Source organism: Pan troglodytes, chromosome 17 (genome assembly GCF_028858775.2).
Source record: "Pan troglodytes isolate AG18354 chromosome 17, NHGRI_mPanTro3-v2.0_pri, whole genome shotgun sequence".
Lineage (NCBI taxonomy): Eukaryota > Metazoa > Chordata > Mammalia > Primates > Hominidae > Pan > Pan troglodytes.
Window position 1 is genome coordinate 84,470,565 of NC_072415.2, and position 71,722 is coordinate 84,542,286.

General features: G+C 46.8%; 1 protein-coding gene and 1 long non-coding RNA gene across 2 annotated transcripts; one reads left to right on the forward strand and one right to left on the reverse strand.

Moving 5' to 3' along the window:
* Window positions 1-17,284: 17,284 nt before the first annotated feature.
* Window positions 17,285-38,904, reverse strand: DIPK1C (divergent protein kinase domain 1C). Its single transcript, XM_523971.9, has 4 exons — window positions 38,658-38,904; window positions 28,158-28,835; window positions 23,499-23,663; window positions 17,285-18,272 (listed from the first exon to the last, which is right to left on the reverse strand). The coding sequence occupies exons 1-4, from the start codon at window positions 38,853-38,855 to the stop codon at window positions 18,054-18,056; spliced, it is 1,260 nt and encodes a 419-aa protein (XP_523971.3). The 5' UTR covers window positions 38,856-38,904; the 3' UTR covers window positions 17,285-18,053.
* On the forward strand, window positions 24,727-42,362 carry LOC107969527 (uncharacterized). Its single transcript, XR_001711425.4, has 3 exons — window positions 24,727-24,940; window positions 31,445-31,659; window positions 42,126-42,362. It is a non-coding gene; the product is annotated as an uncharacterized LOC107969527 (long non-coding RNA).
* The last annotated feature ends 29,360 nt before the right edge of the window (window positions 42,363-71,722 follow it).

A 71,722-nucleotide genomic window follows, 5' to 3' on the forward strand; every position in this document is an offset into this window, starting at 1 on the left:
GCAGGGTAAGTTGGACACATCCATGCAAAACATTCATTGGGTATCTGTAACGTGCCAGGCACTGGGCGTATACAAGTGAACTAAACAGGTAAAAATACTTGCCCTTCCAATCTAGACTTGATCATCCCCTTCTGTCACCCATGCTTTTCTTCCTGGGTCATCCTCCAGTCCATCCCTGATGCAATCCACTTACTAGCCTCATGGCTCTTCTTTACATTCGCCTCCAAGTTCTCTTTATTCCTAGATGGTCAGGGATCTGTGAGAATCCCATGCTGATCACAGGTCACTCACTGACATCACTGGGCACTAAGCTGAGTGGTGGGGACATGGAGGTCCCCTCATGGTCTCAAGGAAGGACATGCGCTGATTGTGTCCACAATGACGGAGCTATGTGCCAAGGCTAAGGGGATTGCAGAGAAGGGGACCAGGGGTCTTCTCAAAAGAGAAGGGGAAAAGGAGAAATGGGAAGCACCCTGAAGGATGGGTGGGCACCTGCCTGGTGGAGGAGGTGGGGAGAATATTTCAGCATGTGAAGAGGCAAGGAGGCAAAAGAGGAGCGTGGATGTCCTTGGGATCTCAGTCCGCATTATTCAAACAGCCACAGTAATGACCTAAGCGCCTGTAAAATCCTCACTCAAAGATCCCCTGGTTTCAGGAAGCCTATTCTTGCCTCTGACAGTCGCCTCCTGCCTCACTGCTCCCAAATCATTTCTGGACCAGCAGAATTCCCTCCCAGACCTCAGGAAAATGCCAGTCTACCAAAATGCCAGTCTACTTTCCCAGATCAGTAAACTTTGCCATGAGACTCTAGGTATCCCCCTTTTGTGAGCAGAGGAAGCAGCCCACCTGTACTGTGTGATTGATGTGGACAAGTCCCACCCGTGAGCTGGTGAAACTCCATCAAGAAGACCTCAGGTTAGAGCTGATGTCCATGACAACAACACCCATTTGTGGCTGTGAAATACTTTGCTGTCCCCTTGTGAATGAGTGGTAAACTCCAATCCTGTTGCATCAGGCATTCACAAAGGATCTGTGGCTGCTCCTCATCCTCCTCCATGGCATACTCTTGCCCACGGAAACATCTGTCTCCACCACTTTTCATTTACGGTTTTAGTTTTTCTCTCCCAACCCATTTCTTTGTTTAGTCCCCAATAAACCTTTTATAGATTTCTATTTGTTTCTTCCAAGGAATTAGAAGGCTTAATGTCAATTTCAATCTCCAAAGCTGGTAGCAATTGAGAAAGTTCTTTCTTCAGATCAATACTTCCTCCTGACTTGACATTGAGCTATTAATAATTACTTGATATATGCTGTCACCAGGAAAAACATAAGAGCCAATAGAACCACAATACGTGGATATAAAATGAGCTGGTTTTCCCTGAGAGAGATCTTTATGGAGAGGCTTAAGTGCTTAAAAGAGACAGAAAGGTACCCTAGTTCACTTCACTCCTGTTATCCACTAAGCTCATTATCACATCGCCAGAAGTGAGGTCCATTTGTTAAGATGCACTTCAGTGACTTTTCTGCCAACCATGTATCAGCACGTCTCCCCCTCCAAGATTTCAAATTGATGACTCTTCTGCCCATTTCAGCAGCTTGCTCAGCATTGTAAATTATTTACAGCTGCTAATTGACTTGTTGGGATCCCTTATGAGTCGACTGAAGACATCTTAAGTGGGTTCCACTCCAAACGTGAAATCCAGTCACCCTCCAGGGGCTGCCCCCACACCCCTGTGGCTACCTCTTCCTCCTCTGCCTCTCCAGAATCCATGTCCTCACTTGGGTACCCCAGCAGAGCAGAGGATGACAGTGGCCTGAGCGCCCTGCCTTCTCAGCCCCAGCCCTTCATTCTCTATGCCACGTGAAGTTGAATAAGATTTTCTTGAAGAGTTTAGAACAACCAAAGGGAAACAAGTGGTTGAATAGGAAGATTTTCAACTGTGTAGTGTAGGATGGCCTCCATAGTCCAAGGGGAATGTGATGGTTAATATTAAATGTCAACTTAATTGGTTTGAAGGATGCAAAGTATTGTTCCTGGGTGTGTCTGTGAGGGTGTTGCCAAAGGAGATTAACATTTGAGTCAGTGGATTGGGAGAGGCAGACTCATCCTCAATCTGGGTGGGCACCATCTAATCAGCTGCCAGCATGGCTAAAATAAAGCAGGCAGGAGAAGACGGAAAGAGCAGATTTTCTGAGTCTTCCCATCTTCATTTTTCTCCCCTGCTGAATGCTTCCTGCCCTCAAACATCAGACTCCAAGTTCTTCAGCTTTTGGACTCTCAGACTTACATCGGTGGTTTGCCAGGGGCTCTTGGGCCTTTGGCCACAGACTGAAGGCTGCACTGTCTGCTTCCCTACTTTTGAGGTTTTAGGACTTGGACTGGCTTCCCTGCTACTCAGCTTGCAGATGGCCTATTGTGGAATTTCACCTTGTAATCATGCGAGTCAATTCTCTTTAATAAATTCCCTTTTATATATACATCTATCCTATTAGTTCTGTCCCTCTAGAAAACCCTGAGTAATACAGAGAACAACACAAAACAGGCCAAGACCTGAGCAGGCTTAACCCCTTCCCTTACCCAGAAAGTTGCCCCAGAGACAACACGGTTCCCACCAGCAGTACCTTCCCCTGCTGGGATTTCCCGTTTAGGATGTGCCTCTTGGTGCTAGAAGAACAGTCTGGGTTGGTGTGGGCTCTTGCCAGCAGCCACCCACATCTCCTCACCCATGTGTCTCTTTCTCCCAAACCTCACTCTGGTGCCAACTGGTGAAACACACACATTCCCAAATTCAACGTCATGAGAAGCAACAGGAAGAATACAAACATCCTCCTAAGAACCCAATTTGCAAGATCTTGAATGCTGACATAGGAGCTGGTACATTACTCATCTTGGGCAGACTTTATTTTTGTCACCACAACTTTCCCTGCTATGATTTGAATGGGTCCCCCAAAGTTCATGTGTTGGAAACTTAAACCCAACGCAACAGTGTGAAGAAGCAGGGCATTTTAGCAGTGCTTACGTCATGAAGGCAAAGCCCATTACTGCTGTTATCATGGTAGTGGGTTCTTGGTAAAGGGATATGTTCAGCCCCCTTCCCTTCTCTCTCAAACACACTCTTTGCATTTCTGTCATGGAATGTCTCAGCAAGAAGGCCCTCGCCAGATGCCAGCATCTAGATAGTGGACTTCCCAGCCTCTAGAACTATGAGAAATAAATTTCTTTTCAGTATAAATGACCCAGCCAGTGGTATTCTGTTATAGCAGCATGAAAGGGACTAAGATAGTCCCCAAACCCTTTCAGATTATGTTTCCTTGGGCCTGTTAGAGGTAAAAAATGGGATTGTTTCGGAGATACCTGCCTGCTTTTCTAGCTTCACAAAGACCCAGGTACAACTTTAAAAAGAACTGCTTACAAAAGCCTGGAAAACACAGGCCATCCTCTTCACCTGGGAGAAAAGGGAAAGGAGGGGAGAAATTGAGGGTGAAATGTGATTTTCCTATCACTTATATATGGTGGGGAGGGGGTGCATTTTAAAAGGAAACTTTCATGAAGGGGAGAGGGGTCAGGGTGGCTTTCCCCAGCCCCTCATTCTGTCACCCGCCAGGAACACTGAGTGTTCTGTAAGCTTTGCAGCAGGTTGGCTCCACCAGTGCACTTACGAAGACTTGGCACCCAAACTATGAAAGGTTTCCAATTTTTTTACTAATTTATGTCATTTATACTTTCAGCATCATTGTAGATATTACTTCTCAAAAATGGTACCATCTCACTCAATATTTTCTTTTCAAAATAAGAGAGCTTCTGTGGAATCTCTTTTTAGGTATATACTACCATAAGATGGCTAGACAATAGATAGATAGATATGGATGGATGATGGATGGATGGATGGATGGATGGATGGATGGATGGATAGGTGGATAGCTAAGATAATAGCTTCTCTCTCTAAAGCTAACACATTCCAGCTATTTCCTTAGAGCAAGTACCTAAACCTTCTGACTACTCATTAGTTGAAAATGGGCCCCCTGTTTTAATCTTCAGACTCAGCTGTTCAATCAAGCTGTGGAGGAGATGACTGTATTGACAACTTCATCAGGAATCTCAGGCATATATGTTCCAAGGAAAATTCACATTAGAATTTATTATGAGCCCATATGGACCCCTGGAAGCAGCAGCAGGAACAGCTGTCTTCTGAGGTCCTTGCCAATGGGCCCGAAAATCAGTTGCACCATTGACCTCAAGTAGAAATTTCCTCAGCCACCCTGCCGTGAACTTTCCAAGTTGCCATATAGTGCTTCCTGCTCTCCCATGAGCCCCTCCCATATGGTCCCCCTGTGGGGAGGTTACAGTCCCAGGAAGATTTGGAGAACAGAGTCCAAGGATGGATCCAAGAACAAAAGGTATGGCCAAGCTGCAGATGTGTGTACGTACATTTCCAACAGGTTCCTCCACACGGCTCATGCTGGACCTAAAAGGATGTGTTTAGTCATCCCTCTCCTCCGTCCAGAAAGGATTTAAGATAGATGGCTATGTTACAGCTGTTGTTCGTGATTTAGGGGTAAATATATTTTCTCAATTATCCTCAAGAAGAAAAATAAAAAATCAAACCAAAGCAAAATAAAGTATCAAAGACTCGAAAGAAATTTTAGCAAATTACTGTCACAAATTTTACAAACCTACTTTCTTTGCCTGACACATCTCAGTTTTTTTCCTATCCGTATCTGTAGAGTCTCAGAAAAAGGCTGCAGGGATCCAACATCCTTCATCAATTACGCTGCAACATATGCTGCAACAGCAACCACAGACTTACCCCATTTTTGTAGAGAGAGAAAGAGATTTTGAAGGCATATCATTTGTCTCTACTTATGTTTAGGTACACAGCCTACTTATCCTTGTTACCTGCTTTTCTTCCGCTCAAAAAAATGAAATAAAATAGGAATTAATTACATCCAAAAAGGTGCAAAACAAAGAAAAAGCAATATCAGAAGTCAAGTCAAATTCTATCCAGACATCATGTGAGTAAATAGTGCCTTGAATTTTAAAACATTTTGAGAACGAGCAGTAGATTCAAATAATGGAATTTTCTTTTCAACTATGAGCATAGCATATCGTAGAAACTAGGTTTATTCAGGGTTATAGTCACAAATACAAGTTCTATGTTCCTGACAACATGAAATCAAGCCTCTTACATGCACACAAATGTGAACGTGCCTCTGATGTTACTCCAAGATAGGTAGTGCATATTTTGGATGTAAGAGCAGAGTTGCTTCACTTCCCAACTCACGGAACAGTTCTGTACTAAGGATATGAGCAAAAAATAAACTTGATTTTTATAGACTTGTGTTTTTTTCCAAGGCCTTGGCCCATAATCTTATTAAATTTAACAGTTCAAAATAAGTTTCCCCGGGAAACTTCAAAAACTGACTCATATCTTTGAAAACACTGACTTTTAAAATGTTTATTATCAAAAAAGTCAGAAATTTCCAATACGGAAGATTACGACTTAAGAAGTAAACATTCACCCTTTATTCCCTCTCAGAAACAATTGAATTGTAGTTTTGTGTATGTACCCTTTCAGGGTTTAAAATTTATAGAGATAGATATTTGTATAGCTACACACGCACCGACAGATGTACTGTTTTTTCTTTAACGAAAATGGAACTGGAATTTACCAACTGTTCTGCAGCTTGCTTTTTCCATGGAATGATCTATCCCGGACGTCTTTCAATTCCTATGTCCCCTTTCTCTTGGGAGGTCCCACTTTCCCACCCCTGGTGTGGCTGGGACAATGGCCCCTTGCTTACCCACCCCCTGTTGAGGGACAGTTAACAAGGGGTGGGTAGGCTGCTGATTGCTGTCGATTTTTAGTAATTGTGAGATCCAGCATTGAGTCTGCTGTGCGTGCGGCTTTCCTGACTTGGGCAAGTGTGTCTCTGGAATGGTGCTGAGTCTCTCAGTAAGGGACAGGATGAGCGTGGCACGACCCTGCGGACAAGGAGAGCCTTGCTGGCCTCAGGAGGTGGCTTCCAGCCTCAGATTCACAGTCACTGGGAGCGGGCCTCGAAGCTCCAGAAAAATGTTTCCAACTTTTTATTTTAAAACAGACAGATCGCTTTTCAAATAAAAGCTGACTTGGGCCACCTGTATCTAAGAACATTAGGAAAAATGTTCTGGCTGAAATAGGATGATGGGGCTCAGGGACAGGCCTTAGTTTCCCCTTTTCTCCCCATGCCTGCTCAAACTCCTTGCGCTCCAAGAAGCAAAGTTTAAAGCATCAGAGTGAGAACCGGCAGGAGACAACGACCTGTGAGACCGGGGGTAGAGCAAGGACCCTGTAAACAGGGCAGGGCAAACCGCAAATCACATCCTCCTGAGCCCTGCGGGCACACGGGGAGCCCCTTCTACAGGACAAACTTGGGCTTCAAATGGGAAAGAAGTCTGCAGAGCACAGACAGTACGGGGTGCAAGCAGCAGCGTGCGGAGGAGCAGTGTGAAAACTGTGCAGCCATCCTGAAATTATGAAAATTGTCACGATACCCCTCATATTGTGTCCCTCTGCCCCGTTCCACCGTGTGCAGGCCTAGAAATCACCCGTGGGCAAGTCAGTTTCCCGTCAGGAAGTCAGTTTCCCGTCAGGAAGTCAGTCAGTTTCCCATCAGGAAGTCAGTTTCCCGTCAGGAAGTCCGTTTCCCATCAGGAAGTCAGTTTCCCGTCAGGGAGGGAACATTTTGATGACTGTTTTGAGCCTAGCAAGTCACCTTCCTGAGTTTCACAGATCTCAGGAGGAGACATTTGCAGCATGTTCCTCATCTCAGTCAATAGCCACTGTGTTTATTGCACAGCTCCTCCAGGCCAGGCCTTGTGCCTGGTGGGAGAATATAAAAAGAAGCAAACAGACGTGGCTCCAGCCCTGGCGTGGCTTCTTACATAAGTGGTGACCGACTGTGCGGTGCTATGGAGGCAGCGTCAGGAGCTGAGGCCACCCTGGAGAGAGGGGCTAAGCCTGCAGCATGGGATAAATTCCCTGGGGAAGAGCCCAGGGAGGGGATGAAGAAGGTGGGTGGGGTGCAGGGTAGAAAGTGTAACATGGAGAGGGCTTGTCTCGGTCCAGTCCTGGGGCAATGGGAAAGTCACTGCTGAGGACTCACACTGTCCTCCGCTGACCACTTTTGATGTCTCTAGCCCTCCTCCCCGGGAATACCCCTCGGTTTACTCAATATCTCTGCTTCAGTGGTGGACAGACACCCACACTTGCCTTGCTGAAAACTCAGCGGGCTCCTGGTCTCCCCAGCGACACCAAGTCTCAATGAAGAACAACTGCATCTTCTCGCTCCAGTGGCCACAAAACATGGGGTGCTGCCGGGGTCCTTTCTCGGCCCACACCTGGTCTGTCGGCAGATTCCATGCAGAGGCCACCACTCCCCGACGGGGCCTCGCTGGGCCCAGCCACGCCCTGAGCTCCCGCCAAAGCCTTCACCCTGGTCTTCCTGTTTTGCCTCCCCCAGGCCTGTTCTCAACACAGTCTCCAAACCCCCTCTCCACTTCCCACCCTCAGAATCAGAGCCCAGCCTGTGGTATGATCTCCCCTGACCTCTTCATCAACCTCTGCTCATCTCTGGCCTCCAGAGAGCTCCTCTGCCACACCGCTTCCACCTCCACGGTCCAGCCTCACAGCCTTTGCCAGGCTCTGCCCCTACCCAGACGCTCTCCTCCCCGGACAATATCCCTACGTGGCCACCCGGCTCTGTTTCCACTCAGAGTGCTCACCATGTTTTAGCTTAAGGTAAACATAACTTGCTGTTTGCTGTATTTGTTATTTGTTATTTATTATCTGCCTTCAGCACACCCATCCCCATGCATCGGAATATCAGCTCTTCAAGGACATGGATTTCTGGCCTGTTTTGTTCACTGATCTGTCCCCAGGGTGCCGGGCACATTGTAGGTGTTCAATAAAAATGTGTGGAAGGAATGAATCAGGTCTGAAGGAGGGAAGGCTGTGAACAGAGCCTTGGACTTCTCCACCTAAGAGCGGGTTTGTAGTGGCTGCTGACGAGGCTGCCACATTGATCCAGGTACCAGAGGAGAGTGGGGCTGGGCCAGGGCAGGTGGAGGTGAATGGATGGAGTGAACTGGAAAGCACTGATGGGCTTGTGGGGGAACTGGGGATGGGGGAAGAGATGGTGTTGATGGACCCCCATTTCAGGATGGGGCACAGGGGTCTGAAAGCCCTGAGGAGCCCCTGGTCTGGGGAGCTGACACATTCCATTTTGGAGAACTGAGTTTGTGAAGCCTGTTAAGAACCAAACAAGAAGGAAGATTGATTCTTATGGAACTGGGGGTGTGGATTGGGAAATAAAATTGTATTTGGCTTCACCTTGAACATGGAATAGGACTGCAGGGGCAGTGATGGGGAGAGAGCCCGGGGGTCTGTAGGTACCACTCGGATGGGCAGTGTCCACGCACCATCAGCTTGGCGAGTGCTCACAGACAAAGGGAAACAGATGACAACAATGTGTCATGAACTATACAATGATCTCAGATGCTAATGTTATTAGTTTCCCACCCAAATTCTGTAAAGGGCTGATTATTCTGGAACGCGTGACTGCGCTGTTGCTTTGGTGCTAGGTAAAACTCATAGTTTCCTATTTTTGGTCACTCTCCACCAGTAGCAATTTTGAAAAGTAGGTTTCCTTTGTTTTCCCACAGACAGAAAACCTTCAGTGACTTGGGCAGAGTGTCGCTTAAGTGAAATGGGTGCCAGTCCTGTTAGGAAGGGTAAACAGGTCTGTATCGTTCATGATGTGGGAAAGAGAGAGGCAGAATGAGGCGGCGGCCATTGATTCATGGAATCCCTGACGGTGCTAGAGCCATAGAGGCAAGTGGCAGTTCTGAATTAGATTCCTGGTGTGTGTGTGCACGTGTGAGCATGCACATGGGAGCGAGGATGCGTGCATGAGTGTGATGGTGTGTGTGCACGTGTGAGCACGCACGTGGGAGTGAGGATGCGTGCATGAGTGTGATGGTGTGTATGCACGTGTGAGCGCACACGTGGGAGTGAGGATGCGTGCATGAGTGTGGTGGTGTGTGTGCATGTGTGAGCGCACATGTGGGAGTGAGGGCGTGCATGAGTGTGATGGTGTGTGTGCACGTGTGAGCATGCACATGGGAGTGAGGATGCGTGCATGAGTGTGATGGTGTGTGTGCATGTGTTAGCATGCGCGTGGGAGCGAGGATGTGTGCATGATTATGATGGTGTCTGTGCGTGTGTGAGCATGCGTGTGAGAAGGAGGGTGCGTGCATGAGTGTGATGGTGTGTGTGCATGTGTGGGCTTGCACGTGTGTGTGTGCATGTGTGCATGTACAAATGTGCACGTGAGTGTGTGTGTGTGTTGGGATTGGGGGTGGCTTCTTAACCAGAAGCAGTCAAACACAGGCCGCGGGTTTTCTGCTGGTGTCAGCAGAGAGGAAAATGACGCCCCGCAGGCTGGAGTGAGCACTTGGGGCTCTAAACCCAGCAGGAGCAAAGAGTGGGGAACCAGAGGCAGTTGCTACAGAAGCTGGCAGGCTGTTGCACCTTAACAGAGATGCTCTTGGAAAAAATGATGCTCCGGTCCAGCCCAGGCCTTGTGGTCCCACCACTGATCATGAACAAGAACAAAGACCTCCTTGGTCAGAGTCTGGGAGAGTCGGCCTGCACTTGGTGCCCACGGACCCAACCAAGCCAGTGTGCACACTCTTTCCCTTAGCAAACTGGATTATAAATACCCCTCGGTGATCCAGATTACAGCACTTCTGAAGTTATGCTATTAAAGAAGCATTTAAGAATTTGGATACTTTCCTTCCAAGACACTGCATAAATTACATTATTATGAAAAGCAGAACATCAGGATTTTTTTTCCAGGCTATAAATTGTTCTTAGTAGAGATGTTGCTTTTCTTCTCTGGGATTTCTGAGCCTCCACAGTGAATTAAAGTTCATAGCTCTTACAACTCAGGTAAACTATTTTAAGTTTTCATAAATAGGTTTGCCTGTTTGCCCTTTTCACACTAGCTATGTTAGCTAAAGCCTCTTGTTCTAAATGTTTGTGACGTTGCTGGCTAATGAGTTCAAGGGCATTGATTTTTCTTTCAAAGACAGCATCTTCCCTAATTATACTTCCCTGGCATGCAGCATGGCTCCCACCTGCCTCAGACCCTCCACACAGAACCTGGGAGCTGTGACCCTCTCAAATCAGGGGCAGAGTCTCTATCAGGTAACCCAAGGCCCCTCCCACAACTGTACCCTGGTCCATCTCATGTATTAAGGCCTCAGCCTGCAGTCCTCCCTCCCTGAGCCTATCTGGGAACATCTTTCTAAACTCGCTTGGAGTGATGAAGCTTTGTTATCGCAGTGGGACAAACCGACCTCCTGCCCATCTCCTGTGGAGAAGGATGAGCGGCCAAGGTGGCCAAACAAGGAGGTGAGGGAGAGAGAAATGAACTTAGAGACTGCAGGCTGGCAGGGCCCCTTCTGCAGGGAAACCCTCCATCCTGCTGCCCAGCTTGCCCAGGGACAACTGGCTCTTGCCCACAGGGCAAATGACGTCTACAACAACCAAGCTGCTGCCTCCTCCACTTCAGAGGAACTGCAGGCTTTGCCCATCTGCTAACCTCAGCTGCTCGAGGTCAAGCAGGAGCCAGGAGCTCTTGCATTGACTCAGTTCTCAGCTGCACAGCCAGAAGGTTCTCTGCAGTCCACAGCTCCACAGCAGAGTCCACCATTCTCAGGCAGGGAAGCTCGGTAAGTTCTTAGACAGGTGATACGCATCAGAATCACGTGTGGAATGTGATAGAAAGACATGTACCAGGCTCCCCACCCCTGAGGCTCTCTTTCCTGAGACAGGAGGTGGGGCCCAAACTCTGCTGGCTGAGGAGGCTCCTGTGTCAGCTGGAGCCCGTGTTTGGATTCCCCTGTGTGATGTGGCTTCCAGAGGGCTGGGGTTGGGGCTGTCGCTGCAGCATTAGATCACTGAACAGAGTCTGTTCCAAGAAAGGAGTTCAAGGGTGCTGTGAGAAGGGGTTAGGAAGAGAAGCGGGAGAGACTACTTCCTACATCAAAGCCAACCTTGTGGTTTAAAATAGTCAGTACTCACCAGTTACTGACCTCTCTTGATATGTCCACTGTCCCATTAAACCCTCACAACAGCCCTGTGAGATAAGGCAATTACAATTATTAATGTGCTTGCAGATGGGGAAACTAAGGCACTGGGAGGTTAAGTAACTTGCCCAGTATCAATAAACTGATAGACGACGCTGCTGAGAAAAGAATTTCAGATTTTCATCTCAGAGTTCATGTTTCAGCCACCAGATGTAGGAAATACAATGGATGCCAGTGACTTTAATTTTTTGATTTTTTTGAGACAGAGCCTCACTGTGTCACCCAGGCTGGAGTGCAGTCGCATGATCTCAGCTCACTGCAACCTCCACCTCCCAGGTTCAAGTGATTCTTGTGCCTCAGCCTCCCGAGTAGCTGGGATTACAGGCGTGTCCCACCACACCCAGTTAATTTTTGTATCTTTGGTTGAGATGGGGGTTTGCCATGTTGGCCAGGCTGGTCTCGAACTCCCGACCTCAGTTGATCCGCCTGCCTCCACCTCCCAAAGTGCTGGGATTACAGGCGTGAGCCACCATGCCCAGCCTGCCAGTGACTTTAGAGGAGGAAAAGGTAAAGTCTGAGCCCAGAGTAACCCAAGGAAGAGGCAGGAGAAGCAGAGAAGGGTGGGTGAGCTTCTGGAGCACAAAGACTTCCAAAGAGGGGAAGAAAGTGCTCTGCTTGTGAGCTCCTGGCCTCCTGGCCACGTATGGCAGGTGCACTTGACAGTGATAACTTAAGCACACCCTCAGAATGGCCATGTATGCATGATTCCTTGGCTCCGTTCAGAGCCAAGGAATCTGGGAGTGGCCATCCTGGAGATTCATTCCTTATCTCTGAGGAACATCTGAGCCCCCAGCCCACACCACAGAATGCGAGCAGTACCAAGGATAGAGGCCCTTTGTTTTGGGTTAAATGAAGGTTGCCGGGTGGAGGTTGTTCGTGGGAGAGCGCTCAGTGAAGGTGCTGTATAAACTGCACGCCTTTTGCAAGCGACTGCAGTTCTCCTGTCCAGCCCAGCACTGCTGGATCATTCTGTATAAAAGTTCCCCTCAATGAACTCTACGTCTTGCGTGCTGGCTCTGGGTCTTTTCTCCAGCCTCCCAAACCTGCTGATACATGAGTTAAGAAGAAATTACTCAGGCAGATAGTGAGGGCAGGGAGTCCTCGGTAAGGCCTTTCTTTTTAATGACAAAGCAGCCCCAAATCATTTTCTAACAACGAGCAGCCTGTAAAGTCGAGCTGCAAACAGAGACAAGCAAGCTGGGACTCTGTATGAGTGAATGCCGATGGGAGCAAGGGACTAGATATCTCCAGGGTAGCAACTCCATCTTCCCTTCTCTGCCAGCACGTGTACAGTAAAGAGCAGAAAAGATGGCCCCGACCCACTGGAAAGTCTATTTGCATAATAAGATTAGGGTGGGGTGACCAGCCTTCCCCACGCACTATGTAAATGTCGTACCTGATCCAACCAATCTGTGAGGCCTCTGTAAATCAGACACCGCCTTCTTAAGCCAGACTATAAAATCCAGCACATTGGCCACCAGCTGGTCCTTTCCACTTGGAGACCCCTTTCTCTGCGGAGAGAGCTGTTTCTCTTTCTCTTCTGCCTATCAAACCTCTGCTCCTAAACTCCTCGTGTGTGTCCGTGTTCTAAATTTTCCTAGCGCACAACAAGGAACCCCAGGAATATAGATCTCAGACAATGTAGCTGCTTCACTGCCATCCCTACTGCAGTTAATATGGGCCCAGCACCACAGGCCACGTCAGCTGCTCAGACAAGACACTCAAAGCGGAGCCCAGCAAATGCCTTTCTCTGCTCTTCAAAGTGTCCTGTAGGATTTCTTGAAAGGCTGAGCCTCAGCAATGTGCAAGAGTGAACTACGCCCCACTGGAAAAATACAAGGAGCAGAAGGAAGGCCAACCTTGGGAATCAAAAGCCCTCAGGGCAGGTTTCAGGATCCAAGAGTGGGGACAAATCGTTCCTGGGTATTCTCACTTCACAGAGCAAAAGCGGCTAGTCCAGCAGAGGGCATGGCCCAGGAGCAGACAGGTCCCTTGGATGCATTTTAGAAAACAAGCATCAAAGCCCTTCGACTTGGGGGTGAAAAACAGGCAGGCAGCCTTTTACCCTAAAGTGTACTCAACAGTGAAAAAAAAATATGTTTCTTAGCAAAGGGTAGGCAGCTTGAGTCATCTGTTTCCTCACTGACAGTGGCAGTCAATAATTACACAGGCCATGCATTGGAAGAAAATATCTGCAGCATATATACTGGATTAATCATTTTTTAAAAAGACGGCCTAGTGAAAAATGAGCAAAGTATGTGCACACTTCACCAAAAAAGTACGCATGTAGCTAATACAAGAGCACAGCCTCACCAGTGAGTGGAAATGTGAATTGATAAGATCTGTGTCTCCCCCTTCTATTAAATAGGCAGAAACAGAATCAACCAATAATATCCAGTTTTTGTAAGGATATGAGAAAAGCATGTGGGCAGGGGGGTAAATTGGTGTAGTCTTCCTCAAGAAAAATTTGTCAACACCTATCAAAGTGTGCTGAGGCCCGGCAACAGAAGCTAGCTGAGGATGTCAATGTCGCTGATAGCAGCGTCCAGCTGGATGCACTCTCTGGTCGCCTTTCATGCGGGGGTCCCCAACACCCGGCCATGGACCGGTACTGGTCTCTGCCCTGTCAGGATCTGGGTTGCACAACAGGAGGTGAGCAGTGGATGAGCGAGTGAAGCTTCATCTGTATTTACCGCCCCTCCCCATGGCTCACATCACCACCTGAGCTCTGCCTCCTGTCAGAACAGCAGCAGCATTGGATTCTCACAGGACTGTGAACCCTATTGTGAACGGAACATGTGAGGGATCTAGGTTACATGCTCCTTATGAGAATCTAATGCCTGATGATCTGTCACTGTCTCCCATCACCCCCAGATGAGACCATCTAGTTGCAGGAACACAAGCTCAGGGTTCCCACTGATTCTACATGATGGTGAGTTGTGTAATTATTTCATTACATATTACAATGTAATAATAATATAAATAAAGTGCACAATAATCATCCCGAATCCACCCCCGCTACTCCATCTGTGGAAAAATTGTCTTCCATGAAACCAGTCTCTGATGCCAAAAGGGTTGGGACGGCTGCTTTAAGTCAATAAGGAAAACCCGGACGAACCGTGTAGCCAAGACCAGCATCCACAGAGAGTGGCTCCAGGTGCAATGTCGGGCAAAGCTACAACCCACTGGGTCTTCTTGAGAGAGTGCAGGTGTAGTGGGATTCAGAAGCTGGTCCCCTACCTGGAGTCCTTCTCATTGGCATTTGTCCACTGCTACCGAGGAACACTCCTGTGCTTGTTTCTGCAGCAGACACTGTGCCAGGGGCTTGGTGCTCATCATCTCCTTAAATCCTCACAATAGGCTGTGATCGAGGTGATTATCCCCATTTCAGAGGATAAGGAACGGACTCTGAGAGGTAAGTTTTTAAATGAAAATCAATAATCAGCTCCATCAGCTTCAGCTGTAACACAGATAGCTTTTTTTTTTTAAGGTACAGAAGTAAAAGCGTGGTTTTAAGGAGGAGCAGCCCATGAATGTGAGCCGGGTGGGAGCATTTCTTTTTTCTGACTGAACCAATAGATGTTAGAGCCAGAGTGGCATTTGTTTGCCAACCACAGGGGCTAGCGTGGTGAATGCGAGAGTATCTTTATGCGGTCATTGGTTTTAGAAATCTCCAACCCAACTCCTCCACTTACTGCTGTTCAAAGAATAGCTTCCAAATCAAGATTTAAAAAGAGTTATTCTTCCAGTAATTTAAGGTAATGTCCTGGATGTTCATCTTAGGTATTCTGGAAGGGCTGAGCAGGCTGGGCCTTAGTATGGGGCAGGATGCATGGGAGGCTAAGCCTGGTGGACTTCTAGGAGGCAGCATGTCTCTGAACTGTTAGCTTTAATTTGTCTCATGTGAGATGAGAATTGAGAGGAGGGTTTAGCAATATTGGCAGTGTTTGTAAACGTTTGTGATGTTATGTGACATTGCCAGTTGACATTGGCCAACTGACTCATTGACCAGTTCAGGTATCCACGAACTTGTCTCCTGAGCCACCTACGATTTCTATACAACCCACATGTATTAAGGTTTGTCAGCTGTAAGCCAATGGAGTATACAATTATGGAATTCTTTCTCTTCATCAAATGAAGTTTTAACTACAATTTGTCAAGGTAAACTGTGGCAATGGAATCCTGATGAAGGACTGGACATGAATAAAGCACCATTTGCTTTAATTTGGATAAAACTTAAAGAGGAATAGCCTGAGCGTGATGAGTTTACTTTATAATCTTTTTCAGATCCCATCAACATGTCTCTGAGAGTGTTCTGTCTACTATGTGTTATTACAACAAAACATAAAAATCATTTAGGGAGACATTTTCCTCTACGAGTGCGGTTGTTGCTCAATTAGATCAGCCAGAAAAAAACCGATTTGTCATATTCAAAATACTAAATATTGATATACACGGTGTTAATTTATTATGTTATATAAAAGCATTGATTTGCAAGGCTTCAAAATTAAAAACAAAACTGAGCTTCACCACAATTTGAGAGCCACTGCTCTAATGGGAATTCCCAGGCAGGGATGGAAAAGGGCGTGTGTGTGTGTGTGTGTGTGTGTGTGTGTGTGTGTGTAACTGTGTAGCCAAACATAAAGGGAAGAGATAAAACAGCTCCCTTTCAGCAATAAAACCACAATTGTGTTGGATAATTATATATTGCATAGTCTCCATCGTAAACAAAAACATTTGTTTCCATTTTGGTTGAAATGAAAACTAACTATTTCTCTTTTCCAGGCTGGCTTTGCTGCCTGGTCAGTGAGCTCAGGCCACTAATGAATGGCTGGCATCCCAGCGTCTACCCACAAAGACCCACTCTGACCTCCCAGAGCAAAACCCCACTGTTTAAAGGGCACAGAGGGCAAAGCCCTGGTGGCTTCCCTCCTTCCCTCCCTCCATCTCACACCCGTCTTCCTGTAAACCTTTTTGCTTGTAGAGAACCTGCCTAGAAGGTGAGCATGGCCCAAAGTATGCCCCGACCACCACAGAAAGGCATTGCACCCAGCGCAGCTCTGGGGAAAATCGGAGCCTCCACCCAATAGCCCAAAGCCCGCCCTTTCCTTTGGAATCCACTAGTCGTAGGCCTGGCCGTTGAACTTTGGTTTTAATTTGCTTGTGCCACAGGGTGACTGACATGGGTTTTTTTCTTCTTGCTAGAATACAATTGCAAAGCGAGTCTTCATGTCCATGATGAGGAGGCCCTCTATGGAACTCCGTGTCATTTGGAAGATCCCCAGTGGTGATGGGTAAGAATAGCAGCTGGCAGTGGGCCTTCCAACAGGTCTTTGGGGAAGGCAGAATTTAGAGCTGGGGGCCTCTGATCATCCTAGTCCCTCACACACCATTTCTCAGCATGCCCTGAAGGGCAGAGTCAGTAAATGTGACCCCAAAGTCTGGAAGAAGGCACTCCCGTTTCTCTGGTTTAGAAAGGGGCTGCAGGCCAAGATAAGAGACCATTTGGAATGTGTCAATTTGTGACTTTCACAACGTCTGATTAATTTGTCTTCTTTAATGTGTAAACTGCCAACATGACTTCCTGATTCTCTCATCTTTCTCGATTTCCCTTTTCATGGGATTTCTGAAAAGGGGTGACCCCTTGGTTTGTTGAGCACTCGTGGGTCACAGTTATGGGTAGAAACCAGGTCCCTTTAAGTGAAAGCTCACTGGCTTCACCTGGCCTGTCCCCCTGCCTATATTTTGCTGGAAAAGCCTCCTTGGGATCACCACTGATGAGCGTATCATGCCACCATATGATTTGATGCCTATCACTTGGTCTTCAGTCCATCAAAAGAAAGGTGCTGGTCTCTGGTCCTGCCTGGAGTCAATGCTGACCTCAGCATTTGCTCTACTTTAAATTTTCTCTGAAGGTGAAGACAATGCTGCATCAAGCCAACCTACAAGTCCCTGCCCAGGGGAAGGTGTATTGCAATACGAGGCGCCCTAAAACCCATCCATAACCTTGGTGGATTCCACAAAATGAAAAATACTATAAGCTGCCGTTACACACGCTCTCCAATGCAAATTCCCTTCCCTAAAGGTGCAGCTTATTTTCTTTTTATTGTATTTAATTCCGAAAGAATGGTCACACTTCTTTGCTAGGTAGGCAAGCTGTTCCGGAGGACACACTAGAGAAAGCACCACTCCCCACCCTAACCCACATCCCCAACACACTCACCTGCCCACACTCACACAATCACATACACATGCCCACACTTATATACACATGCTGACACCCGTGCACTCATGTGCACACACTCATTCACACTCATACACATTCACACTCAGGCATACTCATACTCCTCATGAGCACACCACACTCACCTGTGCACACTCACCTGTGCACACTCACACACATGCAGACACTCATAGGCACACTCACACATGCTCACATGCTCATTTGCACCCAGACACAGGCATACACATCATTTGTATGCACACACGCACACTTTTTAACGTGGTAACGATTTACAGGAAAGAACAGCTGGAACTCGTGCTGGGATAACCAGGTACAAGTGCTCTCTGCAGAGAATAAGTGCACACAGGTTTGTGACTTCTGACCGAGAGCCCTCCTGAAGGGAGGTCTGTACCTCCTCCCTCATCTCATTTTACACAAGGCGACAGGTCAGAGGCCAGGGTGGGACGAGAGCGAGGGAGCACTGTCTCTGGCAGCAGCACTTGCCACTCCACACTGTGGAGACCAGAACGGCACCCCAGAGAGCACGGGGGAAATGGCTCATCTTTAAAACAATGGCAGAAGAAATCCAGCCAAGGTCACTTTTCCTGTGTGAGCATGTTTAAGGCCAGAGAGTGGCTACTTCTCTGCCTCCTGCAGCTCCCTCAGTGTGGCTTGGAGGAGTCGGCGAAGCTTCCAGAACACGCTGGAGGCTGCTCTCCGGGTGTTCCCACTGGGGACCCCAGGGTCTGCACATTCCTGCACCGCCTCCTGTAACTGCAGCTGAAGCTGGAAAGAGACCGCAGAGCTCTTGAGAGGCGTGGAAAACCAATGGCGAAATATTTTGTCACAGATGACCTGAGGGAAAGAAGGGTGGACAGTTAATTTAGGGCAGCAAATCCTCCTAAAAGCTTCCCAAGCCCAGGATTGGTTCTAAAACAGATCTCAGCTTCTCTCCCACCCCCACCCCCGTCCTTCAGGGGGCGCACTCCAGAGACCACCCGATTTGGAAACATGCCTTCACTTCCGCCCCTCAAACCCTTCAGCACCATGAACAAAAGACGCCTCCGAGAGGAGAAGCCGACGTCTGTGTGAGGCAGAAACTTCCCTTTCCAGCCCCCTATCAGATGGACCAAGTTCTGGGTGACACTGTGAAAGGACTGGACACATTTCTAGGGAGGAAGGGAAGCAGAAGTCACAGACAGTCACTGCTGCAGAAGGAGTTGGTCCTTTGCAGGCCTGAGGGAGGCCGGCTTTGCTGTTACCACCTGGAGATGAGGTTTCTTATCCACAAGCCGGTCCTAGTGACCACAATGACCATCTGACCGGGCTGTCCAGAGGGCCAAATGGTGCGTGAGGGAGAAGTGTGTGAACTTGTGTGGCTGCCTGTATAGCACTTTAAGGCTCATGAAACAAAGGCATATTTGACAGAAAAGACTGCAGGCATAAGGCTCTTTGAAGGCTCTGTGAAATGTGTTATTCTAGGAGCAGAGGTAAAAATTAGACACTCTCTTTAATTCTAATCAGGTATGAAATTCAGTGATGCTGAGGATCACTAGAAATTTTTCCCTGTAAACATGTTGTTTGTTTTATAGCTCCTACAGCTTCCCCCACGCTGGGAGAAATGACCTGCGAGCTGCGTGATGCATCATGCTTTATTTCTCTACATCACACTTTATATCAGACTCAATTAACAAATGCCTCCCTTGTAAAGAGCTACTGCTTCATAGAGGGCAAAAACCTTCAACTTCCATTTCACAGTCCCTGCAAAAGCAAGGATTCTTTTCAAAACCTAATTATGGTTTTTTTAAAATAGAGAATACATTTTCATGTGCAAAATTTAAGATGTTCTTAAGGCTAGACCGTGATCTCAGGCTCCAGCTCGCCCCGATGCTCAGCTCCCGCTCTGAGAATGAGACATTCTTTGACATACACATTTCCTTTTCCTTTCATTTTACACATAGGTAATATATTGTACACACTGTTCTCAAACTTCCACCCCCATTTATATGAGGGAGATCCCTCCAAATTGATTTCTTTTTCTTTTTGAGACAAGGTCTCACTCTGTGACCCAGGCTGGAGTGCAGTGGTGCCATCTTGGCTCACTGCAACTTCGACTTCCTTGGTTCAAGCGATCCTCCTGCCTCAGCCTCCTGAGTAGCTGGGACTACAAGGGCATAGCACCATGCCTGGCTAGTTTTTGTATTTTTTGTAGAGACAGGGTTTTGCCATGTTGCCAACACTGTTCTTGAACTCCAGGGCTCAAGCAATTCACCTGCCTTGGCCTCCCAAAGTGCTGGGACTACAGGCATGAGCCACCACACCCAGCCATCCCTCCAAATCAGTTCTTATGAGGATATCCCATGTGATTTAATGGCTACTTCTAAAATGTGTGCGTGTGTCGTAAGTTATTTAACCAGTTCCCTATTGATGGACTTGAGGTTGCATAATAACTTTTGCATTATGAATAATACTGCAATAAATGTCTTGCAGATATATGCTATTGCATTTTGTGCATGGGACTACATTTCTAGAAATAGGATTTCTGGGTCAAAGGGCACGTGCATTTTTTGTTTTGATAGATGTGTTAAATTGACTCCATAAAATTTCTACTCATTTACACCCCCCGCAATGTTTCCAGGACTGCTCGTCCTCCCTTAGCCTCTCCAACGCAAACGCCACAGATTCATTTTGCCAACAGGTGGGTGAAAATGGTTTAATTTGCATCTTTCTTAGTTTGAGAGTTATTTGTGCTTCCTTTTCAATGAATGGTCAAGTTTATATTTTTGGCCTTTGTTGTGTTCATTTGTAGATACTCTTTATATCTTAAGGATATTGCCCTTGCTTTAGGCTGGTTCCCCAGGAAGTAGACTCCAAGACGGAGGTTTGCATGCAGGGATTCTTTGAGGCCTGTCCTTGAGAACCACACTTCATGGAACTGAGGAAGAAGTAAATGTGTGGGGCTGGGGGGTCTCTATGGAGTTGTCCCTTAGTGAGACATAGGGCGCTTGGTGTCGGGCCCACCCTCTTTAACCAATCACTAGATGCTGCCCCCAGAAAGTGGGTCTCCCCTTGGCGAAGCCAGTCCTGGGGGGAATGAGCCCCAGCAGCAGGGAATAAGGCCCCTTCCACCCTCTACATTCCTGGTCTATAAGAAGAACTACAAATGTTTTGCAAATTTTCTCATTTAACTTTTAAATTTGCTCTCTTTTTTTTGTAGTTTTATTTATGCCAACATGGGTTTTTGTTTTTTGTTTTTTTTTCTGAAAGATAATTAAATTTGTCAACTGTTTCTCTTCGGCTTTGTTTCATACTTACAAAGGCCTTCTCTACACTAGAATAATATTTGAAACTCTCCCAGCTTTCTCTGGTACCTTAAAGATTTCATCTTTTTATGTGTAAGTATCTGAGCCATCTGGAATCTAGTCTGAGGTTAGGAGGAGGGAGCTACCATGGTGTTTGTCATGCCTGGCCAGCCAGTTTACCAGCACTGTTCACTATGCGACCCAGCTCTCCCTGCCTTGGTCTACAAGGCCCCCTTTGTCAGGGCTAAAGACCCGTATTTCATTAGTCTATCTCTGAGACAGTTTTTATTCCATTTCATTGATTTGTAAATTTATATAGAGCAAGAATTTTGGGGGTAATTTGGGTTCAAAATGCAGAAAATTAAGGCTGGGTGTGGTAGCTCAAGCCTGTAATCCCAGAATTTTGGGAGGCCAAGATGGGAGGATCACCTGAGACCAGAAGTTTGAGACCAGCCTGGGCAACATAGTGAGACCATGTCTCTGCAAAAAATAAATTAAAAAATTAGCTACGTGTGGTGGCACACACCTGTAGTCCCATTTATTTGGGAGGCTGAGGTGAGAGGACCACTTGAGCCCAGGAGTTCGAGGCTGTAGTGAGCTATGATTGTGCCACTGCACTTTGGCCTGGGTGATGAAGCGAACCCTGTATCTAAAATAAAATAAAACAGAAATAAAAAGTAAAAAAGTAAGAAAATATAAAATAGATAAAGAAAATTGTAATCCTACCTTCCAGAAATACTTGCTTTTGACATTTTGGTATATAAGGGATCGTATACTTTTTTTTTTTTTTTTTGAGACGGAGTCTCGCTCTGTCGCCCAGGCTGGAGCGCAGTGATGCAATCTGGGCTCACTGCAAGCTCCGCCTCCTGGGTTCACGCCATTCTCCTGCCTCAGCCTCCCGAGTAGCTGGGACTGCAGGCGCCCGCCACCTCGCCCGGCTAATTTTTTGTATATTTAACAGAGACGGGGTTTCACCATGTTAGCCAGGATGGTCTCGATCTCCTGACCTTGTGATCCACCCACCTCGGCCTCCCAAAGTGCTAGGATTATGGGATCGTATTGTAAATATTAATTTGTAACCTGCATTTTTTTCACCTAATAATGCTTCATATTTTCTCATATCCTTAAAGAAAATGTAATTTCATTTCTAGGACTTTATTCAAAGTCAATAACCAGATATGTGCACAAATAAAATTGCTCAGCTAAAGAGCATGGCTATGTCTAACAGCCACATCCCCTCAAGAGAGAAGTAATTCATTACAATCACGTTAACAATATAGACACTTTTCTATTTCCCTGAAGCCTTAACTGTTAATTAATAGCATTTAAAGAACTATTCCCAATTGGTAAGTGAAATTTACTATCATTGGATTTTAATCTGAATGTCTTTGAATGGTAAGATAAAATACTTTTCCAAGTTGTTTGGCCGTTTGGATTTCATCGTTTGTGTATTCGGTGTCTGTTCTCCTGCCAATTTTCTGTGTGTTCCTCTTGCCCCTTAATGAATCGGTAAGAGCCCTTTCTACAGAAAGGGTATCAACTCAGCCTCTCGTTACATTGCAAAGAGCAGGCGTTTGTGTTCCCATTTTGAGGGTTGGGATCGCAAGGCGGTGGATGCTCAGGTGAAAGTTATCTTCTTCCCACAGCTCAAGAAGAATGATTTCATGACGAACCCCATCAAGGGTGAGTCCACATTAAAGAGGCTGGGATGGAGACGCCTCTGAAAGCCACTACATTCCTAGGCTTCCTGAAAGGGGAACTACTCAGTGATTCTTTGGCCCAGAAGGTCTGTGTAGACCCTGGGGTGGCAGAGTCGGGGTGTTTGTTTGGCCTGGCTGGGACCACTAGGTTAACAGTGGACCTGTCCCAGCCTTCCCAAATCATCCCCCGTCACAGCCGATGCAGCACCACGCTGGGCTCCCCTCTCCTGCTCCCACCTCACCTGCGTTTAGGTCTGCAGTGGGCTCACATTGGCCTTTCAGGTTTAAGGAATGAGGAGGACAAGCTACAGTGGAGGGCCCACTAGGGGAGCGGGTCGGACAGTGCAGGTCCAGAGCCTCTGTAAGCCATCGCATGCAACCAGGCCGTGGGGAAGGTCTGCCCAGACACTGTGGGGCCTCCTCCGGGTATGATCAGCACCTGTGGGCCCAGATGCATCCTCCCTCACCTGAGAGCCTCAAGTGAGGGCAGAAGGAGACAGCTTCTGCCAAGAAAAGAGAGATGATCCAACCCCAGATGGGGGACCTGAGACCTGCCAGCTCTGAATGCCTGAACCCTGTATGTATTCCACTTGTAGCTGATCTCCTGGACTTGGCTCCTTTCTTCCTGTCTAAACCACCTCCTGGTCCTGACCTCTGGCCTGTCTGGATGGTGGTTTCTGTCTAACCTCTAGTTAGGCCAGTGTCTCAGGACTGCTTTGCACCCTTCTCAGTATTATCTTTGATGGATTAGTCTCAGGATTCTCATAGTGTATGTGCCCATGTTTATGAGAGGTTGTAGATACGTGGAGTGGAGCCTGGGCAAGAGGAAGCCCAGCAGCCAGCTCTGCAGGGAACTCCCTCATCAGATGCCCCTGGTCGCCTGACCAACAACCCTGGGGACAGGCAACCAAGAGCACGATTGTCCCATCCCCACCGTCCTGCCTTTATTGACCACATCGATCCGGATGGATGGCCTGAAAAGGTCGACCTTGAGCTCCACTGAGGGTATCTGAAGAGCTAGCGGGCAGAAACAGCCAAACAGCACCCTCTCCTCCCCCAGCCCTGGCGGACTCTCATACCTGCAGGTTGTTGTTTACGCGCTGCGCTCCACACTTGTTGACTCGTAAATCACACCTTGAAAAACAGTCAAAGAAATTGCAGTCTTCATCTCCTGTGCAGTTTTGCTCAAGGATTTCCCTCATTTTAGGTTCAAAAAAGGCCATGTCCACATCAATAGCCACCACCTGTAATCAAAACAGCACGGGGCTATCAAAGGGCTACTGGTGGGCTCCGCAGAGAGGAAGCCTGTTCACAACTTCTGTTCACCTCGTGCGGGTGCCACTGTCCAGGTCACAGGTGATCCCAGAAGTCCCATGAGCCAAGAGGAAAGCCCCAGCCATGCCCTGGGGAGTGGATTCATCCCCTAAAGTGTCTGCACGCATTTTCTTTTTCTTTTTCTTTTTCTTTTTTTTTTTAATTGAGACGGAGTCTCACTCTGTCACCCAGGCTGGAGTGCAGTGGCACGATCTGGGCTCACTGCAAGCTCCGCCTTCCGGGTTCACGCCATTCTCCTTCCTCAGCCTCCCCGACTGACTGACTACAGGCGCCCACCACCACGCCCGGCTAATTTTTTTGTATTTTTAGTAGAGACGGGGTTTCACCGTGTTAGCCAGGATGGTCTCGATCTTCTGACCTCGTGATCTGCCCGCCTCAGCCTCCCAAAGTGCTGGGATTACAGGCATGAGCCACCGTGCCCGGCCACATTTTCTTTTACACAGGCAACTGTCATAGCTACAGCGGAAGGCTTTAACTGCAAAAAGGACCTCTGCAGCCATGGGTGAAAGCCCAGGATTTGGAACTATCACCACAAGTATTGCTTTTCATCTTTAGACACTTTCTCAGCTTTGCAAGTAGGATCTCTGAGAGGCGTTATACATGAATTTCCCCTCTACTGCCTTATCACTTGGGTCTGTGACCTTCAAGAGTTAGGACTGTAAAAGCTGTAAGATACAGAGAATCTATTCCCGTGAATACAAGCTATCCAGGGAAGCCACATTCGAGTGGCTGGTCTCCGGGTGTGATGGAGAAACTGAGGCGGGCAGTGCCTACGTTCTCTTCATGACACGTCTGTTACCTGAGTCAGCTGGTTTTGGAATGACTAGTCAGACGACAAAGTGGGGGAAATATCAAAGTTCTCGAATTAGGACTGATACGCAGAGGCCCTGAACAGGAGCAACGCCTGAGTTCCACTGTCATTGTGAGAACCTGATGACCCCTGGAACTTCAGATTTATCTCCCTGGCATCCAACCAAACAGACTTCAAAACCAGAGAGAGAATAACTTCTAAATTATGCAGCTCTTCCTCCGCCATCTGGATGCAACAACAAAAACAGATGAGCTCAAACCTGAGAAAACCTGGAATCTGCCCAAATCAAGCCATTTATAGCTTCGAGGTATTAAACAGCCACTAGGAAAGTTGATGAATTTGATGGAGTCAGTGGCATTTCACAAGCCTTCACAGGTCAGCATCGAGATATCAGCCTTTCTGTCTCCCCCTGGGAGTTTCAAAAAGGGTTGCATTTGTTGTTCATTCCCTCTTCAATTCTACGCAGTCTGGGAGGCACCTTTTGGTTTTGGTTTTAGTTTTTCATTCAGGATTGATGCTAGAAGGCAATGAAGTTTCTTAGGGATTATTTAGTAAAACAGAGTAGGGGGAATTATTTATTTCAAAATATGTGGAGAATAATGAAGATAAACAATATAGACCTTTTCTCTATGTAAGGGGTTTTGCCTAATTACTAATTCAGGTGCTGTAAACAACTTCTCATTTTAATCTTTCCTATCCCATTATTTAGCCACAACAAATAGCCGATTTCATTATTTACTCTGGTTAATAAGTGAATAAGGACTATGCTAATGAATCTCCCATCTTTATAATTCATTACTGGGGCTACACGACTCTTCTATTCTTTCTATGGTTTCTGCCGATCTCCCCAGCCTCCCCTGGGCCCCTACTCAGAATTTTAGCTTCTTGCAACTTCTCCTTCCCATTTCTGATAGTTTCCTTCTCATCTCCCAGGGAGAGCCAGGTTTATTTTTTAATTTTTAGTGTATGGAGTCTAGAATGGATCACAGCTGTTATAAACATAACCCTATGCACCTAAAATAAGAACAGTATTAAAAAAAAAAACCAGAAAAACCTACATCATGTTTCTTAATATCAGGAGAATCATAAAGTCCTTCCTGCATAAAATTACCTAACTTGCCTCATCTTCTTCAAACTTCCTCCTGGCATCAGAGTAGGAAGATGAATGAGAATTATTTCATTCTTCACCAAAAACTGTGGCCCTGGAGTAGGAAGCCATACCCTCTGTTGGAAAAGAGCACTGGCTGGCAATAGTTTCAGATCATGAAGGTTCCTAGTTATTCATTTACAGCCACTGGACACTTTCTCAAGATCTGCAAGTGGGCACCTGCCCTGCAGATGAGAGAATGACTGTGAATGACCAATTCTTACACCTCTGCTGGGAGGCGCCCCTTCCTTCTGCCAGGGCAGCCCAGCAACCTGGGCTCAAAGGCAGGACCCACCCGCCGGGACTCTGAGATCACTAGCTCTCAAACTTGAGCACGTATGAGAATCAACTAGAAGCCTTGTTTTGAAGACAGGGATTGCTGGCTCCCACCCCATCGTTTCAGATTCAATAGGTCTGGCGTGGCATCTGAGAGTTTGCATTTCTAAATGAGCTCTCTGGTGAAGCAGATACTGTTGGTTTTCACTTAAAAGTTGTACAGTCTTGGGTAAAATAACTCCTTGAACCTCAGGGTCTGCAAGAAGGGTCGAGAACCGGACTGGTGAAGGGGACTCCTCCTGCCCTCCCCTCCCTATTCTTGTCCAGGCCAAGGCTGCAGTGGAGGTAAGAGCCCTGAGCGGTGCAGCACCAGCCGACAAAACACAGTCTGGGGCTAGGTTGAGGATGCATAGTCATGATTTCATTGAACAAATATTTTCTGCTGATGGTGTGCAAGATACTGGAGGCACAACTTAGGGGGCTCCCACAAACCAGTAACTGGATAATCAGCAAGTATGTAGGTAAAAGCATCTGATGTCGCCCACTCGGCATCACAGACCCCATCAGCCCCAGCTCCTTCGAGAAGCAGATATCCTTGAAATTCCCTCAACAATTACAGCACCTGCTGGGTCCCACTCATTGATGCCCACTGATACCTGCTGGAGGAAGAAGGGAGTGACTGAGTGGCGAGAACTGGCCCGCAGCTGCCCAGAGCTGGGGGTGGGGGTTGTACGTGGACACTCCCTGACTTCCTCCCCAAGGCCTCAGTGTGGCTGTGGGTCGTTTCCCCCCAACACACATATCAGGACAGTGTCTGGGAGATGCACATGGCACTCAGGGAATTGCAGACGCGGGTGAGTTCCCCCAGAGCTGCCAGCCCAGCACACAGACCTCCTGGAACCTCCCAGAACCTCCTAGTTATTTCCTTGCCACACTTTGAGGCACCTGTAGGTTGTCAGCCCCTCCAGGGCAGCAGGGGGCAAGGCATTAGGACAAAGCACTGAGGGTAAGATGTATGATGCCCTTCACAGGCATGAGGGCATGCTTAGAGAAGGGATTTACACCGGCAGCAAATTTAGTTTTCCAGCTGCTTTCAGAAGACCATGCCATTCCTATGCCACCTGCCTTGGAGGCCATGACTGGCAGTCACAGTGCCTGCTTTTTGTCCCTTTATGTTGCAACCATGCTGAAGAGCACGACCCCACCATGAGCCAGGCTCCACAGTGACCAGCATGTCCAGGTGACGAGCTAAGCTGGTCTGGCCGTTGAGCTGCCGGCACTGGCCGCCTAAGAATGAACTCGTTACAGCAGGTGGGGGAGCAGAGCACTCCGCCCTCCCCAAACCCATCCCGCACCCATGACATCCCTGCCAGTCTTATTACTACTTCCTGTTGGATGGTCCCAGCGCCTGGCACAGCGTGAGGGCACCGGGATGATCGCAGCAGCATGAATCTGACCCATCAGTGTTCGCCTAGCTGGGTGAAGGGAGAGGGGTTTGTGTTACACGGAGACACTGAGGCTCCTGCTGCTGTTCTTGCACACCTCCCTGTTCTCACGCAGCTGCCTGGCCCCACGTGCCCCGTGGTGCGGTGACAGATATTTCTACCTGGCAGGGCTTTCCCTTGTGGAAGGCACTAAAACCCCATTTGTTCCTCTAGAAGTCTTACATACGGAATGGAAACTGACTGGAACCTCTCCAGACAAAAAGCACTGGGAAAAGTTACACGTTGTCACAGAGCAAGGGCAGCTTGAGAGCAGCGTCTCCACACTGGAGGCCATCGTCCCTCATCGTCCTCTGCATCTCCTTGCCTCCTGCGGACTGTTTTCCGCACAAGTTAAACAGGCCCGCAGGAGAGGTTGCTGTTACGTGAGCTCGAAGCAGCCACAGAGCTCAGGTGAAGGAACCAGAGCAGCCCTCTGGGAGGACGAAGCTGGCCCGGCCTCTGCCCCCCACCGTGGGCTCCGTTCCTTCAGATTCTCACTGGAGATGCATCTGTTCCTTACTAACCCCCGGAAGGAAGTGTTCTGGTAGGTGGAGTTCTCCAAGGCTGCAGAAGCGACAGTAGTTTCCTAACTCAGGCCAGGAGCTCAGAAACCTTCTCATTTCCTTCCCTCCAGACCCGAGAGCTCCGTTCTCTGCACATAAACACACCAACCTGCGCCACTTACTGTGAAGTCGCTCCGGATGGCAAAGTTTTCCGGCTTGATGTCGCAGAGGTGGAGGCGGTGGGAAAAGTCACTGTCAAAATGGTTCACCATGTCCAAGAAGCTGAGTGCGATGTCACTGATGGCCTTGGCCTGGCCACCCCCAGGGGCACCTGGGGCCCGGTCCAGGGGGAAGAGTGCCCTGTGGTGGGGGCTGCCCGCGGCCAGGAACTCCACCGCGTAGAAGTGGCCGCAGGAACCCAGCACGGGCAGCACGTGTGGGCTCAGGTCCTGCAGCAGGCTGAAGTAGATGTACTCCTCCTGCTGCAGCAGGGCCCACAGGCTGGCCAGCTGTCCCCGCCAGCGTGGGCCCCGCCTGCCCGGCCACCACGGCCCCAGGCTGCTGTTGGACAACTCCAGGCCCAGAGCGCTCTTGACCTCCCCAGCCACCATCAGGAGGAGTTCGGCCTCGGGCATGTCCTGGCCACCCTCCCCTGCCTCCTCTTCCAACAGGCTGAGGGGCGGGAAGCTGGAGAAGGCCTCCTCCTTGGACTTGAGGACCACGGGCCGGCCGCGCCAGTCGGCCTGCAGCACCTTCTTGCCCCTGTCGTAGTGCAGGCAGCGTTGGAACAGCAGCTTTCCCGCCACACACAGGTCCTCGCAGAGGGCCCCCGCCAGCGCGCCGCCCCGGTAGTCCTGGCACTGGAAGGAAGGGAACAGTCGGTCACCATGGGGAGGGCCTGGTGCCGTCCGTCTCTCGGCTGGGGTTAGGGAAAGGGACAGCCTGGCCTCTGCCCTCAGGACCCTGATAATCCAGCTGTGCAGAGAAACCTCAGCCCTGTGGATCGCAGAGGCCACTCAGCCAGTGAGTAATTCAGAGGAAGGTTAAAGGAGCCGCTCACAGTCATTACACGACTCAGTCAGGCCTAGGACGGGTCTACAGAATCAGGACACCTGCGGCCGGGAAGCACGACTTCCCATCGTTCAGCTGGGTGACTCCGGGAAAGCCAGAGGCCAGGAAACCAACAGGTGAAGGGGCTGGACCAGGCCAGTAGCTCTCGACTCTGCCTACACTTCAGGGTCACTGGGAGAGCTTCTAAGTCCCACATCTGAGCAGCTAGGTCAGGTCTCAGCGGAGGGGACCCCAGGAGCCCTATCTGCCCCCAGGCTTGACCGCAGTAATGACCCTTCCTGCAAGTACATTCCTTGAGCTTACTGTTTTCCACACGAAATGGAGTGCCCTATAAAGCTTGCAGGCTGCAGGTTTGCAGATGTTTACAGGAGAAGCCTCTAGAGGACACAGGGCTCATGGCTGGTGACCTGGAGAAGAGGAGGGACCGAGGAGGACCCATGCAGGATACAAGAGTAGGGAGTGTTTGCATCTGAGCGGCGGTGAGCAAGGCTGTCCAGGAGCCCCCGGATGGGGTGTTCCTCCTAAACCTCAGGAGGTCTTAAGATGGAGCCACTAGGGGACCTGGCGGCCTTCCCCACCACACCACAAATTCCCTGAGAAGCCCATCCAGCCCGATAATCCTGCCAGAGGCAGGGAAGGAAGAAGTGCAGAATGGAAGGAAGGAGAAGACTGTCATCCTCTTCTCTTTTGTTTTTCAGAAAATCTAAACCATGGGACCACTTTGATTAGGGGTTGAGTGTATTTCCTAATCCTGCCCACTTCCCCGACAAATGAATCTTCCTCCATGTCAGCAAATAAAGGCCGCTCTTCCTTCCAGGAACTTCTATAGCACATGAAACAACAGAGTCACCCTCGTTCCTCTAAGGGCATGAGAAATACCAAATCCCAAAGCTGTTGTTCTCACCCCATTTCATTTGTGAGAAAGGACCTTGAAGGCTCAACAGTAGCAAAGGGCAGCTTGGTGCTGGGACAAAGGATGGGGCCAAGGGCCACTGAGCTTGGATTCCACGGTCTAACCACGCTGCCACATCCTTACCTGCTCTGGGCCTCACACTCCTTCCTTGCGTCACACCCCCTGCCTCCCTGCATGATGATTGTACTGGCCAAGAGGGAAGTGTGTGTGCACACCACAGCGTATGCACGAGCACCAGGCATCAGGAGAGGCCTGGGAACAGCCTTGGGTTCATAATCAGATACTGCCCAGCCTCGCAGGTGGCTAGGTAGATCAGCTTTACCCATTCCAAGCAGATTACAAGTAGCTCCTTGAGGTCAAAAGCTGGACCTCCAGTGTCTAGATGTATAAATAATTCCAAAATCAGGCTGAGCATGGTGGCTCACCCCTGTAACCCCAGCACTTTGGGAGGCCGAGGCGGGCAGATCACTTGAGGCCAGGAGTTCAAGACCAGCCTGGCCAACATGGCTAAACCTGGTCTCTACTAAAAATACAAAAATTAGCCGGGCATGGTGGTGCACGCCTGTAGTCCCAGCTACTAGGGAGGCTGAGGCAGGAGAATCACTTGAAACCGGGAGGCACAGGTTGGAGTGAGCTGAAATTGTGCCACTGCACTCCAGCCTGGGCAACAGAGCAAGAATCTGTCTCAAAAAAAAAAATCCAAAATCAAAAAGCCTCTGAAAACTACGAGTTTTTCATGACTCATTTGACCTTATGTGGTGTCAAAACCCAGCTGAAAAGACACGAGCCTATTTGTATCTATATCTGTTTGACTTGGTGTGAATTCGTATACATTTTGCTGTAGAATTATTAACTTGATTACTGGCACTGCCCCATATGCAAAATATAAGGTACTATATGATCTTTCTAACATTCAACAAGATTTGAATTTTGAGACACACCTGGCCCCAAAACAGTAGATAAGAGAGGGACTGGGGGCCTTTATAAACACTGTGGGCTAATCGTTCAAAGCGCTTACTGAAAAGAAGCACTCCCAGTGCTTAAAAGAGGTATCTAGATATTTTTCAGAACTATTTCAGGTAGTACAACAGCCTGAAAGGCCGATGCCAAGCTGTCTGACTGCCCCCCTGGCTTCCTGCTGCGGGGGGGCTCCTGCCAGCCGCTGCATTTTAGATCTCTGTATAATGCATTGGGCGGGGATGAGGGGGGTCTTGCTTGGCTAACACAATGATGCAAGCAAGACAGGCCTGTAGATAGAAACTCAGGAACCTGGCCCTGGAGCTAGTGACACCACCCTATTTGCCTGGGGCTGACTTTATGTCTTTGGAAACCCACACCCGTAAGGAAGTTGTATGAACACACACTCACCAGCTGCTTTAAACACATTTGGAGTTGTGCACCTCCTGTGTTCATCTTGGAATTGAACTCAACAGAATCTTGGTTAAATGTCATTCTTTGGCTTTAACCCGGGTCACTCTTTCCCAGGCACGGGGTCATGAAAGGTGCATGGGAGGATCCGGACCCTTTGCGCCCAGCATGCTTTGCTTGCCATCACCTCCACATCGCCCTTCGGAGGAAAGCGGCAGCTGGTCAGGCTCCTCCGAGACCTTTCAGGAGAGCCCTGAGAGGTGAGGTGAGGACAAATGATAAGGAACTGAGGCCACCGTGAGCAAGAAGATATAGATGGCAGGAACAGTAAGGTCTGTTCATTTTACTTATTGGGATTTGTCCCCTACTTGATCTGGTATTTACATAGTTTCACGTCTCTATAAATCTGATAAGAAAGTGCAAAAAAAAATTGTTTCCTGATCTCCTTTTAAATTAAAAAAAAAGCTTCTGTAAGCATGATACCCAAAATAGTTGGATTCACTCCCATAAAATTTTATAGTGTTATCACATATCTAATTTAATGAAAAGTACCTTTGCATAAAGTAGAGAACCATTGAAAAAGAAAGGAAAGCACACAATAGGACTCCAGTGCAGCCAAAGGTGTGAGCCTAAGCTGGGAGCTTCAGAGTCCCGCAGTGCTGAGGAGGGGAGGGCGGGGAGATGTGGTCCTGGTTGCAACTGAGAGAGGAGGCTCAGGAGAAAAATGTCAGAGACACTGGGCCCGGTTTTCCATTAGGCTGTGAAAAGCAGAGTGAGGAGGGTGCTACTGTGACTGCCAGGGCCCTCACCCCTCTCATCTGAACTGTGGCCACCATAGCCACTAGCCATGAGAGACACCTGCCGGCCAAGGAGCCACCTCCTCTCTGCCTCACTGGGATTGGGACTGGGCCACTCCCAAATCAACAGCTCCAGCTTTCCCAGCTGTGCATGAGCCTGGATGGGCCACCATCTGGCCACAGCTGCCAGGTTCCGGAGTTCACGGAGCAGAGGGGACAGCCTTTGAAATTCCTAAATGACATTAGAGTGACAGGGCAGGGCCACAGTGAGGCTAAGCTTGGCACAGATTGGGTCTGCCTCTGGGCTCTGCCCCTGGCTTGCTGTGTGGCTTGTTTCCGAGTCTGGAAAATGAGGACAATGGTACTGTGTAATGGAGTCAAACAAGGTCACAGGGAGACAGTCCCAACACAGTGCCCGGCCTAAGGTGGCTCGCTCAAAGCTAGCTCCCTCTCCAGCCCTGGTTAGGAAAGGGTGGGGGGCCAGGGCATCTTCTTCCTGGGGGAGATGCCTCTGAGCTCAATTTTGAAAGGGAATTAGAAATCTGCCTTAGCAGACAAGGGAGAGGGCAGCTGAGTCACGGAGAAGAACTTGTGCAAAGGCCCCGAGTTTCAAAGTAGCCCTGTGTGTTCAGAGAACCAGAAACGGCCCCTGGGAGGAGAGGACACAGTTGAAGCAAGCACCCACTGACAGGCTGGGCTGCGCTATTCGAAATGCCGTTTCAGGTGTCTCCATTGTACTTACACGCTTCCTACCCGGCCTGGCCAAATCAACCTTTGCCCGGAAGCCAGCCCCACCCCTAAGTGGAATTCTTGTCTTCCTCCCCTACCCCAGCACTCATTAAATCATGGCCATGTGAGTGCATCACTGGGTCAGGTCCCCACAGCACCGTGTTTAACACGAACTGTGCCTCATCGATGAAATACAAATCTATACGAGATTTGCCCCTGTGAATTTGGAGGGCAATTCCAAACAGGAGTTGTGAGACATTTAGAACAATGGTATAACTTTGAATTTGGCATCCAGCCCATGGATTTTGGAAGGAAACATTCATTTTGGCTGTTTTTCTGAAGATCAGCACATTGACTTGTAAACCTGCCTCCCTGACGCCTGCTTCTTGCGGCGACACTGGGTGTCAGAAAGGGCAGAAAGTGCAGCAGGTGACAAAAGCCCTGACCAGACCTGCCAGCTTCCACAGGTAAGGTCTTGGGTTTGTAACCTAACTTTTCAGTATCCCAGTCACCGCGCTTGTCCTAAGAGAGCATTTACATTACAGCAAAGCATGCCCGAAAACGCACACAGCTCTTCCTCAACTTAAAATGGGTGATACCCCAACAACCCCAGAGTAAGTTGAAAATGCGTTTCATACACCTAACCCACTGAGCATCATTGCTTAGCCCAGCCTACCTTAAACATGCTCAGAACACTTACATCAGCCTATGGCAGGGCAAAATCATCTCATACAAACCTATGTAAAATAAAGTGTTGACTATCTCACGTAATTTATTGAAAACTGCCTTGAAAGTGAAAAGCAGAACAGTTGCATGGATCCTCAAAGTGGAGTTTCTACTGAATGCATCTCACTTTCACCCTGTCATAAAGTTGAAAAATAGTAAGTGAAATCATCATAAGTCAGGGACCGTCTGTATACAAGTGTGGTTATGGCACAGATGTTCCTTGATGTCCTTTACAATGAAGTATTTTTGGCGTTTCAGTTCCTACTCTTCTTACGTAGAACGCAAAATTCGTCTCCCATGGCTTACCAGTGTTAACGTAAGTCTGCAGCATTGTTCTGCATGTCTGTGCCTGCTAAGCACAGAAAAAGATTTCATCCAGCCTTTTAAAAAAAACAGTCAACTTAATGTACAAATTGCAAGTTTGAATTTAAAATTTTCATTGGGCCAGGCACAGTGGATCATGCCCATAATCCAAGCAGTTTGGGAGGCTGAGGCAGGAGGATCACTTGAGCCCAGGAATTCAAGACCAGCCTGGGTGGGCAATATGGCAAGACCCCTGTCTCTACAAAAATTAAAAAAAAAAAAATTAGCTGGGCCACACTTACAGTCCCAGCTACTTGGGAGACTGAGACAGGAGGATTGCTTAAGGCTGGGAGGTAGAGGCTGCAGTGAGCCACCCTGTCTCAAGAAAACAAACAAAAACCCCAAAAACTTTCATCATGTTAAAGATAATAGTAGAATTATTTTATTAGCAGCATGTCCTGTTGAAATAGCTGTTTTTTTTTTAACTCAATAGAAGTTGTTTATGCAGGTCCATTTTAAAAATCAGTCTTTCTCAGACTCCTTCTGTGCATAGGAGGAGTCCCTAAGGCCAGCTTAAAGACAGGTACATTTTTGTACCCAAATGTGTGCGCATATAAAATCCACAGGTATTGGAGTTGAAAATAAACTGAAAAAAACAAGTTAAAGTCTCATTGCAGCTAACTCTGGTGTGCTTTTAAAATTAATTACATTTGCAGTGGATTTGTGCTTCTCATGGATGTGAAAATATCCACACTGATGCACATTCCCATCAGATCAACCCCAGCTTTGGTAAGAAGCACTCTTTGCAGTCGTTGCTTAGTATCTAATTTATCTCATGGTTCTCAGGCAAAAACAAAACCTGTCCACTCTAGTCTAGAGAAACTGTTGATAAGGTCCCAGAGGTCATGTCTGAGGGCCGGGTTTTCTTTTGTGTGTTTGTTTTTAAGGAGCATTAAGCTCCTAGGCAGTTAGCAACATTCAGACTTCACAGTGGTATTCCTTCCCGAAGCAGCTATGCTGTGCTTTGCAGAATCTCAGCTCAGTTAGCTCGTCCACTGTGTAACCGCTCCCTACTTTAGGAATGTGGCCGAGCATTCAGGCAGAGCCATTCGCTGCTGAGAAATCTCTCTGGATATGAGCCCTGGATGCTGTAGTCCCGTTGGGACCTTGACAGTTTCTATCACAGCAGCAAAGAAAGATAAGCCTGCCCTATTAAAACCGAATCTCTAATGTAGACAACTACATGAAATTCCATCAAGACCTAACTAGCCAAAAGGCAGTTAAGCCTTCAGGACAACAGAGTCTGTGGGAATATCTTTGACATGCTTTGAAAATGATTTGCTATGGAAGGGTTAAGTATGCAAGTTGTTATGTAGGGTTTCCATTATTAGAGAAGCCACTTACTGTCACGTCATTGCTACCATCAGACTACACAGAGTCATGTCCTGGCTCCTCACCATATTAACCGTGTGAAGCAGGGCAAGTCACTTCACCTCCCTGGGGCTCAGTTTTGCCATCTGTAAAATGGGGATACTAAAAGCAAATACTTCATAGAGGTTGTTGAGGGAATTCAGTGAAATAAGCCCCACGAAACAATTCGCACAGTGCCTTCCCAAAGGAAGAGTCAACAGGCAGCAGCCCACATCTTCAGCCTCTGTGTGAAGAGCTCAGCCTGCAGAATGAATGAGAAGCCAGGTGTATCAATGATCCAGCACCAAGCTAGCTCCCCAGCTGGCTGGGCCTGCTGACACAGCCCACTAGAAAAGCGGGCCTCCAGAGATCTGAGTGCACCTATTTCTCGATTACAGTGTGTTGTTCCTCTTAAAGCCGCCATTAAGAGAAGCCCTAGAGTCTGACCAGGAAAATCCAAGCTGGAAGACCAGGGGCTCAATTCCTTTGGAACAATTCAGGTTGGCTCTTCTAGAAACTTGTCAGTGGGATGTGGTTGACTAGAGGGGAACCTCCCTGGGGAGGTGGAGTGTGGGCTTGGGGAGAACATGGAGACCTCTGACCCCCATCCCCTGACTCGTCCCTAAGCTTTTTCTTCTGATTCCTTTATCCTACAGGTGGATTCACCCCTGGCAGGCCAGCAATGCCCCCCGCCAGGCGAGAGCCTGGGAACACTGGCAGCCGCCGCTACCGGGGGTGGGGAATCCACCACAACTCCCTGGGCGCTGCCAGAAAGTCTCCCTTCAGCTCAGCTGGCAAAGTGGTTTCTTCTGTGCTCTGGTATTCAGAGTGAAAGCTAATGAGAGTCTGGAGGCCCATCAGGAAAATAACAACCAGTTTTATTATTACGGATAAAAGCCAGGCAGAATGAATCGGAAAGTGCCAGGGGAGCGGAGACAGAGGCTCAATTCAGTTCAAGTCCTCAGAAGCCACAATGCCAACCTCTACTTGGCAACTCAGCCCAGCAGAGTTGGGATTGTGAAGATTGGGGTCGTATTTAAACCCTGTCCTAACTGAGAGTGTCCTGGGTAAAATTTGAGCCAGGGCACTGTGTGGGTCTCACATCAACATATCCAGGATGAAAACGGTAGAAAAGGAAGTGGCAGGAAGACAGGGGGAGAAAGAGTTCTGAGAATGTGTAAAGAGTAAGGAACTCAAACAGGGCCTGTGGCAAAGTCTGCTCCCCCACAAACCAGTTCGTGGAGACAGCGTCACATCAACACCTAGGGAGATGGATGTGGCCTCCGACATCGTTCTTTTGGCAATAGGAAAGATTGCCAAACCTTCAATCTTCAGGGGCAGAACCAACCTCTCCAGCTTTATGTCTGACTAGAAATGATTCCATATGGCTGCCATTGAAGATATATTGGTAAAGCTTCCATATGGCTGCCATTGAAGATATATTGGTAAAGCCTCTAAACAGAATTGGTTTTAATTTATGACCTGGAATGCTGGGAAAGTCATGATTAGCAATTTCTTAAATTATACTAGACGATTTAATTTCCATTATTAAGCCTTTCCTCACTTAACCAAAGATAAATGAAAAATGGCATTCGTTTTCTATCTTAATCTAAAGGATTACTACATTAAATTTGTAAATAGGTATTCCCCTCTAGTTAAACCATCAATGTTTGTTTACTATAATTAGTCTATCAGCACTCCCTTCACAAGAAAAGAAAACCAGGGGGGAAAATTTATAAATGAAAAGGACTTTTATGGGTTACTAAGAAAAATCAAAGAGCTCTTGCAACTTAAAACTTCATAAAACTGGCCCGGTGTGGTGGTTCACGCCTATAATCCTAGCACTTTGGAAGGCCGAAGTGGGCGGATCGCCTGAGGTTGGGAGTTCGAGACGAGCCTGACCAACATGGACAAACCACCATCTCTACTAAAAATACAAAATTAGCCGGGCATGGTGGTGGAGGTTGCGGTGAGCCTAGATCACGCCATTGCACTTTAGCCTGGGCGACAAGAGCAAAACTCCATAAAAAAGAAAAAAGAAAAAAGAAAAAAAAAAACCAAACCAACAACAACAAAACTTGCTAAAACTTCAATGTAACACTAGAAGGGGTCAATAGAATCTATGAGTGACTCACCTACATATGTTCAATTCACGATGACACGATGACACGCGTCAGAATCAATTAGGAGCATAACTTGTCTTAGCTAGTACACCTGGCTCATTTTTTTAAAAAACAATTTCAATCTCACTTAAAAAATCATTTACTTTAAAAACCTTTGTGGTCCCACATTTTGAAAATCTACAATCTCAAAAGGCCCACCCATATGTAAGCAACTGGACTGAAAACTTCCCATGTGTTTCTTGAAGATTTTTTAGAAAATAGATCTCTTTTCAAACCAAATGCTTAGATGGTCACTATTTTAGGAAATGAATAATCGCTTAAGAAGTCATGTAAGAGTAGTTGCTACTATCTTCCCCTTTCTGGGATTTAGGGGACTCCCACCTTTACTGAAGTCTCCTTTGCGCCTGAAAGAACGGCTAGCCAAGTTTCCAATCAACTAAAGGTGGGCGTTTCATTCATATGATGTGAGCCCAGCGTACGCAGCAGTCTGCAAAATGCGAAATGTTTCTTTCTCTCCCTAATTCTCTGGCTCAGCTGAGGAGCTGCTGGGTGCGAGCTTTCGGGCCCTCCCAGGTTAGGAGGCGCCTGTCGAGGACCGGGACCCGGGATCCTCCCGGTCCCAGCCGCCTCCGCAGCGCTCTCTGCTCGCCCGAGCGCACACTGCATCGGTTCCCACAGACCGCGACCGCGGAGAGCCTGGGCTCTGGAGCGCAGGGAGGCCGGGGTCAGATCAGCCCTCCGCATGGGCTCGGTGAGATAGGGGGTGACCTGGCAGCTCAGGGTGGAATCACAGAACGCGGGCTGGGCTGGAGCGCTGCGGACCCGAGAGACAGAGGCGTGGCACGCCGGATCCCGAACCCCGCACTGGCTTGCACCCCGAGCCCGGCGGCCTGACACCGGACGCGGCACCTCCCTGGACAGTCGGATCAGACCCGCAAACTTTCTTCCGGAGCTCGGGCTCAGGGGTGGCGAGGGTAGGACGGAGAGGCTGTCTGGGGACAAAGGGCGAATTCTGGCGAAAAGGGGAGAGACACCCCCAGCGCGCCCACAGAGCACTGCCGGCTGCGTCCCCATTCGGGGGACCGGGGCGTGCGCCTCTGGCATTCCACGCAGGTGTCGGGAACCCATGTCCCCGGCGGGTACCACCGCCACCCAAGTCCCCGGGAAGGCTGGGGACCGGGAACGGGTGTGATCCCCCCTCCCCGGACGCGTGGCGCGGGGCAGAGCGGCGGCGAGACCTACCAGCGCGGCCAGGATGCGCCGGCTCTTCTCGTCGGTGCAGCGCTCGGAGAGGACACCCGGGTGCGCGCGGAGCAGCAGCGCGGCCGCCAGCACCCAGCCCGCGGTCCACGCGGCGAAGGCGAGGAGCGTGCCCCGCCCGCAGCGCCCGCGCCTCCTGCACCACCCGGCACGGCCCCGCGCGCCCGCCGCCCGCGCCATGGCCAGCCCGGCCCGCGCCCGGGCCCCACCGCCGCCCGCGCCCCGAGTTCCGCACTCGCGTAGCTGCTCCGCGGCTCAGGCCCGCTCGGCGGGGAGGGGGAACGGGGGAGGGGCCGCGCGAGGGTTGGGGCAGGCCCCGCGCCTGGGGCGGAGGTGCGGGGAGGGCGTCCAGCAGCAGCAACACCCCGCGCTCCCCGAGCACCCACTGGGGGTCCACTCGCCGCCTCCCCTGCTCCACCCTCTCCACTTTTCTTTTTGCACTTTTTTCCCCCAAGACCAGCTCCCCACTTAAACGAAATCCGGGTAGATTCAATCGCCTCTCTCTTTGGGGACTGATTCCTCAGACAACATATCTTTAATTGTCACATTGCCCTCCCCCACCAACTTCTTCTCTGAGAGACTGCCAGGCGCCCATGCCCCCAGCGCTCTTTACAGCACACACTCGCCCCAGGGGGCTGCAGCGTAGTCCCCACCCGTTTACCTCTCCACTAGAACCGCCCTCCTCTGAGTCTCACCCCAACTTGGGTTGTCTCCGGGCCCTCCCGGGAGTGAGATCCGGAGCATGCAGAGAGTCGGGGGTCGAGGACAGTCAGTAGGTTCTGGGACGACCCAGCTCTCCCCTTCCCACGGGCACCCCTGAATCAAACCCCCCGCCGTCTCCCAGGCTGCACAAACTCGCGGGCGTCCTTCTCAGGGCTACAAAGATCTGCTCTCTGGAAACATCTCCGTTACCCCGGGGAGGAGAACACGTTCACCACGTGTGTCTAAATCTATATTTATAGATTCGCAGTATCATCTGGGAGAGCGGGCATCCGTGTTCCCATCCCAATTGTTCTGTAAAGCAGGCTGGCCCTGGGCCCACAGGGCGTCCCTGGTTCTCACCAGCATCCCCCACCCCACCCAGGGATGCTTCTCACTCCCTGAACGCCTTTCCCCAGGACAGGGGGAGGCGGCGCCACCCCAGGGGAACTGTCACAGCTGAGGGGCTGTGAAAGCCGCCACGCCCGGGGCTCCTGCATTCACTGAACAAAAGCTTATTCAGTGCCCAGTACGTGCCAGCCCATCCCGGATCGCTCTCCCGCCTGCCCTGCGCCTGAATTTCACATGACCCATTCCCGAGTTTAGAGATAATAGAAACATGCCCTGATCACTGCGTGCTGTGATTGTCCCACAGGAGCTGGCTTCTTGGCTTGTCTCTTCTGCAACTCGCTGCTTTAACTTTGTTTTATGGCTGGCTCGGTGGTAGGAGTCCCCAGGAATGACCAAACATCAGATGAACAAACCCTGAGCCCCAAGAAGCACTTTGGGCACATCACAAATATGCCCCGAATGCAACAGACCCTTGGGGTTTGGGTGTCACTCAATCAACAGCAGGGTTTGGGTGTCACTCAATCAACAGCGGTAAGGCCAGGTGAAGCTCTCTCTGTGTGAAGCTTCCCCCACCTCCATCCATCCCAGCACACGCCCAACCAGAAGTACCATATTTTCATAGGCTGGCTGTATGGAAACTGTGTTGTTTCATTTCAAAATAGGTGTGGAGCATAGAAAGCATCCTAGAATGCTGCATTAAACTCTCAATTCAAGGCCAAGCCTGCTGGCTCATGCCTGCAATCCCAGTGTTTTGGGAGGCCAAGGCAGAAGGATTGCTTGAGGCCAACAGTTCGAAACCAGCCTGGGCAAAAAAAAAAAAAAAAGTTAGCAGGCATGGTGGTGTGGGCTTGTAGTCCTAGCTGCTCTGGGGGTAGAGGCAGGAGACCTGCTTGAGCCCAGGAATTTGAAGCTGCAATGACTGTTATCACACCACTGCACTCCAGCCCGGACAACAGAAAGAGACCCTGTACCTAAAAGGAGAAAAAGAAATCTCAACCTGATGTGAAGTTGTTTTCCTTTCCCAAGAATTGTATTTGGTGTGGGGAGGGGAATGCAGGAATGGGAAGAATGAGATGAAGCAGTGTGACTACTTATCCTTTAAAACATAGGAACAGAAATTACAGGGGGGAAAGCAGAACTTGAAATCAAAATTAACCATATTCAGATCTATGTGGTGTTTTACTTTTGTGGGTTTTAAAAATCCGTTATTAAGCCCACTTCTTTTGGCATTTTATAAAGTATTCAGAAGAAAATAAACTTATAATCCCACAGTAAAGAAATCCTTTTCATATTCAGCACTGTTTTAACACAGAACTGATGGTGCTCTCTAGCACAAGGTGGAGAATGCAGCTTAGGTTGATACCAAAGGAAGTTTTGTTTATTTTGCGGTTTTGCCTAGGGCCCTGAAGCTGCCTAGTTTGTAAAGCTTATGAACTGTTTTGCACTGATTTAAGGTAATTAGGAATTTTTGTAGGATATAGGCAGATATTTAGCATCAAGATGTTCTTTAGAACACAGTTTGTAATAGCAACATTGGAAGTAACCTACTGTGTGCCATGAGGACTGGTGAAATAAGCCTTAGTCCTCTGCTGGTGGGAAAATGATGCTGGCATAAAAACTGTGATGTGAGGTGTATGTGGGCAGGAAAGATATTACAGGAGAAATTTGTCATTTCTCCTTGTCCTGCGCCTCTTCCCCTCCTCCTTGCACAGAGCTTCCTTGGGAAATCACACCCTCTCAAGCTCTGACCCCATCTGCAGTGCCAGCCCAGGGTAGGCTCCCGATCCCTGGGCTGAGATCAGCTACTCATTCCCCAGTCACAGGGGCCAGTCAGGCAGCCCAGGCCCCAACACGCCAATCCCAGCCAAGCACGCAGGCTTCTCAGGCTTTTTCTGAACAGTTGGGAAAGAGAAGCTTTATTTGGGCTGAGATGGCCAGGCTCTGAGGATGTGGTGGCCAAGAGTCACCACAAGGGGAGAATCTGCTGAAGGGGAGGCCAGCCCAGAGGAAGGGGGAGGAATGGAGAGGGGACTTCTGAGGATGTCCTCCGAGTTCCCGACTTTCCAATTACCCAAATGATACATTCTCTTCATGGCTTAAGCAAGTTCGGGTTGGGTTTCTGTCATTTACAATGGAAAGAGCCTTGACCAGTACAGATGTTCATGATATCATTGAGGGAAAAAGCAAGTTCCAAAACATTATGTTCCGTGTGATTCCATCGTACTTGTTTTTGTTTTTGTTTTGTTCTTAAAGCATACCATATCCTTAATGCAATGTACACACACACAAAATCTGAAAAGTGGTATGAAAATGTTGCTAGTGTTATCTCCAGGTAGAAGGATTGCAGGTGATTTTTATTTTATTCTTTTTGCTTATGTCAATTTTCTAATTTTATTTCAGATAAGCACACATTATTTGTGTAATAGTAAAGCCGTGTTATTAAAGAGAAGAATTACCCAAAGAGACTCAGATATGGGAGTCCTGGCCTCCGCAGCTCTGGTCTCTGCAGCTGCTCCAGTGAGCGGGACGTAGGAAAGATACAGCCTCAGCCATACTGAACCACTTTGAAAGACTTATTGCTTCGTCTGCTGTGATCTCCCAGCCATGTTCATTTTTCTGTAATAAAGCTTAACTTGATAGGAGTTCATTCATTCATTCATTCATTCATTCAAAGCGCTACTGAGCACCTCTATTTTGGTGTCGAAGATATAAAGATGGGAGAAAGTGGGCTCAGCCCTCCTTGGTGAGGGAGACCATCAAGCAGCTCTCCAGTGGGTTCTGTGCAAAGGGAGATGCTGCGTGTCCGTCACTGTCTGTCCCTTCCACTATCCCTGCCCCATGGGGCTTTGCCAGAGCCAGGGCTGCTGCTGCTGCTGCCCTCACGAAGGCCAGTCCCAGGGCCCCGGGTGAGGTCTTGCACTCCAAATGTCCATAAGGATCCCCAGAAGGACTTGGGAGAGAGCCATAGCAGAGGAACTGGAGTGGGCCAAGGCACAGGATCCTGTCATTTTTCTTTTTCTCCTGATGACTTTTCATCTCATCATCTTGCAGGCCTGAGTGAGTCTCTCAACCATTTGCCCAGGAACTCAGGACAACAGCTCTTGCCCCTCCAACTCCTGCCTGTATGATGAGAGGATACATATTCTTGAACCTCATGCCTCCTCTCTTTTCTTTTTTTCTTTTTCTTTTCCTTCCTTCCTTCTTTCCTTCCTTCCTTCCTTCCTTTCTTCCTTCCTTTCTTTCTCTTTCTCTTTTTTTTTTTTGAGACAGGGTCTCGCTCTGTTGCCCAGGCTGGAGTACAGTGCTGTGATTATAGCTCACTGTGGCCTCCAACTCCTGGGTTCAAGCAATCCTCCTGCCTGGTTACAATAATTTTTTTAAATTTTATTTTTTGTAGAGATAGGGCTGAATGCGTTGTCCAGGCTGGTCTCAAACTCCTGGGCTCAAGCAATCCTCCTGCCTCTGCCTCCCATAGTTGTGGGGCTGCAGATGTGAGTCACTGTGCCTGGCCCATGCCTCCTTTATAAGGGCAGGGGGATCATAGCTCTTCCACACCTTAGGTCTTCAGACTACTGCTGGGCTATAGTCATCATCTTATTTATTTATTTATTTATCTTGAGACAGAGTTTCACTCTGCTGCCAAGCCTGGAGTGCAGTGACATCACCACAGCTTACTGCCGCCTCTACATTCTAGGCTCAGCCGTCTTCCCACCCCAGCCTCCTGAGTAGCTGGGACCACAGTTGTACACCATCACTCCCAGCTAACTGAAAAAAAAACTTTTTTGGTAGAGATGGAGTCTTGCTATTTTGCCCAGTCTGGTCTCAAACTCCTGGGCTCAAGGGATCCTCCTGCCTTGGCCTCCCAAAGTGCTAGGATTACAGGCATGAGCCACGGTGCCTGACTACTATCATTGTTTTTAAGCAGATTTATTGAGGTATAATTTGTATACCATGAAATTTCCTGAGTTTTAGGCATTCAATTCGGTGATTCTCAAGACACGTGCAGAGTTCTGCAGCCATCACCACCATCGTGTGACTGTGGAGCATCTCTGTCATCCAGGAAGCTCCCTCCTGCTCACTTGCATTCCCTCCATGCTCCCACTTCCAGCCCCAGGCAACTGCTAATTGGTCTCTACAGCTGGGGTTTTTTGGACACTTCATATAAGCAGCATCATAGAGCAGGCATCTTTTGCACCTGGCTTCTTTCACTTAATGCTTTTCAGGGTCATCCGTCTTGCACCATGTATCACTACTTTGTTCCTTTTGAGTTAAAAACAGCATTCCATTGCACTGTGTGAATACATCAGACAGTGTTATCCGCTCTTCAGTTGAAGGACATTTGAATTGTTTCTACTTTTTGGCTATTGTACATAGTGCTGCTATTTGGCTATTGCACACTGTGTACACAGTGACACAGATGCATGTGTCTTATGTGGACGTATGTTTTTATGTCTCTTCAATTCCTAGGAGTAGAATTGCTGAGTCTCATAGTACATATATGTTTCGCTTAAAAAAAAAACAAACTGCCAACCTATTTTCCAAAGTGGTTGCACCATTTGACATTCCTATGAGCCACGTCTAAGGATTCCAGTTTCTCCATATCCTCATCAACACTTGTCATATTCCTTATAACCATCCTAGAGGGTGCACAGTGGTATTTCAATCTGCATTTACATTGCATTTCCCTATGAAGAGTCATAGCTTTTATTTTTGATAGCTAGAAGTCACCCTGCAATTTAAGTAATCATTCTTTTGTTGTCCTGCAGCTGGGTCCTTTTATGATAGAACCACATTTTAGGAATTTTAGTCCACATTCTCTCCACTTTGTGGCACTGCCTGGGTTGACCTAGTGGCAAGAGCCTGCACAAGAGGTGAGGAAAATACTGTTTGTCATGGAGTTATCAGGGGAGCTGCAGCCCAAGAACGTGGGGTGCCCCATCTTCATTGTGGGTGCCATGGGGATTCCAGCTCCTGGAGTACACATGAGCACAGTGTTATCCTTTGATCTTAGAACAACTACCATATTGATGAAGGCCCGGGAAGTGGAAAACTGAAGATGCTGAACGTTATTTGCTTGGCTGTTTTGAATGTCATACCTCTAGAACCACTCACTGGAGTCTTTGCTGTTCCGTTTTGCGATGCTTTTGTTGTTTGTTGAGGTTGGCTGGAAACCTTTGCACAAAATGAAGCACTTTGTTCCTTATAGGACTCAGCTTGGTTTGTAACCCTCTGGGATTTCCTAACCACCCACAGTTGCACTGCATTCATTGGGACTAAGCTTTAGGAAATTCCTAACCGTTTTTTGGCCGCCCTTCTTGTATTTTCATTCCAACTGAGACACAGCTGCTGGTTGAGATTTCCCTCCAGTGCAAAGGGAGAGACAGGAGGAGTCCTACTGATGCTTGATGCTACTCCTTCCGGCCCTCACCCCCACATACCCGGCACTGTCTTCACGCAAGCGCATGAAGATTCCTGTCAAGCCCACTCTACTCAGGCAAAAGCACAATGCAGGGGAAAACATATCGTGCTGTTTGGCTTTAGAACTCTCACACCAGGGTCCTTAGGAAAAAGTGACATCCTAGGATTTGTCATTTCTCTTTCAGCAAATAACATGCAACTCTTGCAGAGAGCAATGCTCCATTGTTAAGCCTGCCCGAAAGAGCCTGTAGCCTGACCTGCTCACCTGACACGAAATCAGGACCGACTGGGTGGGTTCTTCTCAGCAGCAGACGGAAGGAGAAGGCTCTTTACTCTTTGGTGGGCCCAGGATGTTCACATCCAAAAAGCCATGGCTGCTTTGCCAAATAATCTCCTAAAGATTCTGATGGCTCTGAAGTTAGATTCCCCTTACCAAAGGATCAGGTGGTTACTAAAGGTCAGCATGTAAAAAGCCATAGTGTCACATCAGCACCATCTCCCTCACCCCCTTTAATCTCAGCTCTCCAGATGCTGGTATAAGACGGCACTGGCTTCATCAGTGAAGACTGCACTATTGCATAGGAGAGTTGGTGGCAGCTGGCCCCACTCCCCAAAAAGGGCCTCATAGCCTTTCTGCTCTCGGACAACTTTTGCTCAAACCCAGTACTCCTGGGAGCCCTTAAATCCACCAATGACAGCACAATCTACCTAGTAACCTCCTAATACAGAAAGCCAGGAAAATCCTTGGTTCCACCTCTCTCTCACACCCACACCAGATTTTTAAAAATAGAATTTTTAAAAGCAGTTTTAGATTCACAACAAAATTAAGAAGAAGGAACAGAGATTTTCTATCTACTCCTGCCCCCTGGCAGGCACAGCCTCCTCCACATCAACATCTCCCACCAGAGTGGTACATTTGCTACCATCAATAAACTTACACTTGGCACGTCATTATCACCTGAAGTTCATAGTTCACATTAGGGTTCACTCTTGGTGCTCTACATGCTGTGGGTTTGGATAAACATATGACATGGATCCACCATTGCAAATACAAGGCAAACATAAACATACAGAAACAGTTACTGATGGAGTTACAGATACAGATACAGTGACAGTTACAGATACAGATTAGTTACAGATACAGTTAGAGATACAGTTACAGTTGATACAGACACAGATATAATTAGAATTACAGATATAGATACAGTTTCAGGTACAGATACAGATACAGTTACAATTATACATACAGTTACAGATAGAGAGTTACAGTTGATACAGATACAGTTACCAATACAGATACAGATAGACACAGTTACAGTTACAGACACAGATGCAGATACAAACATAGATCCAGTTACAGTTACAGTTACAGATACAGTTATAGATACAGGCTGTGTGTGCGTGGCAAGTGGGGGGTGGGGGGGGTGGTTTGATAGGGAGTTTTGCTCTTGTTGCCCAGGCTGGAGTGCAATGGTGCTATCTCTCCTCACTGCAACCTCCGCCTGCCGGGTTCAAGTGATTCTCCTGCCTCAGCCTCCCGAGTAGCTGGGATTACAGGCGTGTGCCACCACACCCAGTGAATTTTTGTATTTTTAGTAGAGACAGGGTTTCTGTATGTTGGTTAGGCTGGTCTCGAACTCCTGACCTCAGGTGATCCACCCGCCTCGGCCTCCCAAAGTGCTGCGATTACAGGCGTGAGCCACCGCACCTGGCCTAGATAGTTTTAAATACAGATACAGTTACAGATACAGATACAAATACAGGTACACATACAGTTACAGATACAGTTACTGATACAGATACAGTAACAGATACAGTTACAGTCACAGATATAGTTTCAAATACAGATACAGTTTTAAATATACAGATACTATACAGTTGCAGATACACATACAGATACAGTGACAGTTACAGATACAGACACAGTGACAGTTACAGTTACAGATACAGTTGATACAGATACAGATATAGATACAAAGCAGTTTCATGGCCCTACAATTCCTCTACATGTCACTTTACTCATCTCACCCTCCCCACTAACTCCTGGCAACCACTGATTTTTTTCCTAGGGAATCATACAGCATGTATCCTCTTCAGATTGGCTTTTTTCATTTAGCAATAATCATTTAAACTTCATTTATGTCTTTCATGGCTTGATAACTCATTTATTTCATCAGTGCATCATATTTGATTTTCTGCTTGTACTACAGCTTATTTATCCATTCACCTACTGAAGGACTCCTTAGTTGCTTTTAGATTTTGGCAGTTATGAATGCTATAAATATATGTGTGCAGGTTTTTGTGTGGATTTAACTTTGCAGCTCATTTAGGTAAATAGCCAGGAGCATGATTGCTAGATCATATGGTAAGAGTATGTTTAGTTTTCTAAGAAATTGACAAACTGTCTGCCAAAGTAGCTGGATCGTTTGCATTCCCACCAGCAATGAATGAAAGTTCCTGTTGCTCCATATCCTCACTGGCATTTGGTGTTGTCAGCGCTCTGGATTTTGGTCATTCTAACAGATGTGTAGTGGTATCTCATTGTTTTAATTTACAGTTCTCTGATGACACATGATGTTAAATGAATTTTAAATGGGCATCATAAGCACACTTACAATGTTGAAGGCACAAGGATGGCACAAAAGCTCAAAATAATTTTTAAAATATAATTATATTAAATATTAATTATTAAATTAAATATATTAAATAATTTAAAAAATAATTTGATTTTGGATAGTTCATGAAAGGCAATGAAATAATCATCATGGGAAGCTAAATTTGATATACTCCCTTGCACGTGACTTATGGTGGAGAATTATTTTTATGTTGACTTAGTTTTGGGGGATCACTGCCATCATTCAGCACTTTGGGACACAAAAGAAAGATCTCCACTGGCCTCTCAGCCTCGCACCCAGTGTGCACGTCCTATCTAGACCACTATGACAACATCTCTTCCTCTCCCCAAAGGCTGCCATTTGCTCAACTCCCTTGTAATCTCTGCAGACCTGGGCCGCAGACTCTAGGCTGGCCTCTTCTAATCCTGCCTCTGTCAAGCTATGAGTTATTTTCTTGGAAAAGGAAACCAACCAGCGTCCTTTGATTGCCCTGTGAACTGCTCCCAGCCGGTGCAATTCCCGCCCTTTCCTGCACAAGTCTCCAATCCCCATGGTCTCCGTCTGCTCCTCGATATTTGTCACTGGAAGTCTTGATCCTCGCCTGTTCCTGGGCCCCTGCTCATCCTTCAAGACCACCTCCAATACCACCTCCTGGGGGCTCACCTGACTCCTCCCTCCTCCAGCACCTTCTAACACTTCCTCGTGTGTTTAACCGTGTGTTTGTGTGTGTGCACATCTGTGTGTCTGTTACAGACCTGGTCCTCCCACTAATGGGGCACTTCTCATTCCTCCTGGACTCAGCATCCCGCCCGTTGCACGGTGTTGGTCCTCAGATAGCAGTGAAGAGGGCTCAGCCTGCTCTTCTCACTCAAACTTTGAGATTCAGAATCAGCAGGAAGCCCTTCCAAAGAATACTTTGCCTGCAGATAGCAAATCTGTGAAAGACAACACCCCAAAAGATGATAATGGGAAATAAAAGTCACTTCAGGAGAAGTTGGTAAATGAATTTACAATTACATTGGTTCCATAGTGTTTCCATGGATACCTCTGCTACAGACATAACCCAGACCCAAGACACTTTTTCATTTCTCTTAAGGCCTACTGCTCATATCCTACCACTAGTTGCAACTTTTACCTCACTAAATAGTGCTTCATAAAAGGAGGAAAGGCGGTCATGACTTCCTGAGTCAATATGCACTTTTTAAATTTTCTAGATAATTTTGCCACTGAAACAAGGAGTAAAGGCAAGAAAAGTCAGTAAAGGATAAACCATGAAAGCAGCTCATAAATAGATTAATGATATTATATATTTTCTTTGTTGATATTAATTTTTAATGATAAAACAAGCGACTGCAAGATACATAATTCCCCTTTATAAAACATGATTCTTTTATTATGGTAAAATATATATAACATAAAATTTGCCATTTTATCATTTTTGAGTGTACAGACATTAAGTGCATTCACATTGTCGTATGAACATCACCACCATCCATCTCCAGAACTTTCTCATCTTCTCAGACTGAAAATCTGTACCCGTTAAACACCAACTCCCTTTTCTCTGCTCCCCCCAGCTTCTGGCACCCACCATTCCACTTTCTGTCTCTATGAATTTGACAATTCTAGGGACCTCATGTAAGTGGAATTATGTAGTATTTGTCTTTTAGGTGATGCTTATGTCATTTAGAATTGTCTTCCTAAGGCTGAATCACCTTCCGTTGTCTGTATATACCATGTTTTGCTTATTCATTCCTCGGTCGGTGGACATTTTAGTTGCACCCACCATTTGGCTGTTGTGAATGGTGCTGCTATAAACATTGGTATACAAATGTCTGATTCCTTGCTAGAAAACTTGTTTTTTAATAAATAAAAATATCAAGCAGTAAAGAATGTCTTTTGATAAAGCATGATTGCCTTTGTGAAATTAAAAAAAACCTGATTCTCTATAAAGCATGGATTATGGCTCTTCTGTTGCAACTAAGATATGATAGCCATGTGGTTTTTTTTAAGTTTAAAAACTATATTTTACAAGCTTGCCAAGGTACAGTATTACTCAGGAAGACAGTCTCATACAACAAATGCCACTCAATGCAAGGAATCAGGTAACTCTAGCCAAAAAATAAAGTTGACTTTCATCTGCACAGATCAATTAACTCAATGCCTTGATCATCTAATTCCCTACAGGCCTTTCTCCAGCATGCCCTGTGGCTCCCTTTCCAGCCTCGCTGCCAAGTTTCTTTCCTTCTATCATGTCATTTTCCCCTTGTTCACTCATGCCTTCTGCCAAATGCACTTACCCTTTTTCTTTAATGGGTTCCAGTTTTAATGGGAAAGGCTTGTTTAGTTGTCCATAAGCCTTACATGCCCCTTCACATCATTGCTGTCTTAGATTGTAAATTCCAGGAAGGCAGGGTAGGTATTGGCTTTGTTTACTTTGAGTTGGGAAGTTGCCTGTGTTTCCTGCTCCTCTGTGTGGAGGAGATGGAGGGAACTGGGGCAGGGAAGTTGCAGAGCAGGTCCTGGCCTCCCTTCCATGTCTCTCTCTTGCTTTTATCATATCAGGGGGTGAACATCTCATCAGCATACTTAATTAGCTTGTCTTATTATGGTGCAATCAGAAAGCAGACCTTTTCGTTCACAGCATCTAGTGTTTTTAATGCTCTTGGCTCCTGACATTTTTGGCAACTCTCATAGATTAGTCACTTTCCCTGCTAAACAATAGCCTCTTTTTTAGGTAGTAAAGAGTCTAGTCCTGTTTAACATTAGGACTCCAGAATTCATTACAAATTCTCTCCTCTCTTGGCTCAGGTCAGTCTCAGACCAGAACATCTGCACTGAAGAAGGAGGGGTATGATCAGTTTTCTCTCTATTTCTTGGTCTCCCTCCTCCCCTGCTTACAAATAATGATGTTTTTATTTCCTTCTTCCAATCCTTGTGTCTTCAATTATTTTTGGACCTCCAGTGCAATGTTGTTTAGAAGTAGTAGTCGTTGCAGTAGTAGTAGTGGTAGGCATCCCTATCTTATTCCTACTTTTTTTCCTGTAATTAAATCAAATATTTTATTTGCATAACTGAAGAAAGCATACGGCTGGTACCAGGAGCTTTAAGGAGTTCTTCTTTAATGAAGGTCTTGCAGATATCTATCATTTAAGATACATAATAATCATCTGTACAAATTCTGATATAGCTTCTACAGTTTTATTTTTAAATTAGCATAACAGAACAAGCCTTTGTGTGAAAATGTGTACTGTTCTATGAATTATAACACATGTATAGATTTGTGTAACCGCCACCACAATCAGGATATAAAATAGTTCTGACACCAGAAAAAACTTCCACATCTACTATTTTATAGTCACCCTTCCCTTCACCCCTACTGTTTTATAGTCACCCTTCCCCTCACCCCTAACTCTTGCTTAAGCTGCATCTCATCATTTTTGGCAAGTTGTACATTTGATTTAATTTGTTTCAAAGTATTTTCTAAATGTCTTTGTGATTCTTTATATTTGCCTATTGATTATCAAGAAGTATGTTATTTAATATCCAAATACTTGTAAATTTTGCAAATTTCCTTCATTCATTGATTTCTAATTTTATGCCACTGTGGTCAGAGAACAAACTTTGTATAATTTCAGTCATTTTAAACTTGCTAAGGTTTGTTTTATGACCTAACATATGATGTAGCTTGGAGAATATACTTGAGAAAAAACGTGTATTCTGTTGTTGTTGGAGAAAGTGTTCATTCATGTCTTTAGGTCTCATTGGTTTCTACGACGTTCAGGTCTTCTATTTTCTTGTTGATCTTCTATCTAGTTGGTGTATCCATTATTGAAAGTGTTCATTCATGTCTTTAGGTCTCATTGGTTTCTACGACATTCAGGTCTCCTATTTTCTTGTTGATCTTCTATCTAGTTGGTGTATCCATTATTGAAAGTGGATTAGAAGTCTCACTCTTGAACTCTCTGTATCTCACTTCAGTTCTGTCCGTTTTTGCTTCATGTATTTTGGGGCTCTGTTGGTAGGCAGGTATATGTTTACAGTTGTTATGTCTTTCTGATGATTTACCCTCTTAACCTGATAACATGTCATTCTTTGTATCTAGTAAAAAGCCATAAAACTTGTTTTGTCTCCTATTAGTATAGCAACTCCATCTTTCTTTTGGGTACTGTTTGCATGGTTTAATTTTTTCTATCCTTTTACTTTTCACCTCTTTGTGTCTTTGAATCTAAAGTGTATCTCTCATAGACAGTATAGAGTTGCATCATATTTATTTACCTATTCTGCCAATCTCTGCCTTTTAAGGGAGTGGTTAGTTTATTTACATTTAATATAATTACTGATCGGGTAGGCTTTATATCTGCCATTTCACCACTTGTTTTCCATATGTATTAGAGTTTTTTGTTCCCCTATTTATTACTGCCTTCTTTTGTGTTAGATATTTTGTAGTATAATATGTTAATTTCCCTGCTCTTTCTCTCTCTCTCCTCTTCCCCCCAGCATATATGTGTGCATGCATTTTTTTGAAGTTATTGTCTTAGTGGATTCCATAGAGATGACAATAACATCTTAAGACAATAAAGTTTGAATTAATACCAACTTAATTTCAATCACATATAAAATCTTTAATATAGCTCTACTCTCTCTTCTTCTTTGTGCTATTATCACATAAATTACATGTTTATACATTATAAACTTATCAACATGGTTTTATAATTATTAATTTATACACTTATTTTTTAAATCATATAGGAAAAAAGAGGAGTCACAAATCAAAAATGCAGTGCTACTGGCTTTTATATTTGTATATAAGTGTATATTAATAAATATATAAATGGTAGTTACTTTTACCATTCTTCTTTCTTTCTTCATATGCTTTTGAGTTACTGCCTCATGTCCTTTCATTCCAGCCTGGAGGACTTCCTTTAGCATTTCTTGTAGAGCAAGTCTACCAGTTATAAACTTCCTGATTGTTTATCTGGGTGTGTCTTGTTTTCCCCCTTCACCTTTGAAGGATAGTTTTGCCAGATATAGAATTATTGATTAATAATGTTTTCCTTTCAGAATTGTAGATCTGTCATTCCGCTGACTTCTGGCCTTCATGGTTTCTGAAAAGAAACTGACTATTAATCTTTTTGAGGATGACTTACACATGACACATTGCTTCTCTCTTGCTACTTTCAAGATCCTGTTTTTGTCTTTCAACAATTTGACTATGATGTATCTAGTTGTCTTCTTGAGTTTGTCCAACTTGGGGTTTGCTCAGCCTCTTGGATGTGTAGATTAGTATCTTCATCAAATTTGAGAAGAGTTCAGCCATTATTTCTTCAAATATTCTCCCTGCCTCTTGCTCCTTCTCCTCTCCTTTTGGCACTCTCATCATGCATATATTGGTGTGCTCAAGTGTGTTCTATAGGTCCCAGAAGTGCTTTTCACTTTCCTTAATGCATATTTTCTTCTGTTCCTCAGACTGGATGATCTCAGTGTCCTATATTCAAGCTCAGTGATTCCTTCTTCTGCCATTTCAAATCTATTGCTGAGCCTCTGTAATACAATTTTAATTTCAGTTATTGAAATTTTCAGCTCCAGAATTTTCCCTTTGTTCCTTTTTACAGTTTTGATCACTTTGTATTATCTATTTGCTGAGCTATCATTCTCATACTCTCCTTTAATCCTTTAGGCATGGTTTCCTTAAGTTCTTGGAGTGTATTTATAGCAGTTGGTTTAAAGTCTTTGTCTAGTAAGTTCAACATCTGGGCTTCCTCAGATATTTCTATTGATTGCTTTTTTTCCCCTCTGTGTATGGGCTATACTTTCATGCTTTTTTACATGTTTTGCATTTTTTGTTGAAACCTGTACCTTTAGAATAATATAGTGTGTCAGATCTGGAATTAAGATTCTTCTTTTATTCCCAAGTTTTGTTGTTTTTTTCTGTTTGTTGTTGTTGTTGCTATTTGCTTGTTTAATGAGTTTATTGGACTAATTATATGAAGTCTGTGTTCTTCACCATGTACAACCACTGTTGGAGCACATCTCTTCTTGCAGGCAACTTACAACTCTGTCTTAGTCTTTACTTCCTGCTTGTTCAGAGCCTCAAGGTCAGCCAGAGATGAGACATTAGAGCCTTCTGAGGTCTTCTCTGGGCAGGCACACAGCCTTGCATTTGTGTGTGGCTTTCTCAATTCCCAAAAATATGTGGGAGTTTTTCAAAGTCTCCTGTAGTCATCTTACTCATTAGTTTTTTCTTTAAGGTTTTTTTTGTCCTAACTGTTATCACCACCTCAGGAGGATACAATGTTAAACAATTGCTACTGACTGTTTTTGAGGAATGCTCTGGAGATAGGGCTGTTTACAGCATGAACTCTGAGTCATGTCAAACTAAGACAAATAGGGTCAAATAGAGACAAAATGAAGCTTTTCCAGAAAGCTTCCAGACAGGTCAAGTAGTGACAGTTCTCTGGGGATGGGACTTTTTGCATAACTCCAAACCTGTTTTTTCCTCTCCAGTGACTGCCAGGCTGAGCAGCTTTTTAGGCTACTGCAGAGCTGGGGAAAGGGAATATGAGAATAGGTCAAGTTCAAATGGCACAAAGCTCATCATTCATGCAAGCATGCTCTTAGTTCACCCTCTTTAAAAAACAAAAGGAAAAAGCGACAAAAACTCTTTGCCTCCATCTTCTGCCTAATCTCTCTCCTTCTATGCACAACAAAAATCCTTGAGAAAATCATCTATTCTCTGTCAACGTTGTCCTTCGAATCCATTCCAGTCATGGTTTTGCCCTTACTACTCTGATGATCCACCAGTGCTCCTCCTCTCCAAGTCACCGATTACCTCTACCTTGCTATATTCAATGGTGATTTCTTGGCTGACATTTAATTTGAGTGAGCACCAACATTTGACCACATTCATCACTCTCTCCTCCTAGATGCTGTTATTCCTCTGCCTTCCAGAACACAATCTAACCTGGTTTTCCTCCTTTTTTCTGCTTCATTCTACTTACTGGTTTGTTCTCAACCCCTCAGCCTCTAAATGTTGTAGTGCCCAGGGGCTCAAACCTTGGACTTTTCCTTTCTACTTACACACACTCCCTGCTGATTTCATCCATTCTCATGGCTTTAAGTACCTTCTGTGTGCTCATGACTTACCACAATTGTATCTCCAGCTCTGGCCTGTGACCTGGACTCCTGACCTGTTTAATCGGTCTCCAACAGGATAACGAATATGCATCTTAAACCTAACCTTTCTGAAACGGAGGTCCTGCTCTTCCTTCCTTAACTAACTCCCTCTGCATTCTTCCCTCACTCAGGAGACAACAACTTCCTTCTTGCCATTGCTCAGGCAAAAGCCCTTGGCGTCCCCTTGCCTTCTGTCTTTCTCTTACCCCCAAACCCCATTCATCATCAAATCCTGTTGGCTCTGCTCAGCATCTATTCAGATTCAGTTACTCATCACCACGCACTGCCACCCATTCACATCTCTACTCACAGTAAGCTAACTGTTCAGCCAACCTCTATCCTTGTCCTGCTGCAGCTCATACTCAAGAACAGATATTCCTCTGCTCAAACCCGCTCATGGATTTCCATCTCCCTTAAGCAAAGCCCAAATCCTCACCACTTTCTACAGTTTCTGCCCTTGGTGACTTCTCAGACCCCACCTCCTGGCTTTCTTTTTCCCACTCTCTCCATGAAAGCCTCACATGCTCCTTTGCTGTTCTTTGGCAACACTGGGCACGTGGCCACCTAACAGCCTTTGAACTTACTGCGCCCACCAGGTATGCTCATCCTACAGAAGTCCTGATGGCTCACTCCCTCACTTCCTTCTGACCTGTACCCAAAAATCACCTTCACTACTTGTCCCTGTTTAATTTTTTTCTCTCTAGAACTCATTATTATCTTACATACTATATATTTTGCTTCTGTTATTTAATATTGTCTCCTCTCAAGAATATAGATCCATGAGTGCAACTATATTTCCAGGGCCCAGATTAGAGAGAACTTGGTAAATATCTGTTGAGTAAATGAATGCATGAATCACCTCGTCACTCAGCAAGGTTTTGGTGCTGCCCTGGTTCCACTCCCACAGACACCTCCATTGTTGGTCTTGGGCAATGATTATCCCTATGCACCGATGAGGGAGGCAAGAGGAGAACTTAAATTGCTTTGCTCTCAATTAACTTACCCCCTCACAGCCACCCCAGCTACCACTTCCCCCCAACCTCTCCCACACCAACAAAAGCAGCCTTCGGCCTTCCCCTCTCCCCAGGGGCTTCTTTATTTGCCTGTTTGTGGTTTTCTTGATTCCAGGTTTTTCTCTTTTATCCAAGGTTGATTTGTGGAAAGACAGCCAGAGCCCATGCTAAGTCTGCATTTTAGCAGAAACTGGCTGTCCCTCCCCCTCTTGTTGGTTGATGTTTCAGGCCCCTGCAATGGTGGAGTGGGCAACAGTGAGAAGCCATGCTGCCCTGTGTGATGGTGCAGGCTGCACACTGCAAAACTCCAGGGAGTGATTTCACATGCATATGGCAGCCTTGGGCAGGAAGGGTCTCACTTGAGGAGGACAGTTGTAATTTGACATCGAAGCCCCCAAGATATCATGTATTTCAAATGCTGGGGGGTTTTCCCTCAAGGGATGCTTTACAGGCTCTTCAGAGATGACACTCCAAAAGCTGAGTGTCTCTCCTACAATTTCCTTGATGGCTCCTCTGGCTGCTTGTACCTGTGTCCACCGCCCCTGCCCCTTCCAGGTGGTTCCCGTGAGTGGTGCATAGTCTGAATGTTTGTGTACCCCTCCCTGCATTCATACATTGAAGCCCTAACTCCCAATGTGATGGTATTGGTAGGTGAAGCCTTTGGGAGGTGATTAGGATTATTAGAAAAGAAAAAAGGAAGCAAAAACTGCAATTACTTTCGCACCAACCTAATATGAGGTCATGAAGGTGGAGACCCTATGGTGGAGTTAATTAGTGTCCTTATAAAAGGAAGAGACCAGAGCATGTGTGCTCTCTCTCTCTTTCTCTCTGTCTCTCTCCCCGGCCCCCCAAACCCCTCCATGTAAGGACACAGCAAGAAGGCAGCCAGCCACAAGCCAGGAAAATGGTTCCCACCAAGAACCAAATCCCCTAGCATCTTGATCTTGAACTTCACCCTCCAGAACTATGAGAAAAGAACTCCCATTCTTTAAGCCACCCAGACTATGGTGTTTTGTCATGGCCACCCAATCTGGCTGATTCAGTCGAGGCCCTCACAAGATGATCCAGTCTGATTCCTTCCATGGGATCCATACCTGGCCCATGGGAAACTCTAGAAACAGACCAGTCCCATCCCAGCCACTTCCTCTCTGCTTTCCTAGGGCAGCCAGCAGCCATAGACATTCATCTGCAGGCTTTTTCAGCATAAATCAAACTCACATCAGTAGATACAGGCCACGCACCTCCTCTCCTTCCCAGTGGGGAGAGGAGAGCAAATTCTAGCACCCCGACAACTCACTCCAAAGAGATTCGCTTCACCTACCTCCAACCTCTGCCATGGTCTGAAGGTTTATGTCTCTTAAATATATATATGTTGAAACCTAATCCTCAATGAGGTGGGAATAGGAAGTAGGGCCTTTGGGAGATGATTAGGAAGTAAGGGCAGAGCCTTCATGAATGGGATTAGTGCCCTGATAACTGTCCCCAAGGGAGCTTGTTGTCCCATTCAGCCATGTGAGGATGCAGTGAGAAGGCACCACCCATGAACCAAATCTGCCAACACCTTGATCTTGGACTTCTCAGCCTCCAGAACTGTCAGTAATACATTTATATTGTTTATAAGTCACCCAGTTTGTGGTATTTTTGTTATAGCAACCCAAATGGACTAAGACAACCTCTCTAAATAGTCTTAGCTTTGCTGGTAACCAGGGGACTGGGGAGAGGTGAAGGGCTAACCCTGGTAGGACCCAATTTGGGCATCTCCTTTGCAAGTCTTGCTGGCTAGTCTAGCCCCTCACGCTGAGATATCAGAGTACTTGGACCTATTCTATTCTGGTCTTAGAGCTTTCTGTCAAAACTCCAAGGCTACAGGAAGTCTCATGTAACATCTCGTCTCACACATAAAACAAGATGGTTATTAACAAGAGAGAGGAAGGAGGGAGGAATGGGAAAGGGAAGAAACGTTTTCTGTTAATGTGAGCCAAGTGAACACAAATCCCCCATCCAAGCAAAAACCCGCTGTGCGGAAGCAAGAGACCCCCAGTGGTCCTTCCGGATACTGCAGGATGGGTCAGAGAAGTGACTGTTCATTTCCCAGACTTTTCCACGAATACCTCACAGTGTGGGGGCCTGAATAGTGACCCCCTCCTCCTCAAAGATGCTTATGTCCTAATATCTGGAACCTGTGAATATGTTACCTTATATGGCAAAGGAGTCTTTGCAGAGGTGATTAAGTGAAGGATCTTGAGATGGGAGACTATCCTGGATCATCTGGGTGGACCCAATACTGTAATCAGAAGATCCCTTAGAATAAAGGGAGGCCAAAAGGTCAAAGTCAGAAAAAGTAGGTGTAAGGATGCAGCCAGGGGTTGGGTGATGCACTTTGAAGATGGAAAGAGGGGCCACAGGCCCAGGAATCGCGGTGGCCTTCAGAAGCCGGAAGAAGCAAGGACGTGGATCCTCCCCTGAAGCCTCAGGAAAGAACCAGCCCTGCCAATACCTGGATTTTAGGCTTCTGAACTGAAGATCTGTAAGAGAATGAATTCCTCCTGTTTTCAGTCACTAAGCTTATGTTAATTTGTTACAGTAGCTACAGGAAGCTAATACGGTATACACAACTTTTATTTGCCTTTTATTTGCCCAGAGGAAGGAAAGTTCTCCAGGCACTTTCAACATCTAGAGAGCATAATAATATACAGTTATGAGGCAAACACAGGTGCTAAATGCAAATGGGTTTTCCACTGTCTCCTGTGGATTTTCAGCAGACTTAAAGGCGAGACTGGAACACTGGCAACATTCAGCTGAAATCCCACTGTGGGCTAATTTAAGGATGAGTTCCTCACGTCCATAAAGCCAAACTCTGATTCATTTGTTTTTCTTTTCAGACGCACAATGAAAAGTGACACCTGAATTGTGAGTGACAACAACTGTTCACAGCTTGAAACCCTGAATAATAATCCATGACCAGGTTACCTGCCTGAATTCATGACTTAATTTATCTTGGCCATGTTCATCCAATAGGAAACATGTGTTTTAAAGAGAAATAAAACTTTATTCAGGGTTCCCAGCAGCATTTAACAACTGAGCCCGTCTGTTCAGTAAAATCTTTAATTGGGAACTTCTCTTCAGTTGTACTGAGGGAATTTTTAAGCCACCAAACTGCAAGATAAGTTTATGTTAATATTTCTGCCTTAGTTCAGGCTGCTCTAAAAGAATGCCACAAACTAGGTGGCTTAAACAACAAACATTAATTTCTGAAAGTTCTGGGGACTGGAAGTCTGAGATCAGGGTGCCAGCGTGGCCTGGCTCTGGTGGGGACTCTTTTCCTGTTTTATGGATGGCCGCCTTCTTGTTGTATCTTCACCTGGTGAAGAGAGAGCGCTCTGATCTCTTCATCCCCTTATAGGGACACTAATTCCCTTCCTAAGAGCTCCACCTTCACAACCTAAGTACCTCCCAAAGATTCCACCTCCAAATACCATCACATTGGGGATTTAGGCTTCGCCGTATGAATTTTGGGAGGATACATACGTTCAGACTCTAGCAGTTACCCATATGTTTCCAGTCTTAGCCAACAGTGACTAAGAAGTAAGGACACAGTTCCTCTCTACGCCCACGTTCTAGCCACACAGCACTCCAGTCGGCTTGACATTATACATTTGTCCATCCCATAAGTCCCCCATAGTTCTCAGTGTCTCCAATGGGGTGGCTCAGGGCTTCACACTGACCCCAGGTCTCCTGGCCCTCCTGTCAGCTCCAGCACCTGAGGGCACCACCATCTGCTCTAGGCTGAGTTGGGTGCTCCCTATGCTTACAGCCCTGCAGCATCAGAGTGCTGCTGGCCTGGGATGCAAGTAGGAGAGGGGCTGCCTCCCCAGCCTGGGGCCATACTGCATCCCAGAGCAGCGCCCTTGTGGTCAAGCGAATTCTGCCTGGGCCTGGTCCCCACACCCCTGGCCACAGGCCCCCAGCCCTGCCTGCAGCCTCAGCCCTTCCTGCTCCTGCCCCCACCTGCTCCTGCCCCCACTCACTCCTCCCCCCACCCACTTCTGCCCCCGCCTGCTCCTGCCCCTTGACCCAACTCCCAACTCCAAGGCCTCACTGGACCCGCAGTTCTAAAAGAAGGAAAACCTTCCCTACACATCTCATAAACACACCGCAAAGGAGGAGTGATGGGGAGAAGAAATCCCACCGCCCATGCCCCAGCTGCCTCCCTGGCTCCTTCATGGGCCCAGAACCCCATGACCCATTACCCTGAGTGCACAGAAAGTTCCCTAGCTTCTTCCCAGACATCCCGTCCTAATGGCCCACGATGCTGCAGAAAGCAGGCCTGGATTTCAGACCTACCGGGCTTGGAGACACCCCAGCGGCTTGAGCATCTTGACACTCTTGCTGCACCACAGACCAGTCACCTAGACTTTCTGGGGCACTGGGGATATGGCTGTACTCTTTAAAGCTTCCCAAGAGATTGTCCATGGACCAAGATAATTCTCGAAGGTCATCAATATCCTAAGCTAAAAGCGGTAGTGGAACTGCTGACACAGATGGTTTCTTAAATTTTATTTTGTCAAATTAAGTACAACGAAGAGCTAAATGGTTTTTGGAAATAGATACCATGACTTGAATCAGGAGATGGCAGAAGCCTCCAGAATGGGGCCCATGTGATATCCTGGGCAGTGATTTGCTGCAGCAGCTGGGACCCAGGTGCCTTAGCTGTCTTTGCCTGATGGTTCTGAGCAGCTCCACCCTCCTTAATTAGCCCAAGGCTGGAATCAGGCTTGTGCAACATGAAGGTTTTGCAATTTAGGGATTGCCCTAAGAAAAGGAACTCAGAACTACACGTAAAAGAATGAAGCACAAAAGTGAATGCTTATTTAGAAGGAGCCTTTGGGGAGGAGCCCTGCACCTTAAATTTTATTAATTTCATGGTAGATGACGTCTATGACTCGGCTTCAATATCGTAGCACAGGCTGGGCTCTCTCTGGTGCTAATCAACCATCAATCAAGCGTCACTGTCAAGCCATCCTTGCTCCTCGGGTGTGGATAACTGGTTGTGTTCTTAGGCCTTCCAAGGAGGGACTCCTATGTTGAAGGGCCACGAGGCTCTAGGCGGTGGGCTGACAGAGGCTGTACATTCTGTGCTATCTGTGCCAGGACTCCCCAGCCCTGCTCCCAACACTCCGTGGATGAATGGCAGTTATCTGCCGCATGCCTGACGGAACTAGCATTTCTATACTACAGTTCCATGCAGTGAAATTACTGGAAGACCCGGTCTTGGGCATCATTTCGCTCATGCTTTTGTGCTTCACATGAGTTGCTTAAAGCAACTCACCCGCGATACTGTGGGTGGCTGGGGTATTCATTTCTCACCCTGGCCCAGGGGAGGCTGCTGTGCCCTGAGAGTCAGCCCCTCGGCTAGGGGTTCGCACTGTCATCTCCTGGCTACAATTTCTGGTCTCCGCTAAGCCTTCTTTTCTTCCCATTTCCCACCGATTTTTCTTCCTCTTTTTATTTCTCTTCTTCCTTTTAGAACTACCAGTAACCCTCAGCTGCCCTAGACATTGCTCATTAGCGGGTTTGTTTGGCTGACTCTGCAGCGTGAGACATGGTTGGGCATAGGAGCTGTATGAGTCTGTTTTCACGCTGCCGATAAAGACATACCTGAGACTGGGCACTTTACAAAGGAAAGAGGTTTAATGGACTTACAGTTCCACATGGCTGGGAGGCCTCACAATCATGGCTGAAGGTGAAAGGCATGTCTCACGTGGCGGCAGACAAGAGAAGAGGGTTTGTGCAGCGAAACTCTCCTTTTTACAACCATCAGATCCCATGAGACGTATTCACTATCACGAGAACAACACAGGTAAGACCTGCCCCCATGATTCAATTACCTCCCATAGGGTCCCTCCCACAACACGTGGGAATTCAAGATAAGATTTGGCTGGGGATACAGCCAAACCATAATAGGAGCCATTGGAGGATTGAGTCAAAGTGGTTTCAGGAGGCCAGGAACACAGAATCTGCTTTGTAACCCTATGTAAATAATACGTGACTCAGGATAGCATGCCCCAAAATTCACGTCCACCTGGATTTCAGAACAGGACTTTATTTGGAAATAGGGCCTTTACTGATGTAATTCATTAAAATGAGGTCGTACTGAATTAGGGCAGGCCCTAAACCCAATGACTGATGTCCTTATAAGAAGAGGAGGGGCACACAGAGACACACAGGGACAAAGCCCATGTGAAGACAGAGCCGAGGTTGGAGTGACGCGACCCAGGAGCCCTGAGGCTTGCTGGGGAGGAAGGGTTCTCCCTCATGGCTGCAGAGATGGCGTGTCCCTGCCAGTGACTTGACCTCAGACTTCTGCTCTCTGGATCTGTGAGACCATGCATTTCTGGGTTTTGTGAGCCACCCAGTTTGTGCAATTTGTTACCACAGCCCCAGGCACCCAAAATACATGGAAATAAATTACTTTGATAAACCAAGTCTCCAGTATGTGGCTGACTGTAAGGTACTGAGAGAGAAAAACACTGCAACTTGCCTGTTTATGCCTGGATTTTTCAGCGTGGCTTTCATTTCCTAATTAAATGCAAGACCTTAAAGCAAATGGGTCCAGGAAAGGTAATACATTGATTTGACTCAGACTTAATGGTAAGTGATGTTTCTGAGCCAAACATTGTTTTGAAAACCTTACTTGGGCACTGACAGTGCCAAGTATTTGAATGCAAGCAGAAAATGCAGTCACATAAGTGAACATTTCTTCATGCATTTGGTTATTTTGCTATGTCCGAAGAAGGAATGAAAATCTCCGGTCTCTGCTTGCGGACTCTGTGTGGTAACACATGAGGCACAGGGCGTGGGCTGGCGTTTGGCCTGCCTCCTGCTTTCTTCCATTCCTCTGGCTCTGAGTAGACTGCTATCACCTAAAGCGCACAGAACTTTGGATATTTGCAGGAACTTTTGATGGTTTCAATTTCCCTTTGCTTATCAAGGGTTTTTTTTTTTTTTTTAGACGGAGTCTTGCTCCGTCGCCCAGGCTGGAGTGCAGTGACGCAATCTTGGCTCACTGCAAGCTCCAACTCCCAGGTTCACACCATTCTCCTGTCTCAGCCTCCTGAGTAGCTGGGACTACAGGTGCCCACCACCACGCCTGGCTAATTTTTTTGTATTTTTAGTAGAGACAGGGTTTCAACGTGTTAGCCAGGATAGTCTTGATCTCCTGACCTTGTGATCCATGTGCCTTGGCCTCCCAAAGTGCTGGGATTACAGGCATGAGCCACTGCGCCCAGCCCTTATCAAGGGTTTTAAAGCTGTTTATATTCTGAAACAGGCTAGTGCTTTTTTCTCCTCTCACATAAAAAGCAAGTTGGGAAAATAGTTTCAAACTGCCAATAAAAGGTGTAGAAATTATGAATGTTTTTAAATCCCCAAATATACCCTTCTCTTCTCAAATAAGAAAATGAAAGGTAACTGGAAAGTCAGTCCATCAAAAAGGGAAAATTAGGCTGGGCACAGTGTCTCATGCCTCTCTAATCCCAGCACTCTGGGGGGCCGAGGCAGGCAGATCACTTGAGGTCAGGAGTTTGAGACCAGCCTGGCCAACATGGCAAAACCTCTTCTCTACTAAAAATACAAAAATAAGCTAGCCATGGTGGCACATGCCTGTACTCCCAGCTACTCAGAAGGCAGAGGCAGGAGAATCACTTGAACCCGGGAATGGAGGCTGCAGTGAACTGAGATCACACCACTGCACTCCAACCTGGGTGACAGGGTAAGACCCTGTTTAAAAAAAATAATAATACTTAATTAAAAATAAAACAGGGACATTGAAACCATCATCTCCTAACTGCCTTTACTTGCAGAAGAATAAACCACCTTGGCTTAGAAATAGTGATGATATAAAAAAATCGTGAAACAGTAAGTACAACAGAGATGCTTTGGCAGAAATCTACTACGAGTTATTTATTAATGAGTATAATTTTGGGTGAACACACATATTTTTATTATGTTTTAGTCCCTTTATTTTAAATCTGAAGTAAGCTGCAACAAGTGTTGTATGTTTATAATTAAATCCAGCATTCAGTTCTTTTCTGCATAATCCATGCAATACGAGGAGTGAGGACAAGCAAGATTCAACATAAAACAAAGGTTTTTTCCTGATTAATTAGTAAATAGAACCTTCAAATATTTGGATTTTTAAAAAAATAAATGGGAAATGAATAATGGCATTCTTGCAGTATCTAGGGATGACATAAATCCAGAAGGCTCACCCCAGGCTCACAGATGAATCCTGACAGTTTGTCACCTTGTAGAAGGTGACAAACCTGTCAATCAGCATGATTAGTTGCAAAGTTTCAAAATTAGCTTGAAGCTCACAACGGCATGGTAATGAAAATACATTAGTAGAGTAGAATAGATGCAAATGATTATGATAAAAATAAATCATTTTATTCAAGCTATTGTCATAATACAATGCATACATGAAAACAGAACCCAATAAGTAAACTCGGCCACCGGTCCCCCTCACCGGCCATCTCAGACCTTCCCAGTGTGGGCATCCGTGTGAGAGCCCGGGATTCTCAAAGCTCCCCTGTGCTGCTCGTGGGGCAGCTGCCTGCTTCCGACCTGTGTGTTTCCTGAAGTCTCCTTTCGTGTGATGGGCCGCAGCATGACATAAATTCTCTCTTCATGTATTCAGGTACATGAACCTCTAACCACAAATGGAGTGCTACCATTTCTCCCAACAAGAAGTTCACGGTTTTCTCTTTGAAATACAAAAAATGGGGGACTTTGTGAAGCTGTGCTTAGAAATGCCAAATGGAAATTAAACTACATTTTGAGAATTAAACTATATTTTGGAAATTCTGCCAAAGTTAACTTTTTTATGTTGAGAGTCTTTTTTTTTTTTTTTCAATAAAAGACAAAAATGCATGAGTCCAGTCACCTTTCAGGGTTTTGGAAAGCCTAACAAGGATGTTTTCACAAATGTAGACAAGACAGCCCCTCTTCTCAGCCACCACCCTCAGCTTGCCACACATGCAGGTTAAATGAAAGTAACTAGAAAGGTGGCAGATTACAGAGGAAAAAATATAGCCTCGAGGTTTGCTCTGAGGATCGAAGAATGAAATGAATAATGAAACGTACTTTGTGAACTGCTAAGCATTATAATTTTTGAACGGTACTTTTTCTTTTTTTTTTTTTTTGAGACGGAGTCTCGCTCTGTCACCCAAGCTGGAGTGCAGTGGCAGGATCTTGGCTCATTGAAACCTCCACCTCCCGCATTCAAGCAATTCTCCTGTCTCAGCCTCCTGAGTAGCTGGGACTAAAGATGTGCGCCACCACCCCGGCTAATTTTTGTATTTTTAGTAGAGGCGGGGTTTCACCATATTGGTCAGGCTGGCCTCGAACTCCTGACCTCAGGTGATCCACCCACCTAGGCCTCCCAAAGTGCTGGGATTACAGGCATGAGCCACCACACCTGGACTGAACGGTACTTTTTAAAGGGCGTTTCTGCATTTTTCTTCGATTTAATGACTGCAAGAAACCTCAAGGGAAGTTACCACACTTTAGTTTCAGATACGATCTAAAGATTCAATTCAAGTATACCTGAAAACGTAGAACCACGTGAAGGCTATTTAGACAGCTGTCACACCCAGCTGGCGATTGGTCCAGCATCTCAAAACCTGTACATGAATCGAGGAAGGGGCTTTCTTTCCTTATGTCCAAGGACTGTACATATGGCAGAAATTTTGGACTATGTTGCAGTTTTGCTGGGGTCAGGGATTATACTTATTTTTTGCCTTGGATAGAATTAGATTGCCTATAGGCACTTATAACCTGCAAAAGTAGTTTTATGCATTTATTCAGATGTGCAGTCTCAGATGATAAGTAACTATAATCTTGAGTCTCAAGCCTTTATAGCCTATATAAATATATATAAATACACATATGTGTACATATACACATAGATAATACATATATATATATATATATATATTTTTTTTTTTTTGAGATGGAGTTTCGCTCTTGTTGCCCAGGCTGGAGTGCAATGGCATGATTTCAGCTCACTGCAACCTCCACCTTCCGGATTCAAGTGATTCTCCTGCCTCAGCCTCCCGAGTGGCTGGGATTACAGGCATGCACCACCACACCCAGCTAGTTTTGTATTTTTAGTAGAGATGGGTTTCTCCATGTTGGTTAGGCTGGTCTTGAACTTCCGACCTCAGCTGATCTGCCTGCCTTGACCTCCCAAAGTGCTGGGATTATAGGCGTGAGCCACTCCACCTGGTCAATACATATTTTATATATGTACTCTCACTGTATATATATAATTCTGCTTGCCAGTGTGGGAAGAGTTGGGGGAAGAGAAAGCATGGTAACTTTCCTGCAGCTATAAACCTGCTTGAGAGGAAGATCTGAAGCAGATAAGGAAAGAAGCAAAGAAAGAATAGCTTCATCCACCCATTCATTTGTTCACTTACTCTTCAAATTCATATGGAGCCAGGCATGTGGCTAGTTCAGTATTTGAGGTCAAAGTTCAGTGTTGGTTGGTGCTTTGTGCTGGCATGACGTACAGTGATATTTCAGAACAGTCTTTCAAAATGTCATATTTTGAAAATCTATGTGCCACACTAACACATCAACAGTAATGCATCTCTAAAAGACAAACGTTAAAAAAGAAAAATGCAGTGTTAAGCTGATCACAAGACTCCTATTCAGACACATGGCAGCCAAACTCTATCTCTAGTAAAAAAAAAAATATGTATGGCTAAAAATAACGGCAGTAAAACAGAGAACATACTGTCTGGAAGGCGCAGACATGACAGCACAGGACAAAAAACCAGAACGACAGATCTAACCACTAACCACAGCCACATTGAGATTTACTCTCATTCCATGATGTTTTTGTTGACCTTTGTAAAAAGCCTGTAAATACTAGTGGAAAAAGCGATGCCTTATGTTTTGAAGCTCTTTTGAGCTTTTTGAATGTGAAAATCTGTGGCATAGTCCAGAAAGGTTTCACTGAATTGGAGGAGATTGCAGCCAATTTTTTGAATTCATTAAATTAACTTTCTTTAACATACTTAGAGTTAAGGTATTATATAATTGTTCTGAACCAGAGAGCAAGAAGTACTCATAGAAAATGTTTAGACTAGGTTTTGCTGCTGCTGCTGCTGCTGTTTTGGGTGGAGGGTAGTCATGGGAATAATTGGAGTTCCTTCAAAGTAGTGATTTACAAGACTTTAAGGGCTTAATTCTGTATGCTTGTTTGCATCTTCTTAACTGCCTACTTGAACTTCTCTGCCCAGGTTGGCCCCTCTAGATTCTTGGATAAAAATGCTGCCTGGGGACCATGGAATCAAGACGCATGCACTGAGTCCAGCAGCAGCTTTTAACTTAAGGATAAAAATAGCTCTGTTTTTACAATGCAGAGAGAGAGTCCCAACCTGATCCCAAAACTGTGGGGAAAGAAGGCACGGGAACCTTCTGCCTCCTGCTGCTTGCTTCTTTCCAGCACTTTCCCTAGTGAGCCAGTGAAAATGGCCAAAAGGCCTTTCCTGCCATGTGTCCAGTGGGCTGGGCTGTCCCACAGGCCCTGTGGGGTGTGCCAGCTGTGCAGCCCCCGTCCTGGGACAAGTCCCAGAAGGCCCTCCATGCCCACGCTGCTCTAGGGGGTCCCCAAGCACAGATGGCCGCACTGTGTGCTGTGCGGTTCTGCCAGGTGGGCACCAGACCCAAAGGCAGCCATCAGCATGTGGGATTGGGCCAGTGGCTCTGGTGGCCTGGAGAGAGCCTGGAGTGAGCATCCTGCCCAGCTGGGGAAGTTTAGTTCTAATGATAACTTGCTAAATGAATCACATGCTCTCTTTTGAGAAATTTCAACCTGAGATGTGGAAAACAAAGTATCCAAGTAGAAACTGGAAGCAGCAGAATGACAGACAGCAGGGAACAAAGGCCGGGTGGTGTGGACGCCTCGGCAGCTGCCGGTCATCAGAGTGGGGCTGGCCATCCGGTGGTGTGGGCACCTCGGCAGCTGCCGGTCATCAGAGGAGGGCTGACCATCCCATGGTGTGGACGCCTCTGCAGCTGCCGGTCATCAGAGGGGGGCTGGCCGTCCCACGCAGTGTGTTCTCCCAGTTCACCGTGAGAAGCTCTTCCCTGGTAAGCCCCGGTAGCCTTAGCAACCTGTGTGCTACTCTGTTCCTGGCTGCTTGAAAGTCTAACCCAGGGAGGTTCAGGAAATATGTTAGGCCTGGTCCCGACCCTAAAGGAGCCTGTCCTGCAGTAAAGGCTGGGTGGTTGGGTGGGGTGGGGGACAAGAATAAAGATCAACAGAGAGCAAGGAAGAAGCTGCCTTACCCTCCCCAACCTGCTTTCAATCTCATTCTCAAAGCATCTTCCTGGGCTAGGAATTGGAAAACACGCGGTTATTTGTTAGGTACAAAAGTTACTACCTGCGGGGTGTTGTACTGTCCCACATGTACAAGCCATTATTCTAGAGAAACAGATTCTGGGCAGAGGGCACATTCCCACTTTCTGTGCTCATAAATGCTCTCTGCAGGGACACACAACTTACTAGGTGGGGGACTGTGGCAGGATGAAGTGAAGCAGGAATCCAGGGGTCACTTGGTCCCTGCAGTCCTTCATCTATCCTGTTGCTGTCGCTTAGGCCAGAACTCGTACCCCCTGCGGCTGGGGACACACAAACTGAAAAGACACCAGCTGTCCACAGACAGCAGCACTGGCATCAGCCATGAGCTTCACATCAACCTGGGGCAGAGGGGAAAGCAGGAGGCGAGGGGAGGGACATGAATTCTAACTACCACTAAGGTCCCATGGGAACTAAGAAAATTCACTGGAGTGAGTGCCTCTATCTGGAAAGGATTCTATTAGTTTCTACATCAGATAGACCTGGGCCTTTGAGATAACAATCAAGTATAGTTATAAAAAAATTAAATCGTGTTTTGCAGATAAAGCATTGGGGCTTAAATTCTCTAATACACATAAGGCGCTTCTGCAGCCCCCTGCATGCAGCAGGTGCGTAGCCAGGCAAGCCGGTATTCTGTCTCCCACCCATACAGTAGGATGGACTGGTGGTGAGTGACGGGAGGGACGCACTGGACTAGCACACTGGGTGCCGCAGCTGAGACACAAGGAGAGAAAGGCCCAGAGAATGGCAGCTGTGCGAATAAGAGAAGTGTTTGAATGTGGAAGCCATTTCAGATGAAAATCATGTCAGTCATATTTAAATAAGTATAGATCTGTCCTGGTCGAATAGTGTCTCCACAAAAGTCATGCCCACCTGGAATATATGAATGTGGCTTATTTGGAAATGGGGTCGTCGCAGATGCCATCCAGTTAAGAGGAGGTCAGGCCAGGCGCAGTGGCTCACGCCTGCAGTCTGGCACTTTAGGAAGCTGAGGTGGGAGGATCACTTGAGCCCAGGAGTTTGAGACCAGCCTGAGCGACATAGGCAGACCCTGCCTCTACCAAAAAAAAAAAAAAAAAAAAATTACGTTTTTTAAAAAAGTTAAAAGGGGTTGGCGTGGTGACTCACGCCTATAATCCCAGCACTTTGGGAGGCTGAGGTGGGCGGATCACTTGAGGTCAGGAGTTCCAGACCAGCCTGGGCAACATGGTGAAACCACTCGGCTAAAAATACAAAAACCAGCCAGGCATGGTGGTGGGTGCCTGTAGTCCCAGCTACTCAGGAGGCCGAGGCATGAGAATCACTTGAACTCGGGAGACAGAGGTTGCAGTGAGCTGAGATCATACCATTGCCCTCCAGCCTGGGTGACGGAGCGAGACTTGTCTCAAAAGAAAAAAAAAGTAAAAGGAGGTCCCCTGGATTAGGATGGGCCCTATCCAATGACTGGTGTCCTTCTTACTAGGCCATAGACACAGACACACACAGAGGGAAGATGGCTGATATGGTTTGAGTCTCTGTCCCCACCCAAATCTCATCCGGTACTGCAATCCCCATGTATCAGGCGAGCGGTCTGGTGTGAGGTGATTGGATCACGGGGGCGGATATCCCTGTTGCCGTTCTGGTAACGTTGAGTGTGTTCTCACGAGATGTGGTGGTGTGAAAGTGTGTGGCACTCTTCTTTTCTCTCCTGCTCCACCATGGTAAGATGTGCTTGCTTCCCCTTCACCTTCCACCATGGTTGTCAGTTTCCTGAGGCCTCCCCAGTCTTGCGGAACTCTTTTCTTTGTAAATTACTCAGTCTCAGGTAGTTCTTTACAGCAGTGTGAGAACAGACTCACACAATGGCCATGTCCAGATGGAGGCAGAGACTGGAGTGAGGCAGCTATAAGCCAGCAGACACCAAGGATTGCTGGCACAGCCCAGAAAGGAGAGAAAACAATGAAACAGGCCCTCCCTCAGAGCCTTCAAGCCCCAGAAGGAGCCAACTCTGAGGACAGACACCTTGATTCTAGACTTCCGGCCTCCTGAACTGTGAGAGGATAAGCGGCTGTCGTTTGGGGCCACCTGATTTATGGCACCTTGTACAGCAGCCCTAAGTTAACGAGCAGAATCCACAATGAGAAAGCCGACCGTTGCTCAGGTGACGTGAGTTCTGGGTCAGACCTGTTAAATTCGAAAGGAAGTGATGTCCTGAAAGCCTATGGACCTGGGTAACTAAAGGACCTCGAAGGTGGAGGGGAGGAGGCAAATGCTGGCCTCTCAGAGGAGGACTGGGGACCCTTTGGAGAAATTAGATGGACCGGAATTAGATCCATTGGTGAAAGTGGCAAGGCACAGGAAGACTTTGTGGAGGTTTGGGAGTCTGCTCTTTAACAGCTGGGCACATTCAGAAGTGACAAATCCATTGGCGAACTGGAGACAGGAGAGGGTCTGGAGAAAATGCAAAGACAATCAGTATGTCTGTGATATTGCCCTCCCAGGAATGTTGGCTCTTCCTAGAATAATCTATATGTTCTTGAGGAATATATGAGAATGCAACCATATAGCCTTCAAATTCTTATTGAGAACTTTGCCAAATCAAAACCCCAGCTGATCTATGAGGTGTTCAGAGGACGTTCCTGACTGCTTGGTCTTAGACTAGACAACTGCAACTTCCCGTCATCCTTTGATATTTAAGGGTTAATATGAGAACTAAGTGTTTAGCCAAGAAGCTGAAATTATAAACTGAGATGTTTTTGTCAGCCCAGGATGCTATAACCGAACACCACAGCCATGGAGGGCTTAAACCACAGGCATTTTTTTCTCACAGTTCTGGAATCTGGGAAGTCCGACATCAAGGTGCCGACAAATTTCATGTTTGATGAGGGTCCACTTCTGGTTAACAGATGGCCGTCTTCTTACTGTGTCCTTAGAGGGGAGAGAGACCAGGAGGGAGGGAACAAGGGAGGAGGGAGGGGAAAGGGAAAGAGAAAGAGGGAGGAAGGGATGTAGGGAGGGAGGGAGGGAGGGAGGAAGGGAAAGAGAAAGTCCCTTCCTCTTCTTATAAGAACACTAATCCCGTCATGGGGACTCCGACCTGGTGAACTCATCTAAACCTAATTACTTCCCAAAGTCTCCACCTCCAAATACCATCAGATAGGATATTAGGGGTTCAACATATGACTTTTAGGGATACACAAATATTTAGTCCATGGCATGAAGCAATAAAATTTACTAAGAAAGTTAGTTCTGGAGGCATAGTCGGGACTAAGATTTATTGACCTAGTAGCTTTTTTTAAATCAGCTTGTTAACAACAACAAAAAAAAAATCAGAAAACACACATATAACCTTCTAGACCAAGCCATTAA

What these genes read in the sequence shown, in the direction of transcription:
- DIPK1C (XM_523971.9), bottom strand. Translation starts at nt 38,855, where the DNA reads ATGGCGCGGGCGGCGGGCGCGCGGGGCCGTGCCGGGTGGTGCAGGAGG. An exon ending in CCATCCGGAGCGACTTCACA is followed by an intron (nt 23,664 to 28,157) that starts GTAAGTGGCGCA and finishes TTTTGATTACAG; the next exon opens with GTGGTGGCTATTGATGTGGA. An exon ending in GCGTAAACAACAACCTGCAG is followed by an intron (nt 18,273 to 23,498) that starts GTATGAGAGTCC and finishes TCTTTCCCTCAG; the next exon opens with GTCATCTGTGACAAAATATT.